The 71,686-nt window shown below is 38.7% G+C and overlaps 2 protein-coding genes and 1 long non-coding RNA gene across 8 annotated transcripts; 2 read left to right on the top strand and 1 right to left on the bottom strand.

Annotated features, from left to right (window-relative positions):
• Window positions 1-22,804: 22,804 nt before the first annotated feature.
• Window positions 22,805-53,791, top strand: FMR1 (fragile X messenger ribonucleoprotein 1). Of its 6 annotated transcripts, none has more exons than XM_079318618.1 (16): window positions 22,805-23,461; window positions 27,093-27,148; window positions 31,493-31,545; window positions 32,401-32,494; window positions 33,494-33,565; window positions 33,830-33,978; window positions 34,955-35,048; window positions 35,137-35,253; window positions 38,645-38,815; window positions 38,918-38,996; window positions 41,297-41,406; window positions 44,588-44,674; window positions 47,463-47,658; window positions 48,965-49,108; window positions 50,059-50,141; window positions 51,830-53,791. In XM_079318618.1, the coding sequence occupies exons 5-16, from the start codon at window positions 33,551-33,553 to the stop codon at window positions 51,989-51,991; spliced, it is 1,407 nt and encodes a 468-aa protein (XP_079174744.1). In that variant the 5' UTR covers window positions 22,805-23,461; window positions 27,093-27,148; window positions 31,493-31,545; window positions 32,401-32,494; window positions 33,494-33,550; the 3' UTR covers window positions 51,992-53,791. The 6 variants fall into 6 exon arrangements, with proteins under 6 accessions (XP_079174744.1, XP_079174745.1, XP_079174748.1 ...); XM_079318619.1 differs by having other exon boundaries at window positions 48,929-49,108; window positions 51,881-53,791; XM_079318622.1 differs by lacking the exon at window positions 27,093-27,148 and having other exon boundaries at window positions 23,206-23,461; window positions 48,929-49,108; window positions 51,881-53,791.
• Window positions 52,848-58,024, bottom strand: LOC306808252. Its single transcript, XR_013775940.1, has 2 exons — window positions 57,861-58,024; window positions 52,848-54,895 (listed from the first exon to the last, which is right to left on the bottom strand). It is a non-coding gene; the product is annotated as an uncharacterized lncRNA (long non-coding RNA).
• A 1,185-nt stretch (window positions 58,025-59,209) lies between these two features.
• Window positions 59,210-68,212, top strand: LOC306808258 (fmr1 neighbor protein-like). Its single transcript, XM_079318630.1, has 5 exons — window positions 59,210-59,290; window positions 61,221-61,334; window positions 62,790-62,927; window positions 65,501-65,597; window positions 68,065-68,212. The coding sequence occupies exons 1-5, from the start codon at window positions 59,221-59,223 to the stop codon at window positions 68,180-68,182; spliced, it is 537 nt and encodes a 178-aa protein (XP_079174756.1). The 5' UTR covers window positions 59,210-59,220; the 3' UTR covers window positions 68,183-68,212.
• Window positions 68,213-71,686: the final 3,474 nt, after the last annotated feature.

Here is a 71,686-nt window from a genome sequence, read left to right as displayed (position 1 = left end):
ACTGCCATAAAAGGCTACACCAGGTTGTTGGTTTTACATTGCTTAAAAGCAAAATTCACAGTTTAAGAACTCCTTCAGGCAACTTTTTGGCTTCAGTTGGTCAAGTAATGAGTAGCAGCAGTGATAAGCAACAGAGGCTGTCCCCAGCACTGCACTCTGAGGCTCTGCTGTCTGACTTTGCACTGTGTTAACTGATCTCTCTCCAAGGCCATGGAGCACTGCCTTGCCCTTACAGGAAGCTCAGCTAACCTTGTCCCTTTTTGTAGGAGTGTTACAATTTTTTAGAAATCTCTGAGAATCAAGCTAACAAAATTCAGTCTGAAGTCTCCTCTGGGTGCTCCAGAAACAAACTGGTCACATAGGGAGGCAGAACCCAGGAACATCCTCTGCCTCCCCCAGGACACCTAAGGGCTTATGGGGTAGAGGTCTGCATCTATCACTGCTGAAGGAATGGCAGGAGATTTAGTGAATGCAATATTTATCTCAGTATGATTAACACTCTATTCTAAAAAGCACATAGAGAAGAATAAAACACTGAACAACTCACCCTGTCTGCCTCAGACCTGCCAGATCACACTTCCACAGGCAAAAGAGAGGCTGCTTAGTAGCATATAGGACAGCTGGAAGAAGTGGGTTTTCCATTAACAAAACCTGCCTCTGAAGAGAAGCAATGGTTGGATCACTAAATACTAAAGTGCAAAATATTTTGTATTCTCTGCTGGTACTTCACAAAAAAAAATGATAGTATTTTTCAATGAAAGAGATAGTGGATTAAGAAAAAGCAGATAAGGAATGAAAGAAGTAAAGAAGTAAATAACGAGATTCACACATTGAGCTTTTGTAGACAAAGATAAGCATCTGAGGGCTTTCAATGATATGTATTTTCTATGGGCTGTTTAAAAAACACTAAATGCAGAGTCTTTTATGGTTATACCAATGTTTGGAAGAAGCACAATGCATTGTTTTATGAATAACTGGATCTGAGAGGCTTGTGAACATTGCTGTTTGAGACACAAAGAAACACTGATACATTTTCCTCAGACTTTATCAGCTCTATTGCAGAAGTGATGAACTTGCAATGGAGCAAAGGGAGATTTTTCATTTATAGGGAGAAAAAGCATCTTTAATTTGTAGCAGTGTTTCTCAAAAAGGTTGTAGATTTTTCTCAGGTTAAAATCCACATTCCCCTTCCATGGGAATTCTTCAGTGCTTCTGTGGTTTGGTGTGTGACTGTTAATACTTATATTCATTCATCTGCTTTTTTGAGATATGTAAACTTAATAATATTAATTTGCATTCATTCTGCTTTTAGGGTATCTTTTCCTACTTCCACAACCACCTATTGGAATCCTATGCAACAGTGGTTTTCACTTCAGTGGGAGGGTCACTGAGGCCCTAAATGAAAAACCAGATCTGCATTCCACTATCCTTCATTCCTGTTCTAATAATCTTGTATCCTTAGTTTTTAACTGTTTCTCTGTTGTTTTGCACCAGTCAAACTTCCTATAGAACTAATTTCAAAGTACATGAAGGCTGATCTCTGAACTGAGCTGCTGTTGCATCACTGAATCATGCATTGTTTTACTTTACACAAGCTGAACTAGGTCTGTTAGGGGTTGCATTTCATCTTTCAAAGGAGCCTGAATCTATATTCATTCATATTCTAATTATTATTAGAGCCTGCTCCATGAATGAGGGGCAATTCTATAATGTGATTTTCTTGAATGTGCCCATCACTGGCTTTTTCAGATAACACAAAAAGAGAGGAAGGATCACAGGTGATGCTCATTAGCTCTTCTCAAATTAAAATGCCTGTGGGGCAAGTACTTGTGGAGTTGTTGTCACCTGCAGCTTCCAGATAGTATCAAGGTCTGGCAGGGCAAAGAGTTGTAACAGACTGAGAAACTGTATTCCAGAGTAGAAATATTAATTTCTAAAAGCCTGAAGTTTGTCTTACAGGAACAATTACTTTTGTTCCTTTTTCCTAGTTTTTCACCATTCCAGTGGTGTTTCTCCTAATAATGTCTTTTTAACAAATTTGCTGTGAGATAGTTGAAGTAGCACATATCATCTGGGGAAAAAAATAAAAAAGACAGGTCTCACAAGACATTTAATTCCTAGAAAAACTGGAGAATCAAGAAAGCAAATAAATAATTTTCTCCCTTTAAAGTGCATCACAAAGACTAACAACAAGCGCTCAAAATCCAGTAAATTTAAAGTCTAAGAAGGAGAAATGAGTTTTAGAGAGTTCAGATAATAGCCCCCTAAACAAAATCTGCTTTTCAGCCTACATGTTAAAACTTTGTTTGACTGCTCAATTTGCCCCTGAGCTGCTGGGAGAAGAGCAAAGGGCAGACCTGCACACAGCAGGAGTACTGGGAGGGCTCTGAGCAGGGCTGTATCTGCTTTGTTACCTCTTACCAGCTGCCAGGTAAAGCACTACAGACCCTCCAACCTGCTCCTTCATGCCTGCTTGATTTCCATCCTGCAGTAGAGATTGTTTTTCACTGTACTCTTCCTCATGGGTACCCAGTCATTGGACTCACTCTTTGCTGAGACAGATGACTCCCTATTTTTAGTCTGAATGTCTGTTCCATTAAAAATGAAGGGAATGTGTACTCACATGTGTAAAATTTCTCAGTAAATTTGGCTGGTTATGAAAACAACAGCTCTTCAGGATGTGTTGAAAGCTGCACATGAAACACTAGGAACAGTGGAAGCACAGAGCTGACACAGTCTATGGCCAGCCTGGTGTGCAGGGTGTGCACAACCCAGCACAGACAAAAGGCACCTAAAGGTTGGGCACAGGCTGCATTAAATAAACAGGTTGGGTTAAATTCTGTGTGTTGTCTCAGAATTGCTCCTTGACACAACTCCCCAAATACAGATTCTCTTTAGCTGAGCTCTGCTGGAATTTAGAACCAAAGCTCAGTGGTATCAGGTAGATTCAGATTCATTTAGTCATACACAGGAAATGTATTGATATTGAGCAATCTGAGCTCAGGTTTGCCCAGTTTTTTATTTGCTCTGAGCAGCGTGGTCTGACCTAACAACTGACCCCATTTTCAGCAAGAGATTGGATTGGGTGAGTTCCTGAGATCTGTTCCTGACTGAGATACCTTGTGGTCCTATGTTACTGGGATTTGAGGGATCAAAATCATTTATGAATTCCAATTAATTTCAGTAAATAATTCTGCCTGGAAAACAGACAAAAGCATTTTTCAGTTTGTGTTAATACCAGATTTTCAAAATTATATATTTGAAAAACTTAAATTGCTTCACTCCTGTATTTTCTAAATGACAGCTCTTATTGCAAAACATATTCTTTCTATTTTTTTTCTCAGTGAAGTTGAGGAATTTCTTCAGGACATTGCTTTATTGCTTCAAGTAAGGTCTTTGCATTCCACAGCAGCAACCTGAAACCAGCAGTTTTTCTCTTTCAGGCTGCTGAGAACATAAAGGGAGCCCTTGTGACATGACAGAAGGAGCAAGATATTATTTTCTGTTTAAAATTTTAGGAAGTGCTTTGAATGAAACATAGATTTCTCTTCCTAACTTCAAAAAGCAATTCTTAACTACATATCAAACCTGGAATGTTTTTTTCTGCCAGTCTGAGGTTAGCAGCAAACAACAAAAAAATTAGTAACAGTTGAACAAAGCATATTACAACTTTATTGCCCTCTAAATAAAAACCCTGCTTTCTGTTTTGCTATTTCAAAGCATCTAAATTAATTTTTCGAGACTTCCAATTAATTCACCCTGGCATTGAAAGTTCAGCATCAAATGATAAGATTTTAAGAAAAGTAGAAGGATTTAAGTGAAAGAATAGATGAAGACTTTATTGCAGATTTCTTGAAGACAAAAAAAAAATTTAGTTCTCAAATCAATAGAGCACTCCAGCTCCAAGCATGAGCAGACTCTTGACTGGCACATATATTAAAAAAAGAGAAATATTGTCATTGAAGTATCTGCTTGTGTTTTTAAGGTCCATAGCAGACTTGCATCTTTTCCTTATAATGGAAGAAAATCTAAAATTTACACAGATGCTTTTTGTTGCCGTTAAGAAGTAAAAGTGTCCTATGAATTGTTAATGTGACTTACTCCTTATGAATTATCACTTAACAGAAGAAGATTGTAGATTACTTGGGAAAAGATAGGAAAATATTTCAAATAATGTCCTAAATAGGCACCATCAAAGCTGGCTTTGTGTTTCTATCTTGTACAGCTGGATGCTAATCACACAAGCAGATGTAAATATTTAGCAAATTCTCTGAAATCTGTTAAAATTATTTATCTTGGTATGATTTAGAAAAGTCAATTTATAGAAGTACATATCTCTCCTTTTTTCACCTGGGGAAGTTTCTCACCTGCATGTAGGAAGGTGCTACTTTATTCTGAAAAAAAAAAATCTATTTTTTATTTGAAGATTTCTTTGGCAGAAGAGAAACTTGGTTGTAGAGTTGCTCTTAGAACCCTGTGGGAAATAAAAGACCAGAATATGCTGAACCACGAGGGGAGGAAGGAAAAGAAATGTCTTCAGATATGTGTCACTATATTATTCTGATCTATAGAGGCCTTTCAGAGTGTAATGCAATGCAATTTATTTTAGGTGGCACAGCACCCCCACAAGGCACAATTTTGAACTGAAAGATGTCAAAACTGGGAGAGGAAGTATAAAGAGCCTAGCAGGGAACTGCTGCTTGCTTCTGGCGTGTGCTTATATAAAATCCATTGGCTGTGGATAATATTGGTTTTGGAAGCAAGGTAGAGAGAAGTGTGCAATAAAAGGTGAAACAGTGCAGTGATTTTTGGTGCTCTTTTCACACATCTCTGTGTGTAGCCATGTTAGGAGAAGACTGCAATTCACATAAACAACTGCTGTAACAAATATAAGGATTAATGCTACTAAAAAGAGTCTTTCTAAATTCTAGAAGTGCCTGAATACCAAAGCCTGCTCATATTAGGAAGGGAATTAGAAAGAGGTTCTTTTCAATAATCACCTAGCCCTACAGTGAATAATCAGAAGGAGCAATGCACACTATTTAAAATTAATAGCCTTAGCTCTCTTTCCTTGGAGGAAACTGAAACCCAGGATGAAATTCAGTATGATATGTGACTTGTATGCATAAAACCATGCACATAAAGGCTGGAAAAACATCTTTAGCTCGGATCACCCTGAAGTCCACAATGCCCCTCCTGCTCTGGAGAAAAGAACTGCACATTTGTTACACGTGGTATGGCAGTCAATCTCTAGGACCTATTTAACTTTATACTTCTGAACATGTTGCTATTTTCTGCCTTCTAGGACAAGCTAAACAATTCATGCAATAGAAGATATTTTGGATTTGCAGACAAGCAAGCCATTTAGTGCCTGAAACATCTCTGCATTATAGGTCAACAGGAACTCTTTAGTCAGCTTTTTCATTTTCTGTGTACAGAGGAAATTTCAAAACATGTCACTCAGCCCAAGAAACAGCTGATGCTCAAACTAGTTATTTTTAAATTTGGGTCTTCACAGACAGAATATCTAACAGACTTCTTAATTTGCTATGCCACTCATTTACTTTAAATCTACAGCACCATTTAGCAACAAGACCAGTTTTGCTGTCAGTCTTGCCACCTGCTATGTTGTACCACTACCTGCAACCTGCAGTATTTGATGTCAGCCTGTGTGTTTAGACCAGAAAAAGCTTCAATTATAGTTTAAGTAAACTCAGGGGGTTTCTATCCAGTGGATTAGAATGCTTACACTGCATCTGTGTTCCTACCTACCACACATAAGCTGAGGAGTTCTTAGTTGTTTTGGACCACTCAAATTAATAAGCCTGTACTATAATCATTGTGACACTGCTCCTGAAATTGGAGCCTAAGGTGTTGAGAGCATCTTGAAATTTTGACTCCACATGTCCCAAACTTATCCTTATTATTCATTACAAACTTCAAAACAGAAACACCTACCAGTGTCTCTGTCCACCTCTGCCCTTCTCTTCAGAAAACACCACACACTGCCTTAGTGAAGACTATTATATTAAGCTAAACATTAAGGTGGTTTGCAGGTTTTTTTCTTTTCCATTTGTCTTTTCTGATGAAATATCCTGCTTCTACTCAATCATTTCCACAAGTACCATACTCAACCTCCAAGTCTCTGAATGCCTTGCTGTCTGAAAGACTTTAGATTCTAGAACTGTGAAAAGTGATAGAAAGGTTTGCTATTATCTGCCTCCTTTAGCAGCTCGTTTCCCCCCCACTTTCTATTTAATGTAGCTTAACAGACTTACAACTTCTTTCCAAGTTATGTCATAAATGTAATAGATAGAAATCATGTTGCTTGCATGGCATATGCCCTATAACCCTTCTTTAAAATCATTTTGCCTACTCCTATTGTCAAGGGTTTGGAGTAAAGACACTCTACTATGCCAGCCAAGTGAGCTCCCACTCTAGGGTCTCTCTGATGTAATAAGGCTGCACATACAGGAAAAAAAAAACTGTAGGGAGTGCCTGAGAAGTTGGTTGCCAGAAAGCACAAAACAAAAAATAAAGGCAATCTATTGCAGATAAGTTTGAAAGAAGTCTGAAAAATAAAATAGAAAATGTAATAGAAAAGGAAGTATAGAATGATAGACCAAAAAAAGCAGCAGAAATCAAGAATCTGACAAAGAGATCTGGGAAGTCAGTATGTTAAACCTGAATTATTTGCTTAATACTTCATATTCGTACAGTATTCTAGATGCAGTCCAGTACTGATCATTTATATTTCTTTGATTATTACAATTATTTTATTTCTTTGGCTTTTATATTGTTTCTACCAAGCAGGGCTTGTTTTATCCTGAGTTCATCTTTCTCTTTTGTAAGTCACAACCTCAAGCACACACTCAGAAACCCAAGTTGGTATCTGGTGCAATAAATTATTTTTGTGTTACCAGCACAGCAAAGGACCACTACCCACACCCACCCAGTCTCCTGTGTACTCATAGGAGTGACAGCAGCCTGAAGCCTTTGGGTGAGATCAAACAGATCAACTAAAACAAAAGAATTGCACCTACAGATACAGTCTGCAAAGAGAAATCTCAAATTTTATGGCTCTCAAAACCAACTGCAATGAAAACTTAGGATAAAAAGGAAGAAATCTTGATTATTTCTTCCAATGGTAAAATCTAAGTAGTCTAAAAAACCCAGGCTTTTTTTAGTGTATGTCAAACTCCAACAATACAGGCTGCCTGCAACAATGCTATTAATATAACCATTCTTATTAGCACATTTTTTCCACAGGAAACAAGATGTTATTGTTTCTAATCTCTAACATATTGAATAATATTTTCAACAAGATAATTCCAAACACATTTCCTCTTGTAGCTATTTTATTACATTTCCTACAGATAATGCTTACAAAATTATCTCACTTATTGTTATTACTGGAGCCTCTGGCTTAGGAGACAAACTCTAATAAAAAGAAAAATTCTGTTTTACATTTTTTAGTCCTAGCAGGGATAAAACCTTCCTGTGTTTAGCTTGTATTATCAAAGCCCACAGTGCAAAATGACCAGAAATCCATAAATTAATCAAATTTCTGAAAAAATCCCCAAACTTCCAAGTGTCAATCACCTCTAGACTATCAAATGGGAAAAAACACCTTCAGCAATACTTCTAAAGGAGTTGTAATTATTCTTGTTTATGTGACTGAAAGATTAGAAGGCTCATGCTGTATTTTAGGGGGAAAAAAGAAGAAATAAATTGAATAATCACTTGTTAATGGCAGGCTTTCACACTGAGATAGGAAACCCATTGTTTTTACACTATGGTGCATTTGAAACTATGGTGTGATAAGGGAAAATGGGAACTAATATAAGCTGTTCTGTTTTATAGTACTGACCAAAAAGAAAATTCAATTCTAGCTGAAAAAGCTTTTCTTTTTCTCTTTGCACAAGAACAGCTGGTCAAGAAAGCAGTTCTAGGCAATAACAAACAACTGTAATGCAAATGCTTTCCTGGGAAAATTGTATTTTGTCTTCTGTGTAGTAGCTGGAGAGTTAAAAATGAGTACCTATTATTCTTTTATTAATACTGTCATTTTATAAGCACCCATTTTCCAAGAGACCAAGAATACAGGTTAGGAACCAAGGCTTCATGTTTTGACAGACACACTGTTGTAAATTTATTTAGTTTTGTTAAGTTCTTAATAGTGATTAATTTCACATAGACTAGGCAGAGTAAAGTTTTCAGGGAGCTCAGATTTTTATTAACATGTATTTTCCTAAGAATAGCTACTGAAGAACAGCCTGCTGATTTTCTTCCATCTATATAGATTCATATGCTGGAAACAAAAAAATTCCCCTCCAAACCCTAACAGTCTAAGTTCTGTCATTTTATGTGGTAAAGGTTAATTAATTTTCTGCTTCATTTTTCCTCAGTGTCTTTCTAGTTTTTATCAAAATCATCTTCATGTCTGTAGAGACCAAAGAAGATGTGTAGTTGTTGAGAGGGATGAATGGTTTGCACAGCATGTGCTTCAGGCTCTGAGAGAGATGGAAATGTCTCTCACTGGTAGAAGGACCAAGGATGTTGGGCTGATCACTGTTTACTTAATTCAGACTGAAAACAGACTTAAAAGAGAGATATCACTTGTGGTTCCTTCGCTGTCTTCCTAATGCCCTGTGTAATTTTTATCTAAACATAGGCCCTCACTTTTCTCCTCGATTGGTTCTGACACAACTTTGTCAACCACAATGGCACAAACAGCCTCTCAATCACCTTTTTCATTAAAGAGAATCTCTGAATCACTTATTAAAAACTCCTTTTCATGTTGGGAAGTTTTCAATGTTAAAATCAAAGCAAGTGAACCCATCAGCAATAGCTAATTGCTACATACCCAAGCAGTGCTGATGTTTGACAGACCTGTTTCACACACAGAACATTGCTGGGTCTACTCTGCTCCTACTCAGATAACAAGCAATACTGTTCTTGACTTTATTAGGAATCATTCTTAGTTGATACTTGTCTTACTGGAGTGTTTAAATAAGACAGACCTGAGTGATAGGTCAGAAAGATGTTGTGCCCCCAGCATCACCACACTTGGTGGCTTTTCCTGCTGTCCTCCCCAAAACTCTTACTATCATTTTAGTAATAGAGTCATATTCCCTAATGCTTTAGCCCAGAGGCTGAGATTTATTTATTCTTTGTCCAATCAATAACAAATAGTTCAGAAACTACCTGATGAGCAATATTGTTTCATTTCTTCTCAAGTAGCCAGAGTCCTGCTATTCTTCCTCAGGCTGTTGTAAAGACATAATGAGTTTCCAGTGGGCCAAAAGCTTTGACTACCTTCATTTTCTTCCCTTTTATGAGTGACATAACTAAAGGTTTTGATAGACTTTGCAGTTTACTATAGGAAGTTTTTTGTTCTTATGAATTTTGATATAACAATTTGTGTTTATAACACTTGGAAGCTGTTTTACATGAAACTGCCATTCCACTTCATTAAGACAAATTCCTTGAGGAAGCAGGATGCCTATCAGAATAATGTCATATAAGAATAATTGGTCTCTTGTGATTCTGACTGATAATGCTTGTCTCTTCCTGGGTAATGTTAGCCATTTCAGAGACATTTTTCTTTTGTTCAGAGATGCTTTTCTCAGCAGTTGGTTAACTGTGCCTTCAGTTATTTTATCCTTCCATGTTCATCAGCTACTTTTCAGCAACACCTGACATGCCTATAAATCCTGTGTGGCAGAACCTGTGTCCATGCCTCAATCTTCTTTTGTTATAGTTTCCAACTCAGACATTTGCTGCAATGTACTCAGCAGTTGAGTCTTAACACTGAAAGAGGCACTGAAAAGGTCAATAAAGAAGAAAAATAGTGCCTCTTAAGCTTTATTTTTAACCACAGATGTGGTATTTTAATATTTAATGAAAACCGGACATGGACATCACTTCTTGTTCCATCAAATAGCATGAATATCTGAGCACGCCTGAAGTGCAGAATTACTGCACCATTACAGAATCACAGAATAATTTATATTGGAAGGCATGTCTGAAGGTCATGCAGTGCAACTCTGTTCTTAGCTGGGCAGCTTAGACCCTGCAGACTGAAGCAGATGACAAGGAGGAACCTTGCCCTCACTGGAACAGCAGGAAAGGAAAGCTCTGGAGTACTTCTGCTCAGCAGAGCTGTGCACCAAAACAACCTTGTCACAGGACTTCAGTGTTGGTGGTAAGGTGTAGCTGGTAACTCTAGAGTGAGAAAATAACCTGTGCTTCCTAGGGGTGACTTTTTCCATGTCACCAACCCGAGGCTTTTTGATTGTCAGACCAGGAGATGCCAAGATGCCCAATTCTCAGGCAGCCAACACCAAAACAGCCCCTGCAACTGGAGCAGAGGCCCAACACCTCTGTGAGAGGAACCCTGCCTTTCAGTCACTGAAACCTGAAGTTTTCCTTCAGCAGTTCAAACATTCCTTTCACTAGCTCCCATCCTCAGCAGTTTTTCTTATTCCAAGAGATTTAGAGAGCACTCATAAAATAAGTATACTAGTCTGGTTTTCCATCTCTTCTGAAAAATGTTACATGTACAAAAGGAAAGCTGATGCATCGAGTGAATCACACCTCTTCAAAATGCAAATCAATAATCACAACTGACATCAAAACACTGGAGATCTGCTGAATCTTTTGTAAAGGTGTGAATTGTTAACCTAATATTTAGTACAAGACTAGATGCTTTGACAATAATATTAACAAAAGCAGAAGATGTATAAAGTGGAGGGACAAATGAGTTCTAACAAAACTCTACTTTGGCAACTTTCCCTTTAATATCATTATGGTTTTTTTGAAAATCTCATTTGATTTGGTTAACTGATACATTATTGAAGTGGAGCTTTTCAAAGAGTAAAGAGAACAGCACCAAAGTTGTTCCTGTTGAATGAGAAAATTGAGTTGACTTTTCATACAACCCAAAAGAGCAAAACTTCACTCTCCATTTCCAGTACATTACTTTCTTCCAAAGGCTGTGAAAAGGAAAAAGAACTTTAAGCTGAAAGGAACAGGACCATTAAAGTAAAATAGGTTTAGTCCAGTTAAAGGGCTCATAAGGGAACATGGGAATTTGACACATGTGCTGCAAAAGTGCTTGGCAGTCTTCTGAGTGCCTGAAAGTACTGGAAGAACACTCTAGGTCATGACATGTAGACAGTGCTCAAAATAATAATACATTCAGCATAGTAAAAACAATTCCTTAATAAGAGTCTAAATGTACTATTACCAAAACCAAAAAGTATTATGGGCTCTTAGTGTTTGATTTGTTTCAAGTATTTCCCCAGGGTTATATGAAACACTGTGAGTACCAAGGTGGTCCAGAGCCGGTGTTTAAGGAATGAGTGCAGTGTCTTGTGTCTGAAGTGCAGGGAAATGCAGGGAAGTGCAGGGAAATGCAGGGAAATCCAGCAAAATGCGGGGAAATGAAGGGAAATGCAGGGAAATGCAGTGAACTGCATCAAAAAGCAGGAAAATGCAGGGAAACGCAGGTAAATGCAGTGAATTGCAGGGAAATGAAGGTAAATGCAGCAAAATGCAGGGAAATGAAGGGAAATGCAGTGAAATTCAGGGAAATGCAGCAAAATGAAGGGAAATTAGGAGAAATGCAGGGAAATGTAGTGAAGTGCAGGGAAATGAAGGGAAATACAGGGAAATGCCATGAAGTGCAGCGACGTGCAGGGAAATGAAGGGAAATGCAGGGAAATGCATGGAAATACAGGGAAATGAAGGGAAATGCAGGGAAATGCAGAAAAATGCAGGGAAATGCAGGGAAATACAGGGAAATGAAGGGAAATGCAGCAAAGTGCAGCAAAGTGCAGGGAAATGCAGTGAAAAGCAGCGAAATGCAGTGAAATGCAGGGAAGTGCAGGGAAATGCATGGAAATGCAGGGAAATGCAGAAAAATGCAGGGAAATACAGGGAAATGCAGCGAAATGCGGGGAAATGAAGGGAAATGCAGCGAAGTGCAGCGACGTGCAGGGAAATGCAGTGAAATGCAGTGAAAAGCAGCGAAATGCAGTGAAATGCAGGGAAGTGCAGGGAAATGCATGGAAATGCAGGGAAATGCAGTGAAGTGCAGCGAAGTGCAGGGAAGTGCAGGGAAATGAAGGGAAGTGCAGGGAAATGCAGGGAAATGCAGGGAAATGAAGGGAAGTGCAGGGAAATGCAGGGAAATGCAGGGAAATGCAGGGAAATGAAGGGAAGTGCAGCGAAATGCAGGGAAACGCAGGGAAACGCAGCGGCAGCACCGCAGCCTAGGCGCGCCCCCAGCCCTGTCCTGGGGCGCCCTCCTGTGGCCGCAGCCCGGCACTGCAGCGGCCCCGCCGCGCCTCTGCCGCGGGTTTAGCAGGGACAGAAAACGCGGGGTCATACCGAGCGAGTGTTGAAAGACACAGGGAAAATAAAAGGTGAAAGTATAGCTATGTCCAGGATATGAAACTATAAATGGTACGTGAAACACTGTGTTTCGGTCTAGTAAAGAAAAAAAACATCAGCTACGTCAGCCAAAAAAAAAAAAGAAAAAACCAAAACCACACAAAAAAACCCCAACTACAACAAAAAGCATAACCAAAAGACTACTATTTCTGGATTTTGGTGTGTTTGTTTTGTTGTTTGGCGGTTTTTTCCTTATTTTTTTGGTTTTGGGGGTTTTTTTTCACACAATTTATCTGCTGCCACAGCATAATATTACGGCATTTTTGCTATAACAATTTAGTGGGAAAATAAAAATAATTTAAGTTATATATGCTACTAACAGGAAGTTAAATATCACAGTCTGTCAAGAGAATGACATTTTATATAGTAGTTCAATAGCAGTTGCCATCAGGGTCAATACAAATAATGTTAAGGCTATATAAATGTACTGGCATATATAGCCTTTGAAATGCAGGCTTACTGCTCCTCAAAATCAATGGGAATTCTGCTATGGATTGGAAAGAATCATGTGATGTTTTCAGATCAATTTCATCTGAAAGTGCAGCGTATTCAAGAGAGGCAGTCATCAGCCTTCATAAGTCTCTGTATCAGCTTTAGACTGCAGCCTCCTGTTCCTGTGCACAGCAAAACAGAGTCCTGATGGTCACCCAATGGATTTACAATGGATGCTAGAAAAACATGTCCATGTTATGTGTTATACAGTCAGATGGGTTTTCTAGAAATGTCAATCTATTGTACTGAAAACTTTCTAGTTTAGATTGACTAGAAATGTAGACTCTCTAAGCTCACAAGTTCCATCTTTGACATTGTTGTTTATTGTGTAGACTCAGCTTAGGGAAATTAGTTGAATGTAGATCAGGAAAATGTGAAGTGAAAAAACTCCTAAAAACACCTTCCCTCCCTCTCCTCTTTGCTTCCTGGGCTTTAACAGTATTCCCAATTCTCCACCTCCTGCCTCCAAAGATGCCAAGGAACAGGGAATGGATATTACAGTCAGTTCATCACTTAACGTGGTGCTGCTGGTCTCCCATCAGGAGAACTTCTTCCCCTGCTCCAGCATGGGTCACCTCTTCTGGGAGACAGCACTCCAAGAACTCCTCTGACGTGAATCCCTCCAACGGGGTGTAATCCTCCAGGCACAGGCTGCCCCAGAAAGGGTCCCCTGTGGGGACACAAGTCCTGCTGGCAAATGTGCTCCAGCATTGGCATCTCCCTCCATGGGCCCCGATCCCTGCCATGAGTCTGCTCCAGCACACTCTTCCCATGGACTCACAGCCTCCCCTGGGCATCCCCTGCTCTGGGCTCCTCTCCAGGCTGCAGCTGGATCTCTGCTCCCCATGGCCCCATGTGCTGCAGGGGCACAGCTGCCTCTCCCTGGCAGCACCAGGGGCTGAGCAGAACCTCTGCTCCAGCACCTGCAGCACCTCTGCCCCTCCTTCTGCCTGACCTGGCTGTCTGCAGGGCTCTTCCTCTCACATATTCTCACTTCTCTCCTCACAATCACTCCCACTGAAGCATGATTATCATTCCTCTTGGCCTTGGCACTATGGCAGGTCCATCCTGAAGCCGGCTGTCAGTGGCTCCATCAGGCATGGGGGAAGCTTCTGGCAGCTTCTCATCTACCATGCTTTCAATCCCCTTCCCACACACTCTACCAAAACCTGGCCACACAAACCCAGCACACTGATGAACACTGTCCTTGAATACATACACAGAGGCTGGCTGAAAACTCAGTGAAGACCCTTGTGGAATCCACCTAAGTGTGGCTGACCACAGCACAGCCATCTCTGTCAGCATTCCTGATTCTGCTTGCAGCCACTGCAGTGTAGGGCTGCACTTGCCTCCCTCTCCATGTAGTCAAGGGAATCAGGGCAATTTTGATGCTAGTAACTTTGGGATACAATTCTTAATTCTCTGAAGGAAAGCCACCCCAGGTAGATTGACTCCTAATGCACCAAAATATTTCCTTTTCTAATCACAGCATAAATGCCTATACTCATGATGACCACTGAATAGTAAATGTATAGTTCTCAGAGATAAAACTCTCATTCAAAAGCTGTATGTTCATACTTGAACTCCCTGACCTGGACTGAGGACTGCTGTGTGACCCAGCATTCACATTGCACACAGGGCCTCTGCACGGGGTGGTTATGGATGTGTCCAGCCACGGGAAAACAACAGAACATTTCTCTTGTGTTGCATTCTAACCAGTTGTACCCCAGGTTTTCTGAGGGTTTTTTTCTGTTTAAATTAATTCATTTTCAAGACACATATAATTAGACAATCTTTTCACTTTCATCTCATGTTATTTGGTTAGTGATTAAAAACAATTAGCTGAGCAAACTGACATGCAGTTTTTCCACGTGAATGTGAGTGTTGTCTGTTAAAAAAGAGTATTTACAATACCAATATACTTCTGCAAAGGAAATAACAGGCAGGTTTGATATAATGATAAATGCATTTGTGGAGTTACAAGACAAGTGGATAGAAACTCATAAGTGGGAAGTGAAACTGAATAATTAAGCAGCAAAATCCTACATGGTACATGTTCAAATTCAATGACATATGAAAAAAGAAAATCTGCTACTGAGAGTTGAGGACCAACAATGCAATATTCAGCCACTGTTCTGGAAGAATGCAGAAATTACTATGAATTTTAAACGAGAGACCTGTAATTGCAACAAATAACATAACACGAAACAAATAAGTAAGAGATTACATGCCAAGACAATTATTACACAGGTGAGCTTGAACTGAATGACAATGTTGTTTTTTGAATAAGCAAATTGAGCTAGAGCTTGATAGTTTAATAGGCAGTATTTAAAAACCACATATTTTTAGAAAATTGTGTCTGGGTAAGCTAAAAATTTTAATAACCTGAAATTCAGATTCCAGTGTTTACTTCTTGGACTCTTCTCTGTGAAATTGGGAGAGTTCTGTACTGCAGACACAAAGTGTTCTTAAATCCCTCAGTCTTCTTTCCATATTCAGGTCAGGAAGACATAGAATACCATAGAAACTGAAAACCCCTCATGGAAACACTAAAGAATCTGTGGCAAAAATGAACCCTGGATGGCTCCCTGCACCCTGGCTACTATACAGAAAACTACATATTCAGAGGCAAAGGTGAACTAAAGACTTATAAAATAAACAGAGAAACAGTCAAGTTTCATTGAAGATCAGCTTAAATAATTAAGACAGAAAATCAATAGACTAGTTGACTTTTCTCATCAATATATTTTTACAGGGTTAAAGATTACCGACCATCATAATACATGTAATGAATTATTTTTTTGTTTTAATCATTTTACAATATTCAGGTTTGTCTTTTTGCAACTGTTATGCTTTTCTTGCCTCTCAACATTAACACTACCTCACACAGTGTTTTCTTAGCACTCTCAGAGAAATTCACATTAACTATTCAAAGAACTGAATGAACAGGCATAGCACAATCTGATTTCTTGTCCACACACAGTAACACTTCAAATCATCCCTAAATTAGTTCAGTCTTTACAAGTTCTGGGAATACCCACTGCTCTGCACCCTGATTGGGGTAACAGTCATTTCTGTGTATCACTTCAGTCAAGGACAAGCTAATAAAACTGCAATATATTGGTTATATTTAACCTTCAGCTATTATTGATTATTCATAAAGCAAGGCCTAAGAAGTTTTTCATCTCTGTATCTCTATTAACTGTAACTGCTTCTTCCAAGTTCTGATCTGGTTATTATAACATCCCCATAATATATATTCAATATTCAATAACCCAAAGGTTATTGAAAAGCCTTTATTGAGAATATGATGCAAACTAATAAGAAAAGAACATCTGATCATTGTTAAAAGAGCATAATAGTCTTCTGCACCCTGAAATTGTTGGTTACAGCTTTAAACTGAGAGGACAACAGTCTGAATTGCTTAGTTCTAACTGAAACAACTCAGAATCCTATGTATCCTACATGAATGTGAAGTCCTGTTGTCTCAGTATCACAGTATCAGAAATAAGATACATATATTGTGATTACCAGTCTTAAATGGAAATATGGCAATCTAAGTATCACCTCTATGACATGCTGCTATCATAATGGAGAGGTCAAGGAGTCACCCAGAAGAGGCTCCCATGTGAAATAATGCACAAGGAAAACCAGCATATAGAAATTTGAAAAGTTGAGTTAAAATCTGTATGAATCTTGTCAAGATTGAAGGCCAAGAATAGGTGTGTGAGTAAGGAGGGCTGTACAAAATTCCATTATGAGACTTTGATAGTTAATTGGATGTGGCAGTTTCAGTTCCAAACTGGGCAGAAACACCAATTTCGTGTAGTGGTTTTAATTTACTAATTCGAGATTTCCTGGACAATGCACCAATTTATGTGGTGGGTCTAGTGCTGACTAAAGGCCAGTGCACCCACTAGAATACACTTACTCTCTGCTGCAAGATAGGATTAGGAGAAAAGCAAAGCAGGCTCAAACTTTAAAGGGTATAAGGAAAATCTTTATTAACAGAATCTAAAAGAAAAAAATAATAAGAATCAGAATCAAACCTTTAGAACACTTCTCCTGCCCCCCTACACCCTCTTTTTTTTTTTCCCCACAACAAACAGAAACACATCAGTCAGTTTACCACCTCTAAAATAGTCTTTCTTCAGTTCATTTAGGGAGAGGAGTCTCTCTTGACATGCTATGGAGGCTTCTCCATGAGAAAGCTATTTTCTTGTGGCTTCAATGTCACAGTGAATCACTTGCCAGGAGAATGGAATATCTGATCACTGTGTAAAAATCCCCCCCTTGACTTACAGGTTTCCCCATAAATGCTTTTGAGGTTTCACACTTTAGCTAATGGGGTACACTTTTAAGGATGAGCTGTTCAGAAGCAAAGGTTCTCTTTATCTATATATGAGATCATCTTAATCTCTGGGAACGGAGATCTTCTTCCTCCCTGGGGGTAAAGGACCTTCATCACTCTTCTTTCTCTCTGTTCACATTTCTCATGGGATCACAGCTACTTCAATGTCTGCTTGTTCAGCATGGGAGCCTTTGCTCATGTCTACACTGTGAACACTACACCCCCCATGCTTCTTTCATGATTTATAGGGATATTCTATATATCACAGTTCATCACCATAGCTCACAAGAGAATTTCAGCTTAAGGCATCTCCTCATTTCTCCTCCCTTCTGTGACCTGACTTCTTGTTATCTGACCTTGGTGTCTTCATGCTGTTTCTCTACGTGTCTTCACTCTGTCCTTTTTTCTTACTTGAGAGAGAATCAAAGGTCTGCAAGTCTTATCAGTGCAGTGAAAACGATAATATCTCATTCAAGGCTTCCAGAGGGTCAAGTGATCCGTGCCGGGTGGCCAGAGGTGTTTACGATGGAGAATTCTGCAGCAGCTCTGCCAGGGGAGAGGCTACGACCTCAGCAGCCAGGCTAGAACACAGCAGCAACATTCCACAGGTCAGCGGCTTCCCCTGCACCCACCCGGTGTTTCTGGTGAAACTCAGCAGAGGCAGCAATTCAGCCATTCTGCAGGCCTGCCTGGTCAGTGCTGAAGGGAACCCAGCCTGGTCAGTGCTGACAGGGAACCCAGCCTGGTCAGTGCTGAAGGGAAACCCAGCCTGGTCAGTGCTGACATGGAACCCAGCCTGGTCAGTGCTGAAGGGAACCCAGCCTGGTCAGTGCTGACATGGAACCCAGCCTGGTCAGTGCTGACATGGAACCCAGCCTGGTCAGTGCTGACATGGAACCCAGCCTGGTCAGTGCTGAAGGGAACCCAGCCTGGTCAGTGCTGACATGGAACCCAGCCTGGTCAGTGCTGAAGGGAACCCAGCCTGGTCAGTGCTGACAGGGAACCCAGCCTGGTCAGTGCTGAAGGGAACCCAGCCTGGTCAGTGCTGACATGGAACCCAGCCTGGTCAGTGCTGAAGGGAAACCCAGCCTGGTCAGTGCTGACAGGGAACCCAGCCTGGTCAGTGCTGAAGGGAACCCAGCCTGGTCAGTGCTGACAGGGAACCCAGCCTGGTCAGTGCTGACATGGAACCCAGCCTGGTCAGTGCTGAAGGGAACCCAGCCTGGTCAGTGCTGACAGGGAACCCAGCCTGGTCAGTGCTGAAGGGAACCCAGCCTGGTCAGTGCTGACAGGAACCCAGCCTGGTCAGTGCTGACATGGAACCCAGCCTGGTCAGTGCTGAAGGGAACCCAGCCTGGTCAGTGCTGAAGGGAACCCAGCCTGGTCAGTGCTGACATGGAACCCAGCCTGGTCAGTGCTGACAGGGAACCCAGCCTGGTCAGTGCTGACATGGAACCCAGCCTGGTCAGTGCTGACAGGGAACCCAGCCTGGTCAGTGCTGAAGGGAACCCAGCCTGGTCAGTGCTGACAGGGAACCCAGCCTGGTCAGTGCTGAAGGGAACCCAGCCTGGTCAGTGCTGAAGGGAAACCCAGCCTGGTCAGTGCTGACAGGGAACCCAGCCTGGTCAGTGCTGACATGGAACCCAGCCTGGTCAGTGCTGACAGGGAACCCAGCCTGGTCAGTGCTGACAGGGAACCCAGCCTGGTCAGTGCTGACATGGAACCCAGCCTGGTCAGTGCTGACAGGGAACCCAGCCTGGTCAGTGCTGACATGGAACCCAGCCTGGTCAGTGCTGACAGGGAACCCAGCCTGGTCAGTGCTGACAGGGAACCCAGCCTGGTCAGTGCTGACAGGAACCCAGCCTGGTCAGTGCTGACATGGAACCCAGCCTGGTCAGTGCTGACAGGGAACCCAGCCTGGTCAGTGCTGAAGGGAACCCAGCCTGGTCATTGCTGAAGGGAACCCAGCCTGGTCAGTGCTGACATGGAACCCAGCCTGGTCAGTGCTGACAGGAACCCAGCCTGGTCATGCTGCAGCACAGGGGCTGCTGCACGGGGCCTGGCCTGGCCAGTCCTGTTGAGAACCGGATGCAAAAGAGCAATTCCCAGGGTTATTTTTTCTTTACATGTGAGTTCACAAAGGCACATCTAACTTTTTCATTGGTGTAACAATGTGTCAATATCCACTGATACTGGTTTTTGTCAAGGTCTAAAGGAAGCTGCCAAGGTCCTTATAGGGAATTATTTGCATAACTGGTTTCTTTCCTTCCTTAGAAAAAAAAAAAAAAAACCCCAAAAAAAACCCCCAAAAAACAAAAACAAAAAACAAAATACAAACCAAAACCACAAACCAGCACATTGGATTATCACCATTTTAAAAGCATGTTTCATAACTAACTCTTATCTGTAGTCCCTGACCGTCCCTTTAGGTAAATCTCACCAGGTAAGGAAAATACTCAGTAGTTCCTGTCACTCTTACCCCAGTGTCCACAGGAAGAGTCACAGATTAGGATGTTGGGGAAGGCTCTGAAGTTGCTGTTTTTATGAAAGGTTGGCACCAATGGCTACAATTCTTCAATGTATGGAATCAAAGCTGCCATTTCCTGGTGAAGGTCCAAGAACAAGTGGAACCTCTAAGATACAAATCCTCAGAAAAAAGTATTAGTTAAATTGGTACCAATAATCAAGGATCATATCCTCTGACATGATCAAGGAGTGTCATTTGCCTGTACTTTCTGTCTTTCAACTTTCCTGAGAGGACAGGAACAGACCTTTTTCTTACATTCCCTATAAATATTTAAGAAGGCATTTGAGTTAATCACTTAATGAACAGAAGTCAAAGTTGTTTTATTTTACCTTTTCATTATTTGGATGATGATAAGTATTTCAAATCATGACTGCCACAAATGCAGTCACCAGATCAGCCTGCAAGCATCAAGCTTTGTAGACCTGAGTAGGAAATAGAAGTGCTAAATTTCTATTCTATCCTCAGGACCAGACCCAGGACTTGCAACAGGTCAATAGAGATTATCGGGAAACATGAAAAAATTAAATGAGGTGGCAAGGTGGGGAATTTTGCTTGAATTATAAAAGCCACTGCACACATCAGGGTTGGTTGATGATCTTTCTGGTCCCTTCCAACCCTAAACCTTTTGTGATTCTATGATTATATACTGGTGAAGTCTGATATTCCAATTACATAACATTTTACCTTTAATAGTGAAAGACTGTAATGGAATTACTGAGATGTATTTTTATAGTGTCAGCACCTTTGAAATAAAGACACATTGGAAAAGATCTAATTTACTGGAAGTCTATCTAAGAACTAGTTACTTAATTTGTGAACACATTGTAGAAGGCATGGACAGTTCAGTCTGAAGATGGTTCAGAGTAAAAATCAAAGTAAAAACGAGGAAAAACAACAAGTAATTTGAAAAGTAAGAGGAAAGGTTAGGTGTAAATGAACAGATAAACTAGTGAGTGTGCTCTGGAGATATGTATATGCTCTCATTAAGTGCACAATGATTAAAACGTCCACTAGTCAGGTAAAAATAAAGAATGTTAAGGAATGGCAAGGAAAATTTAAGTTAAGCATTAGGGAAGATTATACAGTACAGCAGTTTTTATCTTGGGAAGAGTAGTAAAATTATCACTCAAAGATAGAGCTAAATTAGGCGCCTTTATATTCTGTCTGCTCAGAGATAATCTGACTTAATGACAGCAACCTATTTGATTAAAACAGAGAATAATTATGACAAACAATGAATAAAAAAAAAAAGCAAAAAAAACTTATTCTAATTTTAAGAGATAGGTATCATCACTCCTGGCAGACTGTTAAAATGTTGAGTTGAACCATTTGTATGGTTTCCAGTCTTAGAAGTATTTCTAACGTGAAGAAGTCACAAGAAGTGATCCATTGTATCTAAATCTCTTCATGGAGACTGTAAGATCTAATCTCTGTCTGGTGGGGTTTTATTAATACAAAAAACTCCTCTGCTCCTCATCTTTAAATTTTTCTTTCTTCAGTTCCTCTTGGACCCTCTGCCATCCCCAAGCAGGTCAATCTTGTGACTGCTTGTCTAATGAGTGCAAGGAGTGTAGAATTTTACCACGACTCATGTAAGGAGAGCATCACACATATACTCAGAGAAATCACAGCCATAGTAACACACTGTGGGTTTTGAGCGTATAGGGGTAATAGTTGGGATTTTTCTCCTTCTCTAATTCTTTGTAGTTAAGTTAGAGAATATGAAGATGTTAACATTTGTGCAGGTCTAACGTAAGGATGAATAAGCAGCTCTTGTGCCAGATGTTCCATCCTATCAGAGCTCTTTATTGACCACCAGCTTCTACATGTACAGTATTGCTGTACATGCAATGCCATGTTGAAATGTCCGTGAGGGTTTAAATGCAAATGAAGGCTGCAGTCAATTATATTGGAGATCTTTTGCAAATGATGGAATCTACGGCCATAAAATAACAGTGTGTTTTACACAAAGATCTGGTGTGTTGAACGAAGGAACTGCTACAGGGTGAGACAGAGGAATCATCCCCTCAGCTCAGCTCATCTGGTGTCAGGCTCCTTGGGAGGTGTTCAGGTCTCCAGCACAACCACCACTGCAGGAGCAGGACATTCCTAATGCAGAGTCACAATTCACAGAATCACAGAATGTCCTGAGTAGGAACGGACTCACAAGGATAATCCAACTCCTGGCCCTGCACAGGGCAGTCCCAAGAACCCCATGCCTGAGGCATTGTACAAACACTTCTTGAGTTCTGGCAGCCTTGGGGCTGTGACCACTGCCCTGGAGAGCCTGTTCAGTGCTTGACCTCCCTCTGGGTGAAGAACCTTTTCCTGATATCCAACCTCAACCTCCCCTGACCCCGCCTCATGCCATTCCCTCGGATCCTGGCACTGGTCACCACGGGGAGCAGGGTCTGTCTCTCACAAGGAAGCTGCAGACTTGATCGGGTCTCCCCGCAGTCTCCTCCAGGCTGAACAGACAAAGTGCCCTCAGCTGCTCCTCCCACGGCTCCCCCTCAAGGGCCTTCACCATCCTCGTGGCCTCCTTTAGACAGGAGCTTTAGTTCTTTCTTATACCATGGTGCCCAAAAGTGCACAAAGGACTCAAGGTGGGTGCTCAATTCACACTTTTTCATAACTCCCGGCTATGGGCAGGCACGGAGAGCCCATTGTACGGCGGAGCCTTCTCGCCCCAGGGCAGCTCCTCGCGGAGCGACCCCGCACCCTACGGGCCCGACCGCCATGGCCCACTCAATCCCAGCAGCCCCCGCGCTCCTTGGCCCGTCATTCCCTTCGCCTCGCCGCGGGTCGCGCACGGCCATCGCTCCCTGGGGCCGTTACTCGGTGCCGTTTGGGGCCTCAGCACCTTCCGCATCGCCCCTGCCTGAGCTCGGCCCCGCGCCGAGCAGAGCACACGGACACGGGGACACAGACAGACACAGGCACACACCCCCCGCCATACGGGCCTGGCTGAGGGTGCCGCGAGCCCCGACGAGCGCCGGTCAGGCCGCGCGATCTGATTGGCCAGCAGTGCCGGTCACTCAGGCGCGTGACGCGGCATCGCGCGATCCGATTGGCCATCAGGGCGGTCACTCCGGCGCGCGACGGGCGGGGTGCGCGGAGGAGGCGGGATCTTGGCCCCGCAACTGCCGGGTTCGCGCGCGTCCCGCGCCACTGCGGCTGCGCGCGCGCGGGGCCGTTACAGAGGCGGCCGCGGCGGCTCCGGGTGGGCGAGCGAGCGGCGCGCGCCGGCCCCGGGCCCGCTCCTGCCCCGCCCCTCCCGCGGTCACGTGACGCGGGCCCCGAGCGCTCGCGTGCGAACCGGGCGCCCCGCGCGCGCCCCCCGCGCGCCGCCCGCCGCCGTTTCGGTTTCATTTCCGGCGGCCCCGGGCCCGGAGCGGCGGCGCCGAGCGGAGCCCCCGGCGCTGCCCCCCCCTCCCGCCCAGGGCGGCCACACCCCCGGGCTCAGCGTGAACCGAGCGCCCCCGCCCCGCACACACACACCGCTCCTCCCCCGCCTGCGCCGGCACAGAGAAAGGGAAGGGAGGCGGCGCCGGGCCCGGGTCTCCCGCACCGCGCACAACATGGAGGAGCTGGTGGTAGAGGTGCGGGGCTCCAACGGGGCCTTCTACAAGGTACCGGGTGCTCGCGGCCGGGCCGGGCCCCAGGGGAGGGAGCGGGGACGGCAGCGGGAGGAGGAGGAGGCGGCGGCGGCTCCTCCTCCTCCTCCCCGCGCTGAGGGAGAGCGGAGGCCCTGGGGCAGCGGGGAGGAGGGAGAGGCGGGCGAGGGTGGAGGCCGCGGCGGGTCCCTCGCGGTGGCCGCAGAGAGCGAGCCGGGGCCGCCGGCGCTGAGAGGACTCGCGGCCGATGGGGAGGGAGAGCGGGGAGGCCTCGGGCCTTCCCCCTTTGTGGGAAGGGGCGCCCGGGGCCGCCTTGTCCCGGCGCTGAGCGAGGATCAGCGCTGGGATGGGGCATTAATTGCTAAATCCTAAGCTTTTGTCGCTACTTAAGGAAAGTCTCTCTCGCCGTCCGGGTTTCCAGGAGAGCTGACTGCATGAGCACGGCCTGCAAGGCGGGGAGAAGGGGGGCCCTCGTTAATACACATTCCTGATGAAATGCTGTGGTGAATTCTTGCTCCTAATGCCATGGCAGGGGAAGCTGCCTAGTGATATTAAAAGACAGCATTGCTTGGCCAAGTATATCTGTGCTGAGTCGATAAATACATGTACATATCAAATGTACTTCTTAGTGAAATTACTTAGTGGCATTGCATGTTGGTTTCGAAGCTCTTGTGCTTAATAAAGCCATCACTGAGCCTTGAACGTACGAGCACTGAATATGTTTTATTAATACCGTATAGTATTGTGTGGCTTTGCATGAGTTGGGTTGTATTAATCAGCTTGTTAATGGGGTACAATTCGTAGTTCTACAGAAAATAAAATTCGACTGTAGTAGGTTTGGGCCTGTTCTCATTGACCTGTTATCACCATACCAGGAAGAGCCATGGATCGGTTCCGGCAAGTCTCCCATGGTTTAAATGATCCTAGGACTTTAAAAATTGGGCCTAGTTATTGTGCGACATCCAATATTTATGGTAGCAATGAAGAGCCGGGTAGAGTTTCACACTCACATGTTCCTGTGGTAGGCCAGGTAGATATCCAGATGATACTGTTCCAGTGCCTCCAAGTTTTTCTAAGAAAAAAAGACCTCTTAAAAGCTTATTTTTAAAATTAATGTGCTAGTATTCTATTTTGAATTTTTTTTTCCTTAAAAAAAGTATGTGATACAAATCAGTGGTAAATAAGCATCCTGTGAGGTCACAGTGCTGTAGCCAAAGTGCTTCCTGGGATTAAATAATCTAGCACTTTTAAAAATCAGTTTTGCATTTTTAAAGGTACGGTATTTGGTTGGAAAGTAACAGAAGGAGTAAATACATTGTATGGTAAAACTTTTAATAAGGCTTTTATCAAATTAAGAGTAGTCACACAATAATGTGAAAGAGATGATGGTAATAATGACATGGTACATTCTTCAGTGACAAATATTATCAAATAAACCTGGGAGAATTGAAAGCTTCTGAAACTTACATTGTTTATGTTCAAGTTTGACACCATGGGGCCCTGTACCCCTTGTGTGCAGGTGAAAGCTTTATTTGTGTATATGTTCATGGAAGCTTTTTCATGATTTAGTGTACCCAGATTCTAATACAGACATTGCCCCAAAAAGTATGGTTATGTTTGTCCTTTAACTTTTAGAAATTTTGACAGGAATTTTTTTGTTTCTTCTTTATCACTAGCCAACCAGCTTTGGTTAAATTGTCTAAAGAGAAACATGATATGTGGATTTATCTGTCTTCACCTGAATTATCTCTTTAGGCACCATATTTGTTTTAAAAAGAATAAGAAAGTGGGAGCTGTTTTACACTCTCATGCAATAATGTTCAGCATAAGCTAGCAATTTTCCTTTAGCTTTCCCCTAGTTTGAATTACTTGAATTCTAGTTACAGATTTTTCCTTCATCATAATGTCTGAGTATCACTCTCTTATAAAGTAATATATTTAATTTTTTTTTTGTGAGTTTTATGCCCATCTTATAGATTGGCAATTTGGTTATAAAAAATGAATGTTGACCCAGCATAACAAGAAGTGTGCAGTGATGTCTAGTGTGAATTTAATTACTGGATAGTTCTATTTTTTCATTTTAAAAGTTTCTTTAAGAAGCCTCCTGAAAAGTGAATTATGGCAGTAATGTTTCAAACAGACCAAAAGCAAAACAAATTTTATTCAATCCATGATTTACTGATAACTGGTGAATATTTCTTCAGCTTTGAATAATTCTGAATTAATGAGAATTGTGAAATCCTTGGAAAAATACATCTCTCTTGATACTAAGATATGGAAGAGGGAGAAGTATAAGGCTGCTATGGCCAGGATGGCATGAAGTGGCTTAAGTAGGCACCTAATTGTGGCTTCAGCTTTTCATACCTTCTTGTAGATCTCTCTGAGGACCTGACAGGTTTTGAGTCTATGCAGCAGCATCTGGATCTTGACAGTACAAAACTACCCACCTAAGCCCTGCTAAAAGTAGTAAACCAGTATTTTCTGAGATTCATCCAGAGGATTCATATCCCACACAAAACATAGGAGATGGTTTGAGGATGCCTTCATAGTCAGCTGTAATGTTTGAATTTAAATTTCATCCTGGTCAGGTGCACTGGAATACTGGAGTATGTTAATGTGACTGCTGTAGTGGAGGCTAGTTCTTTCTGAATGGAATTAAAATACTGCTTAGTGAATACTTTGTACTTTCATGATTTTTTTTTTTTCCCCTCCTTGCCTAAGATGAATTATTCCATGGAAAGCACAGTGCAGTAAATGGGCATGATTCAGGGATAATTGACAATCTGGTACCTAGAGATGCTTAGTCATGACTTGCTATGTGGTTGGGCCCAAAATCCTTGGAAAGAAAATGTTAGATTTCCTTACTTATTTTATGAAGACTGGTTCAACAAACCACCAGGATTGTGAATCCAAGGGAAGGAAACTGCTGTTTTTGCAGCCCACAGCCAAGTAACTAAATCTTGAAGATGTGCAGTATTAGGACATATCTCCACATATCTTTTCTTGTATAGGAATAGTAAATCAGGTTTTGAAGTTTTTATTCACAGAAGACTAATAGACAGCTTTTGCCTAATCTTTTTGGGATTAGCTTTAGGTATTTCCCTCCAAAATGGGACATGCCAGATGCCTTTCCAACATGGGATTGATTTTTCTTTTCCAGTTTGGGAGTGATTCTCTCTTATGTCCTCTGCTAAAGATGGAAAGCATCCTGTTGATGAAGCAGTTGGTTTTGGAATGGTGTTTGTTGTTAACATCTGTATGTTGTCTGTAACCCCATTTTTGTTACTTCTTGCTCTATAACCTTGCGAAAATATTCCGCTTTATATCCCAGTAGTTTCAGCACCTTGCTATTGTTTGCTTGGTTTTATAGATAACTTCATTCAAGCTACAATGGATAATATAGTTCATCTTTCTTACTACTTTATTACTCCTTTTATTAGCAACTGTTTATATGGCCCTCTGTGTCCATTTTTTTCTTTCACTGTTCCATACAGACACCTCAGCCAATATCTCCAATCTTTTTGTACATTCACAAGCCTGTCTGCTCCAGTCCTTCTGAGGATGACTGCTTGTACGCTTTTCCCTCGTCTGGTGACCATTTCTGTGACTATTTTTCTTTCCCTATTCTGTTCCTTTGTATGTCCAGCCTTTCTCAGACTTGATTATACACCGAGTTCCCTTTTGACATTCTCCTTCCAACAGGTATGAAATGTTACAGAACTGTTACACTAACAGTAGATGCACGTTTGTTATCAACATAGCTTTTGTATGTTAAAAAGCATATTTTCCCTACTTTTCCTTTTTACAGTTAATTATCCTCCTTTATTAAAATAGTTGACAGTGCTCACATCTGATGATGTGAACAGACTTTAAAAAAAGCAAAATTTCATGGCAGCTGAAGCCTTTCTTTTTTCCTTTGAAGTGTCTGTCTTTATTTAGCATAAAACCAAAAAATATGCAGGTGTTTCCAATAATTCTTATTTTTTTAGCAAATAATCTGTAACATTTAGACAGTATATTTGGCATATAACCATTCTTAGAATGTGAATACTTATATGTTTGAGAAGTGCCATGCTAGAAACTTTTTTCCTTAATTATATCTATAGAGCATGAAGAGAAATGAAATTATTTATGTGACTCAGAATCAAATCTGGTGTAGAAAACTTTGATATTTCCCTCCCCCCCCCCATTAGAGAAGAAGAATCAACCTTTGCCATTATAAAATGTGCTTCTGTTCACAGAAAATTTTTTGTGTATTCTTTCTTGGTACTTCTACTGTTAGCAATAGTGATATCTCAGCTGCTTCAGTCTTTCACTGTCCTGTTACCTCATTTTGCTTCCATCCAGTTTCACTTGGTTTTTGAGGTGTTTCATCTTTGTGTCACTGTTCTGTCCTTTCATGGGGGTGCATTTTAAATTCACATATCTGCACCTTTATGTTTGAATTTCCATGCCTACTTAGGCTCTTTATGTAGAAAAGGCTGATGAATGATTATTGTATTGTGGTATTTTGTGTGAGGTCAGAGCCTCTTCTCTACCTTCACTGACATCTGGGGCTAGCTTGTCCTGTGTCTGTGAATTTGGATTATGGTGTTAAAGGCTTAATTTCTTTTTAGCGTTGTATGTAATTTCACAAGTATTACAGAAACAAGACTACCAAATAGCTTGGATAAGCATTAATTTTGGTTTTCCAAAGGTATTGCTGCTTGAATATTAGGTTTTTGTAAGGAAAACTTGGAAATGTTTGAGACTTTTTCTGTTTGTGCTTGGAAGTGTACAAATTTAAATATACAGTGGAAGAGAGTCCAAATACATTTTTGTACTACAGATCTCTTTAAATATTTAATATTAGAGGAAGATTGACATAATGCTGTGATCCACGCAATGGTAAACTGATGTAATAAGTATCTGATATTTTTCTGTGTCACAAGTAACTGAAAAACAAGGAAAACCCCCTTTCTTTGGATAGATAGGATTAGACAACCAAGTAATAAGGACTGTATTAATAGTCATTAATATATTTTGCATGGTTGTATTTGAGCATAAATATCACAGAGAGGTGTGCAGAAGTGTGTCATATATTGCATACTTGAAATTAGATATTTGGCAAGACATTGTTCACTTTATAATTAATTAAAAATTTATTCCAATGAACTTCTGTGATTTTGTGAGACTATAAATTAAAAGAAAAACCACAGTTTTATGGCATCCATGTTTATGGCCAAACTGAAGTGAAAACCAGGTATTTATCTGTTTCTGTGGTTGACTCTTCTGAACTTGGTGGAAGCTAAAGAAATTCAAGTTTGTAGTTTTCCCTGGAAGTGTCTGTTGATGCTACCTACCTGTGTTAGGTCAACAGTTTAACTTGTGTTCCTGATGCAGGTTCCCTCCAATTTCTCAGTTGGGACCAAAGCAGTGACCAGAGCTGTTTAAGAAGAGCTGAAACCAGACCATGTAGTTGATTCCTCTTTGAGCCAGCGGTGTCTCTCGAGCTTATTTTAAAATACTGCTGTATTTTAGCAATACATAATTGGTAAACTATTTGAAGGTCCAGGCTTGTCTTCATTTTAACTTAGATTTATTTGTTGCACATCCTGATTTACTTATTAATATTAGGTTTTGGTATTATTGCTTTTAATGAGGTATATTGCTTTTGCCCCTAGGATTCTGCTCAAGGTGAGTTGGATGTTAGGAACTCTCTTCCATCTCTCTCTGGATATGAGATGTAGTCTTGCTATTTGCTGCTGTGCTTGTGAATTTTTCTGCCATTTTCTGTCATTTTTTCAGAGTGCTGTTTAGGACACCTTTTGGTGTTTACATCATCACAGAGGTGATGACTTCATCTAAAGTATCTTACACACAAGGAAAGGTGACTTTTTTGACATTTTATAAATATGAGAAAATTAAGTATCGAAAGATATCCAGGGCATGGGTTGTGTTACTCTTACCTGTTTTCCTGAAGGCAATTAAGTGTTGCTGATACATTTTTTGTTAAATATGCTTTGTAAAATAATCTCTGGTTTTACATATTCAAGTACTACTATTAATCCTCATCCAGTCTGTGGCATGAAGGAGCCATATCTAATATCTGATAGTGATCATAGTGTTTTTCTGGTTTTAAAGGCATCCATTTCAGCTGCCTCTGTAAGAGTAGCTGCTTCTAAGTTGCACCTTACAATCATTGGAAGAAATGTGGGTGAAGCCTTTGAAGGTGATATGTGTAGTGTTGTGAAATGAGTCAGGACAACCATTCTATTGTTCAAATGCATATCCAGTTCTGGAATCTTATTACAGAATACACTGCAATAAGAAACACAAGCTAAATGTTCATCATCCATAATGATCACCTGAGAGCTCTGTTGTCTCTGTGTAAATACTATTTATGTACTGCTATCAACATGATCTTGAGATGTGGTCTTAGGTCATCTTTTTACTATGGAATTGAAAAACATGAGCTGTGCTTGCAATCCCTTTTGAAGGAATTTGAAATTTTGAAATTCATAATTATGCAAATACATTTGGAGACTTTTTTAAGTCTCCTTGGCTTGCTGGCAGTAATAAAGTCCTGTTCTTAAGAGTATTGAGGCAAGCAAGATGTAAAATAATTTTTTACTGTTGTCACTGTGGTTGACTTCTGTTAGCAGTGATGTTGGTTATGTTTCAGTTATCTACTTGGATGGTTTCTTCCTTGTACTGAATGGCTCTGAGTTCATGTGCATGTACCACTTAATTTTAGCCAGTTCTTAGAACTCTATTAGTCGTCAGATGTTGCTTTTCTTTGATGCTGAAATACTGCTGCAACTCAGGAAATGTTTTTTAATATTTTGTAAAGGGGAAATAGCAAAAGAATTTGTAAAAAATCATTTAGGTTCTATGTAAGAGAGACTGTTACCTTTTTAAAGGGATAAGATCTCTTCTTGTCTTGGAAATTTGCAAGGGCAAGAATAATAAAATGGAGAATCACAAAATGTTCCATACTTCGTTAGCTGATTCTTCTAAGTGGTAGTTGCTGCTAAATTATTTTCTATTTACTGAGAATATTTTTATCTACTAAAGTGCATCTCCATTAGTAGGACAAACCCCATTCTTTGTTGTTCATGGGCTTTTATCTATCTACCTTGCAATGTTACTGTGCGTGGACTGATGTTGGTGGAATACTCAGCACTTCAGCAACTTATTTCAGAAGTTCATAGAGGTACTTTAAAAAATAAAGAAAAAACCCTCACAATCTTTTCATCCCTGGTTTACCTGTGACCTCCTTTTTTTCAGGCTAAGAAAAATATTTGCATTGGTAAATCCCAAAGTTCTTTGAGTACACTGGTCTTTCTGTTTTGTAGATGGGGAATGGGGGAGAGCATTTGGGGCTTTAAGCTAAACATTGATCAAATCAAAATCTGTCAGTTGAGTGCATAGGGCAGGAGAAGCCCTTGGTGCTGAATTCTATGTTCTCTGTTTTGTGGTGGCATGGAGAGCACAAAAGGAAAAAGGGGAGGGGAGGCCCCTTCTATCTGCAGTTTGTGCTCCACAGATGTAGTGTGATTAAGTAAATGTGGGAAGATTCTGCTGAAATTGATACAGTTGAGTTTTGATAATGTAATGTTCAAATGTACCTTGAGGTAAAGAGAGAAGAGATGGGGCTTGGAGGTTTTGTGGGCTTTATTTGTTTTTTTAGGAATACTGATGTTTAATTTCTGTGTCTGTCTATGCATTAAATGTGATTCTAAAATCAAACATTTAAAACTCTTGAACTGTCTTGTCATTTCCTACTAACCTTTCCTGTTGCTTCTAAAAAGTAGAAATAATGTCTTCATAGCTGAGGAGTCATTCTGTTTGTGTATCAGTGCCCTGGCAGTCACGAACCCAAGAAGGTTCTCAGCTTTCAGTATGTGTTCTACCTAAGTCTATTGCAAAATTTAAAAGGCCGACTTTAAAACATACTTTTATTGTGAGATTCATCAGTATTTGGGAAAAGGTGTTTTACAGGCATAAAATTATTTTTGAAAGTGTCCATAAGCATACCATAATTATACTTTGTTTCTTCCACAGGCATTTGTAAAGGATGTGCATGAAGATTCAATAACAGTTTCATTTGAAAACAAGTAAGTGTATTGCTGATGTACCTGTAAATGGCAGGATATCAACCTTGCATTTGATTGACCTAAATATGGCTTCCTGTAGAGTAGTGTATATTAGATACACTAAACTTGCTGCTGGCATGTTTTAAAGTTACATTTAGTATCTACTGTTTTGTGACATTTCTATATAAATGCTTTTAATAATTTAAATACTTTCAAGTGCAAAACCATAGTAGCATAGGTTTTGCTGGCAAGATAATCATGTTGATTACTGAATTTACGTGGTGACAACCCATGTTTGAATAAGTCAATAGTTGTACCATTACTGACTCTTTTTCATGTGAATGTCTTGCCTTACTTTTAGATTAAATTATTACAAAACTTGTTCTATAGATAAGTGATGAATACCAATTTTTCTGATCTAGAAACTAGATATATCCAGTCTTCATTAAAGAAACTGAAAATTAAAACTGTATTCAGACTGGATTCTGATCAAATTCTCATAACCCATAGTAGAATCAAAGAAAAAGAAGATACAGGTTCGTTTTGAAGGAAGTGTCCAAATGTGTTACAGAGTATTTTTTAATCTGTGTTTCTAATGTTGGGATTAAAAACCATACATGTAAATAGAGGAGGAACTTGTAGTAGAAGATTCAAAAGACTGCAGGTGACATCAGGGTTTCACTTAAGATGCTTAATGGTCATTTAGATGTGTTTTTTCTTATTACTTATACGTTGTATCATATTACCTTTAATATATATATAGGCATTAAAGCTGCACAGAATTTGAAACTGTAAAATTAATGGATGAAAAATGTTTGATTTCTGTTTACAAAGACGATTAAATATTTAGACCATTCAATGTGTTCTTGTTTGTAGCTGGCAACCAGAGAGGCAAATCCCATTCCATGATGTGAGGTTCCCACCACCTGCAGGTTATAATAAAGACATAAATGAAAGCGATGAAGTAGAGGTGTGTATGCTCCATTAACAGCTCTTTTCTTGAGAGTGGGAGAACTTGATGTGAAAAGTATCAGCCAAGCCACTGGAAAATTTGCTTCCATGTTTAGTGGTGCCACCTTTTTTGATTCCAGGTATTGCAGAAAACAGAGTGTCAGGCACATCGCCAAACCCAGGGTTTCAGTAGTAAACCATGCAAATTCCATGCACCACAAAAGGCCATGTGAAATACATGTACTGTCACCTCCATGCTGAGTAACAAATATACTGATTTACAGACATGATTAGTGTTGCATGGATTACACATCAGTCCTTTTTAGGACTGGATCAATTCAGAAGTAGGTAATAAACTGTAGCTCTTAAGCTGTGAGGTAATAATGTCTCTATTACCAAAGCTTCCAACTGAATCAGATAATTTGCATTATATGTGTGTATGCATAAAAATGTGTATATGTAAATACTTATGTGTATATGCAAAGAGATTGACTTCAAAGCAGCATATTCCTAAAATCACCTTATTTTATAAAATTGTAACATTTACTTTTATAATTAATTTAAATAAATTGAACTTTCAAGATTTGCATTTTGCTTGCATGCTCTGTAATTTTTTAATTTGAAAGATAAGGAAATAGCAAAACTTCTCTAATGTGGATGTGGCTGATAGCATAAAGAAGTGTAGATGTGTAACCTCCCCCTGAACCACTGGTACGACCTCCTCAGATCTACACACAATTAGAAATACTGTTGATTAAATATTAACAGATGTAAAAGTCTGAATTATCTCTCTTTTGACTGCCTACAAGACTGAAGTAGCTAATGTCAGTAGATTGGGCACTGTATTGTTTATTATTATTTATCTATACAATCTTGCTGTTACATGCTTTCTGTGTTATGCTCAGAGATTTTATGTACTAAGATGTTTTGCTGGATTTTGTTCTTATGGAATTCCTGATCATATTAGTGTCAGCTTTTGTGATGTCTTTTAAGAATATAATGTATGTATTTTGTTCAGGTTTATTCCAGGGCAAATGAAAAAGAACCCTGCTGTTGGTGGTTGGCTAAAGTGAGAATGATAAAGGGTGAGGTAGGAGTATGCATATATACATATATATATTTTATGTTTACTTATACTTTTCTGTTTAAGTATTGATGTGCACTGTGGTTTGAGCTATTTTCTCTTCATTTTTTGTGAGTTTCTTGATTAGGACAGTTGCAATTACTATTAACCTCAACCTAAGAAGTCAAATTTTACTTGTACAGTTAACAAAAGTACATTTTCCTTAATGGTGTAATGCTCACTCATGTCATAAAATATGTGGCTTGGATGATTTTATTATTTTTATATCAGTTCTACGTAATAGAATATGCAGCCTGTGATGCTACGTACAACGAAATTGTCACAATTGAGCGTTTGAGATCTGTGAACCCCAATAAACCTGCAACAAAAGATACTTTTCATAAAATCAAACTGGCAGTTCCTGAAGATTTAAGGCAAATGTAAGTACAAGAGTTTCTTTATAACTTGTTTCAGAATGTGGGTCACTTAAGCCTGAGACAAGATAAATAAGATTGCTTTCTACTGCTCTAAATTAACTTTCTGAAATATAAGAATGTAAAAAAATACAAATATTGATATGGTCATATTTCAAAAATAGAAAAGATGATTTTTGATTTGCAGTTTAGTTCTGAAGGAAGAAACACTTTGTTCAAAATTTTAAGGTTTTTGTGTGGTGCAGATTAAGATTTTTATTCTTAGAGCCATTCAATGATGTACACAGGTAAATTGAATCCATTCTTGGTCAACTTATATTATTTGATGATGGCTCTGGGAATAATTTAACAATAATGAAACCTACCAGAGTATGATACAAAGCCAGCTAGCTTTTTCCTAGACCATGGGCATGTTGTCATATAGATACAGCTCTAAAAGTCAGATTGATACTGACTCCCCTTGTTTACCTTCAGGTCACTTTCTGCTTTCATTGAGATGCATGTTATTGCCTCAGTGTGGAATAAGTTATAAATTCAGGTTAGACTAAAACTTCATTAAGTTAGTGTTACAGTATACACAAGTTTACTCAGTGGTGAGTGGACACAGGAAACTTAGAGAGGTCAAGCACACCATGAGATGAGCATATGGTCATTAGAATGCTGCAGGGGTTAAAATGAAATCATACGTTTTAATGGTTTGTTGTGTGCTTGAAGTCTTGAACTTGTTGCTTATGGTGATTATAGCTTCTTAATGTACTTTTGTTTAGCTTGTCATTTCACAGATATACATACATATATACAATATATTTCTAATTCTACTCATGTGAAGACAAATGAAAGAAAATCAGTAAAATAAATTATATGGAATAAAGAGCTTGGAAATCTTTATTTGCATTATTTGTATTAAGGAATTATTCTTTTTGGCTGTTATCCATAAATGCAGTGGTTACTTTTTTTAACTTTGTTACTTTTTTATTCCTAGGTGTGCCAAAGAATCTGCGCATAAGGACTTCAAAAAGGCAGTTGGAGCTTTTTCTGTAACATACGATTCTGAAAACCACCAGCTTATTATTTTGGTAAGTACAAATAGTTCACAGTACCATTGACAGTGGTTTGTTTCAAGAGTCCATGTGTAAAGCAGTGTTGTGTTTATTAATGATTCAGTCAATCAACGATGTAACCACGAAGCGGGCGAACATGCTGATTGATATGCACTTTCGGAGTCTTCGCACCAAGTTATCCCTGATACTGAGAAATGAAGAAGCCAGCAAACAGCTGGAGGTATGTTGTTTGTTTTCCCTGAAGTAATTCGAGTGAAACACATAATGAAAAAAACTCATGTGTTTCTTAGCTGGTAGGACTTGCATTGAGGTGAAAGTGATGATGTACTGATAATAGTCTAGGGGGTAAAAAAGGCAGATGGAAGTGTCCATCGAGCAATGATGTTTGCAGTTATAGCACCTATTCATTCAAAAACTCATTTTTATCAGCAGGATTTGTGGGGAATTAAATACAGATATGTAGATATGCATATAAATGTATTTGTTTTGTATTTTGAAGCAAAAAATAGTTAGGTGTCATTGCATAAATAAAGCCATGTATTAGGCAGCTTTAGAAATAGATGGGAGTAAATATGTCATGATACTGACAGGACTAGAACTGGATGTAGCAAAATAACACAGCAAAAATGAGATGGAAGGGGTGAAAACTGATGTTGGTAGAATGTATGAAGGGATAGGTTTGTCTATAGATAAAATGTTAGGAAATAGTCTTATAGCAGATACAGCTTCTGATACTCCTGTGACTGGGGAGTGGGTGTTGACTGGCAAGAAGCTTGAGTCATACTTGTCCATGGGTAAAAGAAAAAAAAGAAAATAAGAGTAGGCTAGGAAATAAAGGGCTCTTTATACATCAGAATTAACATTTTTTCATGGTTTTTCTCCTATCTGCAAATTAGAAAAAATAGCAATATTTCTGAAAACTTTTTGGATTCACTGTCAAGAGCCAGAGGTACCACTTACACTACTGTAACTCAGTTTGACACAGGTGTATACCAGCAGTGTTTTTGCTGAGTGAGGTTTCATTCCCCCTTCCCAGGAGTTGCATCTATTTGAAGTGGGATGAAGTCATGTTCAGGCCTCCTGTATCCAGTGGATATACTCACTGTTACAAGAAGTTCTCGCTTCTGTTACTCTGTTCAGTATCTTGATTTCTGTGTTTCAGAGTTGAAATCCAAGTTTGTTTGGGTTTTGATTTTTTTCAAGATGAAGGACGGACCAATTTTTCCTCATTGGTGTTCCTTACTGAGCACTGCACTACAGCTCTTCAGTAATCATTCTTCTTTATCCTCCAGAACTGACAGTTGTGTGGGCAGTTTACTCTTGAAGTGCAAAGTATTATTTTGGAGGTGGGAAGTACAACAGCCTCTTTAGAGTTAATTCTCTTTACATGCCCCCACAAATGCATGCACCAACAACTGTTGTCATTGATTCCTTTCCCAAACTAATCTTGGATTCTTTTTGTCTTTGTAACACTGAGTCTTCGTGCTGCTGTGAAAGTCTCAAACTCAATTTAGTTCTCACTGGAAAACTATTGTTGAACTTCAGTTTCTACCTAAGCAGTACTTGAACAAAAGTTGTGAGATAAGTATATACAGTTAAAATTTGTATGACTAAAGTTGGCTAGTTTTTTTCATTTTGGCATTTGTATTTCTGGTAGTTAGAATGAATATAAAATCAGTTTCATCCAAAGCTGAAAGGAAGAGCTTTAGATAATAAAAATCATTCTCATGATTACTGTCCAGACAATGACATACCAACAGATTGCATGTGTACATTTGCAGAAAAAATATTTAGTGAACACTTTGGGCTTCACTGCATTGTTAATAGCAGCTCACTGTTTTCATCAAATCCACCTTTGTAGGTGTCTCATAATCACTGAACTTTTAACATCTGCCACTTCTTCTAGCAGTTTTACCTATTTTGTTTTCTGAGTCATTATCACTCGACCAGCTTCTTTTGTTCAATGGAGTTTTTGTTCCTATTTGTTGTACCTTCTTTTTTTGCATATTATCTTAGTGACTTGCATGGCTCAAATTCTCAAACATGGTTTGTAGAGCATCAAGTAAAACAACTGACTATTTTTTGTTTACATTCTTTCCCAGTGGGTGTGACTTAGCTGTTTTGAGTGTCTGTCACACACTGAAAAGCCTGAATTTACAAGTATTCTGCATTCTCATTTATATTTTACTGTATCTAAGTAGAATTCAGTTAGGCTGCTGTGTAGGTATCAATACATTTACTTGCATAGGTGTTTCTTATTAATGTATTGGAGGGAAGTAGAATACAGAATTTGTGATGTTTAAATAGAACAAACTTTGTAGTAATTTGCAGAAAAGCTAATGATGTTTGAGTGTAGGCAGTAAAACTAGTTTGATTGTCAGAGTCAAGTTCCTCAGTGATGATGTCGCTTCATCTTTTCCACATGTTGAAGATAGTTAACTGATCATTGTCTTGGTCATCCTGTTCTCTTACTTGGCTGTCTATAAAATATGTCAGCTAGTAAATCAGCATTTGGATTAAAATGTAGAACTATGAGTAATTAAAAACAACTTCTGGTTTCCAAGTTGTCTGTAATGTAGGTAGTAAACTGCTTGACAGCACTCTCAGAGTATCTGAAGTATTTCTTAACACATGGATACTTACACTACTATCTACTGTAACCAGTTCTTTGAAACAGTGATTTAGCACAGGATATTTACCAACATTTTTAAGCAGGAGCAGGTCAGAAAGCAGTACCAGTTTAGCTGGAACAGTATGAAGTTTCTTGTGGGCAATTCCTTGATGTTTTTCTCAACATCTGTAGGGTCTCATTTTGCTGACATTAAACTGCTAATTTGAAGTGTTCATATGTTTGCCTTGACAGAAGTTACACAATGCAGAAACGTGGATGGGATTATATATCTTGGCTTTTATTTTGTTTCTTCCATGGACAGAGCTTTTGCCTTAATAGATTATCACAGTTGGAAATTCTCTTATCTTCCCACAATGCATTGAACTATTGCTCCTTTCCTATGTTCTGTTGTGCTTATGCTTGTGAGTGCTCAGTATGACCCTTCTGTTACGGTAGATTAATGATTCCTCGATGAAATTCTGAACGTATTTGCTTTCTGAATTCAAACAATTTTTGTGTTGCCATGCATAGGCACTGATTCTTCAGTTTTTTTGAGTGAAGTAGGTATCCACAGTTGCTCTGTTTTATATATAAAAATTTTGTATCAGTGGTTGAGTTATTACAGTTTCACCCACCTGTTGATATTGGTGTCTTTTTTTTCTCAGAGATCATAAGGTTTGCTTTAATAATCACCACAGTTACTATTTTACTGCCTTATGAGTGCTGTCTTACCTAGTAACACCTGATAGCTGTAGCTATTAAAGAGTAATTCAAAATAGAGGTGTCAGCACAGCTAGAAGGTAGCCTTATGTTAATATTTAAAAGATTTCTGAAGTAGACTCCTTGGTGGTTTTGAAGCTAAAATAATTGCAGTAAAGGGATTGATTGAATAAAAAGTAGGCTAAGCACCTGATTGAAAAATAGGCTTGAAATTTATGTTGCTTTCTCTCTCCAGTGTACTGGAGAGGCAATCAAAGTGAGACATTAGGTTTTTCTTCAGAGTTCTAGGCAACTTGCATCCCGGTTCCACGAACAATTTGTAGTACGTGAAGACCTAATGGGTTTGGCCATTGGCACTCATGGTGCTAATATTCAGCAAGCCAGAAAAGTCCCTGGAGTGACTGCCATTGATCTTGATGAAGATACTTGCACATTCCATATTTATGGAGAGGTGAGTTCCCTTCTTCATCATTTCAGAAAATACCTGAAAGAAATGAGCAAACAAAAACCTTGGAGAAATGAATCTTGTATCTTACACATCTTTCTGTTGTAGGATCAAGATGCGGTGAAAAAGGCAAGAAGTTACCTTGAATTTGCTGAAGATGTCATACAAGTCCCAAGGAATTTAGTAGGTATGTTTTTTCTGTAGGCTACCTCCATGACAGTCAGGGAAAATGCATTTTGAGAACTGTGCTGAGCTAGAATCAATGTGCTGATGTTGAAGTACAAGGCAGAATAATTTCTGGATTGCGCCTGAGAATTAATTGCTTCCCCCATACATGTCCAGAGATCAGAGATGAATCTGCAGTGTCATGTTTTCCTAGTATACTTAGAATAATTTCTTTGACATACATTTGTCTTTTTTCTCCTGTCCTTTTACTGTTTAGAAGTAGCACGGTGGGATGAAGAAAATCTAAAATACTTCCATTTCCAAATACTAAAAAAAGGCCTTAAGAGCACATGCAGCCCTTGTATATTTGGAGAAATCTTTTAATGAGCTTTTGATGCTACAAAGCAAAATAAAAATCTGTAATTTCATTTAGTAGATAAGAAAAGAGCAGAGAAAATACTTTATGGTATAACATAGTCCTAAAAGCAAATACTTTAATAGGTTTGTCTGGGAGTGTATGAAAGCTGGTGTTGAAGCAGTGTGAAATTCTGTAGTGAGACAAGTACTAAGAAATGTGGCAGCTCAGTCTGGAATTAGTTAAAAGCTGTTGTTTTCTCTTCCCTATTCTCTCCTGGTTTTACTAGTGATAAGTGAAAATGAGAGGCTGCCATCATGATTTTAATTTGAGGTCTTAAAGTCTATTTCTCTTTAGAACTTAGCAATGTATTTTCTTGTCAGATTTTCATTTCTATTCTTAATTCTTGACCTGGGCCCTTTAGAATACAACTTTGGCTGGACACTATGTTATGACTAAAATAAGTTATGTTTAATAGTTTGGTTTTTAAAATTCCTAGAAATTTGCTGTAAAAATGCAGAAAGATTTTTTAGATGTATGTATATACTGATTTTTATTTTTTTTTTTTAGATCTAAAGAAAATGCAAACAACTGCATTTTTCTATTTAATTATATTTTTAAAAATTCAAATTGAACAAAAAATCCAAACAAATTAAAAACCCACCCAGTACGTTGTGATTTTTTTAAAGAGTGTATGGACATTTTTATTTGAAAACATTTGTGTGTGTTGCCAAATCCTCACAAAAACTTTGATTGGAGTAACTGATATAAGTTGTGGTGGTTTTGGGGATTTTGTTTTATGTACTTTTTAAAATCACTACCAAGGCTTTTTTACATTTATTAGTAAGATGTTGTTACATTTGCCAGTAATATGTAATGATGTAAAATACTCAGATTAAGTGCTCAGAAGTAGTTTTTGACACTCATAACAACCTTTGTCATTGAGGAGGAACTTACTGGCCATATTTTACCATGTTTTCTGCAAATATTCCTGTCAAAAAAGTTGAAAATCAAAAATGAAAATTTATTTAGCTTTGAGTGATAGGAGCCATAGAAGTCTTTTATATCTAAATGTGGCATTTAATTTCTTCTTCATTAATTAATTGTATCAGACAAACAGTAGCTATTATGCACTTGGGTTTTTTTTACCTCTGTTTTAGTGATGTGCCAATAAAAAAAAGCTAATGTTTTAAGTTTTCCAGCAGTTTGTTAAATAGAAATGCTTTTTTCTCTTACATGCAGAAAACATATTTGACATCACTCTTTCAAGCTTTTCTTGAAAACTGTGATTGAAGGATGTGGCCCTCCCTCATCATGCCCCAAGCAACTTAGTTTTCCTGCCAGTTTGCAGACAGCACATTGTTTTGCTGAGATTGGAAAGAACTAAATTTTCATTTTCCTTGTCTCACACTAGAATGTCTGCTTCAGAAGATACATGTCTGCATTGCTGGCGTTGGAGTATAATTTATTTCCATTTTTGTCTTTGACTTTTTAGTGAATTATAAACTACTGGGAAATGTCTAAAAATCTCAGTTTTATGGAATTTTACATCTCCCTCAAACAGTATCTTTGATAGCATTTTTTCAACTAAAATTTTGTAGATGAACTAAGTTTTGCTTACATAGTTACAGCAAATGTTAGGACACTATAAAAGGATTTTTGTTTTAAATGCAAATAGAAATGTTCATAATTAAATGAAGTTATCTTTAACGTACCAAAGTAATGCCAAATAAACAGTCAAGGTATTGAGTGTTTCTGTGATCAGTGTGTTTTATAAGTTAACACAACAAGTTTGTTGATATTTTAGTTTGTGGTTTGTCAGCTAAGTCTTTATTGTAGAGGATTAAGGCATTTTGGACAAGTTCTTGTGCTGGTATATAAATGGTCTTGTCTAATTAGAGAACAGCAATACTCTCAGATTTGGGGAAGACCATAAAAGTGGAATGTTCTGTATGTTCTTTCTGTAGGAAAAGTAATAGGAAAAAATGGAAAACTGATTCAGGAGATAGTGGACAAATCTGGCGTTGTAAGAGTGAGAATTGAGGCTGAAAATGATAAAAATATTCCACAAGAAGAGGTATGTTTTCAGTTAATACCATTTTTCTTTTTATTAATTAGTTATATTCTACTCAATGTTAAAATAAATTCTTCCTTGTGTCTTTGTAGTGGTAAGATAAAGTGTTGATTAATGTGTTTTCTCATGGATTCTGTCTTTTCCTATTAATGCTGAGGAGCATTTTTATATAACTTTGACTTCTCTGTGTTAGAAAAATGCTTTGTGAAATTTACTGGTGGTGCACTTTCTTAGCGATTTCATGTTGTTCCTGTTGGAAGCAATGACATTTCCCAGCATGTGCTATATATTCATATAAATCCATATATATGAAACCTGCTGGTTTCATTCATTAATCTGCCTTGAGTTTGATTTTTTTTTTTTTTTTTATATTTTTTACCTGGTTTAATTTTTCATTAGCAATTTTTCTTCTGCTGCATTGAGGGGCAAGGTTGTGGTATGCAAAAAAAACTTAAAGCTTGAAGGTTTTAACATCTCAATGCAAAAAGACTCCCTGCAGTTTCAGATGTGAAATGTGCTTAAAGAAAACTGAACTGCCTTTCATTTACCTCAAAATCCAAATATTTACCAGCTAAGACACTTTGCTACGTTGGATAAGCTATGAAATATGGTTTCTGGAGCCCTTATGTTCTTGCTTGAGTAGTTATTTCCTCTACTCTTTTATCACTTTAAGACTTACTGAAAATCCACAATCCAATTTCCATCTTTCTGTACAGAGGGGCTAAGCAATTACCTAAGGGCTTTTTACTGTTTTACTAGATTTACATCTGTTCTGAAAAGGTAAATGGTCAGTATTTAGACGTAAAGGTTTCCCTGGTCTGTCATATTTCATTTTGAAGGATAAATTCCTGCAGCATAAAATTAGTTTAATAAGAAAGAGGGTGCTGCTATTGCTGCAAGCTAGAGAATCACAGAAGGGTAAAAGAGTACTCATGGCTGCAGGGAGTTTGTATGGGTTGTTTTTTGGTTTTTTAATTCTGACTTTTAAAAAGCTGATTTGCTTACATTTTTCTGTCCAAAATGCAGCTTTTAAGGATTATCTTGAAAGGTCTTTTTTACCTGTCAAGCTCTGCATTCATACTTCTGTTTTACTGGCATTGCTTGTACTATTTCACATGTTAGTTGTGTCATGCCAGGTGCAATACAGAAAACTGAGATCAGATTTTGACAGGTAAGAGTTAGTACTTGTAAATTGAATGCAGCTTTATTTCAACTCTGAAATCCAAATAATCTTCCAATGTGTGAATTTAGATATTATAGTCCTTCTTGCTGTGGAACAGTAGTTCCATTAAATTTTAATACAGCACTTGGTTCTTTTTACGTGACTGATATGTTAGAATACTACCCATTAGTTTCAAGTGCAGTTTTATACATCCCATAATTTTATAACAGGCTATCTTCAATCTTCTCATATTTTAAAATGAAATAACTGTTTGTTACAGTTATATATATATTACTTTTATCTCTAAATTTATTATGCACATAAAGTCTGCTCAGTATTCCCCACTTGTTGTGGAGAGCTTCCCCAAGTTGAACATAGGAACTTTTGCTTTGAAGACAAAAATAAGGTTCAATAAATAAGCACTTTGCTGCTTTTGTATGGCTGAAATTGCTTGATATGGTTACCAGCTCATATTCTTAATAGCTAGCATTGTTATATCTTGAATCCACTGCCATAAGCAACAGCAGGCCATTTCCTTAAATGCCCTTTTAAATCATTTGTCTAGTCATCGTTTAATAATTGATACTGTGAGCTAGTTAATGTCAGTTTAGTAGAAATTTCACTGCTCTTTATCAGGTTGTATAAAATATTTATGAAACCTAAAATACCCTAGATAATAAAACATTTCAGTCAACAATGCCCATGGCTAAAGAATTTCTAATGCTCATGAAAGTCAGTGCTAATGCTGAGGTTTCTTAGGACTAGAGGACCATGAATATATTATTTTTCCTGGTTTCTTAATGCAGATGTATGAGGTCTAATGTAAGGTTTTTGTCTGTAAAAGAAATGGAGAGGGGAAGAAAACTAAACACAATCTTAATAGACTGGCCACTCCTGTGCAACCTTGGCATACTCTGCTTTTAACTTTTAAGACACTTTTGTCTCAAATAATTTTATTTCTTCAGCGAACCTTTATTTTGCAATGCAGTTCTGCAAAGGGTATGTGTACGGTGGAAATTAAAGGCTTTTTTAGAGGTAGTGATGAGATAGCAAAACAATATTTGAGATAATCAGTAGGTGTGCTCTGGTCTGCAATGGCATTGGGCTTCAGCAGCTTGAGTGTTGGAGATGCTCAGGTTAATGTCTGCAGTCCACAGTGAAGCTTCTTCTGCCCAGGTGATGCTGCAGCTGCTGAACAGTCAAGTTCACTCCTTGGGCCTGTGTGGGCTGCACTCACACCTCACCATGAAATGCTGCAGGGACCTGTCTTAGTGTCAGAAGTTTTGGTGTAGAAATTGTCTTTTAATTGCTAATGTTTACTTTGTTTTCCATACTCAGTGAGGCCCTTTTAGATGGGTAGTTTATTTTTCACCTGCTTTGGCTGCCTAAATTAATCTTTAGGTGTTTTGTCTCCCAATGCCATAATTTTAAACTTCAGAATTTCCAGATTTGTATTTTCTGTATATTTATTGGCTTGCTTAATGTGCATGAAGGGTAGAAGAACTATAAATTAGAAATCATCATCTGAAGTACTAACTCTTTATTGAATATTTTTTTACTTTTTTTTTTTTTTTTTTTTTACAACTGTAGAGATATTCAAGAAGGATCAGGTTTTGTTTTGTGATACAATGTTAATTTGATATACTTTCTTAAATGCTCAAAAGTAGACCAAAAGCAGCTGGTGTTGGAGAATGGATGCAGTCAGCAAAGGTGGTATTTTGAAGGGAAGAAACTTAAAAGTGTTCTAAATTGACTCTTCTTCACTTGTTCAGAAAAATAAATATTGACATTGTGATGCAAATTATCTAAATCTGCCTATTTAAAAAAGCTCTCTTTGCATAAAGGGATTTAGACTACATGATGTAGTCAATATCAGAATTAAAAATATACCGTTGTGTCACTTTTTCAGTTTTGCTTATGCATGATGTAAGAATTGTGTTCACATTTTACAGTGATAAGTTTGGTTCCTTTCAGTATTCGATGCCTAATCAATAACCAAAGCCTGTTATTACTGTGTTTTAGGGAATGGTACCATTTGTGTTTGTAGGAACCAAGGATAGCATTACTAATGCAACTGTTCTTCTGGATTATCATCTTAATTATTTAAAGGTAAGGATAATGATGCTGTTTTACCACTGTTTTTTTTCTATCAGTGCTTGGGAGTCTAACAGTGTGATGATGATAATCTGTTCAGGTCCTGAGGCTTTTGAAAAATTAGTATTATAACAGGTTCTCTGTCTAAAAAATGAATGTTTTTAATAAAAGAGTGATTTGTCTGAAGAATGGGATGACAATTTTTTTCAGGATGCAAATTACAAAAGAGTAGGGGGAAAAAAAAAAATCTATGTCAAAATGTGCTTCCAGCTGTATATATGAGAGTAGTCTGTCCTTCATGCAACTGCAGAGCAAACAGCCTTCCATGCAGAATCTTGTATAAAGTGGGGATTTTTTTAACACAAAAATGCTAAACCACCTTTTCTGTAATGACTTGGCATTTTGTACCCGAGTATGTTTTGTGGGCAACTCGGCTTTAGATGTGTTGGCTTCTTGGCTCTGTAACTTCCCCAGTAGTCTGTGATGAATGGTCTGTTGTATAGGGAGCAAAAAATATCCCACATTGTTGTTTATAATTACTTTTGCCTGTGGTGAATGTGGCCACGTGCCCAATCTTCGATGGCAGGGCCAGATCTAACAGTAGGGACAGCTTTGAGTTCATTTAGTTAAATAAGGTCTTGCATCTCTTTTGAAGCCTTCAGACTGTTCATGATTTGCTATTTGTCCAATCAGTGCAGTAGCTATCAGTGAATCATTTAGAATGCTAAAATTTCTATACATTATTGAACTTCTCAGTGCAGGTAATCGAGGAAGTCAGGAGAAGAAGCAACTTTTGTTTTCTTACCAACTAAGTCACTTACCTTTTAGTCCTGCTTTTATTAATATTCTGGAGCAGAGGTACAGCAGTTCTGCAGCTGTCACAAGGCAGAGGCAGAGAAGGACCAGATGAAAACTAATACTAAAAATCATGTTCACATAAAAAGCATGCTCACTATGATTTGAAAAGAGATTTCTAGTTTCAACTTTTGCTGCCTAAAATGTACTTGCTTGTGAGTCTGTACTTAAATGGGTACTGACATGTAAGTGGAAAGTGTTTAATAGCCAGTAATTTTACTTTAGACTGATCAGTTCATTGTCAGCTTTAGTCACTTTGTCTTAGTGTTCTCCAACCTTCCTGAACACAAATAAATCAGTCTGTGTTATAACTATTGGATAGATTCTTATCTCGGGGTTTTATCTTGGCCTTCTCATCCCATTAAACATAAAAACACTAAACATTGTTATCTTAGTGGCATGTTGCCTTAATGATTCAGAATAATGTCCTCCAGTTCACTGACAAGAAGTGGGACAGACTTGTTCCTCAAAGATTTTCATGTTTTTATGCCTCCAGGCAAAGATTAAGGAAACTTTTTGTAAAAGATACATAATAGTGTATCAACATCAAATGTACTGTATCAGCTCATAGTCATTTCTACATAAAAAGAAGAAAAGCAGACTTGGTTGGAATGACTGTAGTGAATTCTCAGGATCTTGAGAGGAAAGACTAATACCAGGATTCACAGCCCCAGACTGCATGAAGGTGGACTTTGGCCTGTTCAGGGATGTGCTTGGAAGGATCCCATAGGATACATTCCTGGAAGGAAAGCAGGTTTGGAAGAGCTGCCTCTTTAAGCATCATATTCTCAAAGCTCAAGAATAGTCCATCTTGATATGTAGGTGTTCACACAAAAGTAACAGTAGGCCTGCAGGTATCAGCAAGGAACCTGTGGCTAAATTAATATAGAAAAAATGAGGATACAAGGAGTAAAGTAAGTATGATGCAAATGGAGTATAAAAACAGTTTGAGCAGGGATGAGTTGAGAATGGCAAGGGATGTTAAGGGAAACAGGAAGGGCTTGTGCAGGTATATGGGCAGCAAAAGAAATACAAAGAAAATACTGCTGCTGGGTGGAGGAGGGAGATTGCTCTCAAACAGAAAGGGTGAGGTACCGAATGTCATCCTCAGTTTTGAGTTTTTTATTTGTAAGATTTCTGCAGAGAAACACCAGCCCCTTGATACCAATGGGAGAGTGGAGCAAGAAGTCTTAGTCTTCCTAAATGAAGATTGAGTTAGGGAATCATCTTAAGGAAAAGAGATACACACCAAGTCACTGATGGGGTGCATTCCTGAGTACCAAAGCATCTTAGCAAAGTTCTAGCTAGACTAAGTGACCTGCAGAGGATGCAGTGTCAGAATGAAATTTCTATCAATGGATTTCTCCCTAATTAAAGAAAAAGAAAACGGGATTGCCACTTTGATGTGAGCTAGATAACATCTGAAACTGGCAAAGGTACTCCTTGAATATGCCTTGCTGTATCTCTTCTACTTAATTGTGTATGGTGAGGATGCTGCCTGCTGGTGCCTCTGTGCCTAAGTTACAGCACTTTTATCTCTGTTTCTATGCTTCCTCCCATTCCTCATACTGTTAATCATCATTATATAGGGTTTAGCAGCAGAATGCCTTCTTATGAATCAATACATCAGAATTGTTTAATAAGTTTGATATTTGTTATGTGCAGCAGTGTAAAGAGCTTGTGTTCTGATATCAGTGCTTTTCCTTGATTATGTGTTTTAAACAAACCTAAACTTGTCAAACTCTGCCACAGGAAGAATTGTGTTGGTGGCACACGGATTTGGACAGATGAAAGTCTTTTTGTTAAACAAATTATTCTTAAAGCTGAGTTGCTGCTTGAGTATTGAATAGAATATCAGTTGCCATATTTCTTTTTTTTCCTCTGAGACCTGCATGTGTGCACATGCAGATGGTTAAGTAGTAGTTGTAAATGGCTTGTGTTTGCACAGGAAGTGGACCAGCTGCGTTTGGAAAGATTGCAAATTGATGAGCAACTGCGACAGATCGGAGCCACTTCCAGGCCGCCCCCGAACCGTACGGACAAGGACAAAGGGTACATGGCCGAGGACGGGCCGGGCCTGGGCCGCGGCAGCCGCCCCTACCGGAACCGCGGGCACAGCCGGCGTGGGCCGGGCTATGCTTCAGGTAGGCGCCCACAGGGACACTGCGCCTCTCACCATGGCCCGCTGCTCTCGTGAGCTAGAGCTGTTACTAATACAAATCGAGTAGTAGTGTTTGAAGATTATATAGAGATTTATGCTGTAAGAAAATATTTGGAAATTTAGTGCTTTCCTGTAATCTGCACTGATTGCCATGCAGTTCTGCTTCTTACAGCATGCTTCTGTCTTCTACGTTATGGAGAATATCTAGTTATTCCATAGTTCCCTAGGGTGAGGATGTTTATTTTATTTATATTTTGAACAATTCCTGACAATGAAGGATGTTTTCGTTTAAACCTGTGTGAGTCTATCCTAATATAAATGTTTATGGGTGAAAATACAGTGTAGCTCAATTTACAGAAAAGCTATTTTCTTCATATTAAATTGAACTCTTATATTTTTACTAGAGGACCGTAGTCACCAAAATAGCGTGTTACTCTTCAAAACCTTGGATAATTGATTAATGAATAGTTTTCCAGATTGTGCTTCTTCAGAGCAATCTTTCTTCATTATCCGTAATGTAGATCAGCTGGTGTTTGTCCTGACTGAAAGGCCTGTAGTGTGAGCTTTATAAGAAAATCTTAGCTTGTGTTCTGCATAGTACAAAATTAATGTTTTTGTGATATTTACTATTTGTAGAGGATGTGAACTCACCTTGCTAATAATATGAGTTATGGGGGTGAAATGGGGATTTCTGTCAATAAAGGTGATCTATTAATTGGAAAAATTGCAACAGCCATTTATTTGATTTGATACATTTCTAGCATTTTGACTTTGTTCTCTGCTTTTGTAGTCTGTTACAGGCTGTTTCAGGATGGAGTATTTTTCTTTTTCATAGATGAGTTGCAGTGGTGAGAGGAGACAGGACAGGTTATATTTAGAACTTTCAGTTGTTGAAATATGAAGGATTCTAGTCAATTATACTTAAGTTTTACTGGACTTTTACTAGATCTTGTATGTTCTGTAATCTGTTGATATACTGATAACATCAATTTTAAATATGTGGCACACTTAATTATTTAGCCTTAAACCCACAACTAGCTTTTATTAGTCTGTCTTGAGTTTTAAACAAGTAATGTATATTACGCACCTTTCTGTGTTACGTATGTTACAGAGGTTGGGAAGCAAAAACATCCCAAAACTGTCTATTAACAAAAAGAAGAAAAAATTTAAGTATCTACATCTTGCATTCTGCTGTAGTAATTTCATGCTAAGCTACACTGGCATGTTTGGATTTTTTTCATCCTCTTTGATAGGAACTAATTCTGAAGCATCAAATGCTTCTGAAACAGAGTCTGATCACAGAGACGAGCTGAGCGATTGGTCGGCGGCCCCGGCAGAGGAGGAGCGGGACAATTACCTGCGCAGGGGGGACGGGCGGAGGCGCGGCGGCGGCGCCCGAGGCCAAGGCGGGAGGGGGCGCGGAGGATTCAAAGGTGATGGAGACTCCTTTTGGAAACGGGGGTTGGTGTGGGAATCCTAAAGCAAACTCGCTTCTGCTAGCTGCTCCTTTTCTCATCTGTTCCAGCTCCCCACCTGGTGGCCTCTCCTGACTTCTCTTTGTTGGTCTTTTGAATGGAGTATTTTGTTTCAGATGTGTTGAACATTGAGCAGAGGGAAATAATTCTTTTTGACCTGCTTTATTTTGAGGGAGTTTTCTCTATTATTTGTTTTCTTAAAGTGCCTCTTGGCTCAAGTTATTGTCCTGTGCCATCACACATGGACAAGAAATCAATTTCTAGCTTGTCAGTAGATGCAGAAAAAGTTTTTAATGTCTGTATTACTCATTCAGCTGTCCGTATTCACATCTTCTTGTATTTGATTTTCATGGCACAGGATAATAATGTAATTTATGTGTTCAGGGGAAAGGACCAGGCAAAAGTAAGGTGGGAAAACTTCAGAAAGTTAAAACTATATACATGAACATATGATGTTTCATTATATTTATTTGTTAAAATACTTTTCTTCTGCAACTCTGCTTGTTTCTTGGAATGTTTTTTTCAAAGTACAAGTGCTGCTTAACAAGATTTTTATAACAAAGTAATGTATAATTTAGTAAGCTTATAAGCCATTGAAAAATATGAAGGTATTAAACACTGCTGATTGTACTTCTGTTTCGTGGTTAATTATTTTGAGAAGTAAGGTTTTTTTTTCAGTTAGTAGTCAGTCTTTTTTAAAATGTGGTAGTTTTAAATGCAGGTTTTGTCTGCATTATAATGTGAGAACATTTTCTTTAGTGATTCCTGGCCCACAGTTTAAGAACTGTTACGTTATTAATTATATTAATGAGACAAAATTCTGAATTCCCTATTGTGCTTGTGTAAAATTGAAGTGGCAGAGCATCATGTCTTCGTTGAACAACTTAGTTGGTAATTTCTTCTTCCAGGCAATGATGAACAGTCGCGAACAGATAACCGTCAGCGCAACTCAAGAGAGGCAAAAGGGAGGACAGCAGACGGGTCTCTTGAGGTAACTCTTCTCACATGGCAAGTCTGTACTGTTAAAATTGCATTGTGTCATATAGTGGTAGAGTCTTGCAAGTGACATAGTAGCCTTGTGATTCTGTATTCTTTGTCTCCCTAATCGCATTACAAAAGTTGTGTTACAAAATGATAGATGCTCAGGATTCTAAAATACATCAAGCAATTTAAAGATGCAATTTTTTTAATGCCTGTCTTGTGAAAAACTGATAAGTCCCAAGGATTGACTAACCAGCTTGGTTTCAGTCTCTGTTCTTACTAGTGCTTTGGTTTTAGCTTTTATTTCTTGCTTGGTTGTGTATTGTTGTCTGTCTTATATGTACCTGAGGGAATAAAATCCTTAACACTATATAGAGTGTGTTGTAGCCAGAATGCTCAGAGTAAGAAAGATTAAACTTCAGAAACTACCTTCACTGCTTCAATTGGCAGTTGAAGGCTATTCAGTCCAGAAAGTAAGCTAAAAATGCAGGTCAAGAAACTTTTCAAGTAACCGATTTGAAATAGCTTATAACCTTAAATATTTTTAAGCTTTTTATAAAGGTATTTCAACAATTTTTTTCAAATGTTTTGTTTCATGAAGTTATCAAGCTGATACCTTATGTTAAGTTTCCCCACATGGAAACTGGTTTTGCTTCATATGGTAGCTTGCAAACCTTCTACCATCTCTTACCTCATAGGATGAGTTAAGTCAGAAGGAAGAAACAAAGAGCTGCTACCTTTGCATGGTTTTACCAGGAGTCACGTTTCCAATGGGACATAGAGATGACTCTTAGCTTGGTTTTTAGAAAGCCTGGTTAAGGAAAGGGCACAATGGATCAGGTGACCAGATGCTTAGTTTTTGAAATGGGAGTGCTGAATTTAAAGGTGTAGTAACTGAACATGCATCTGAAATGCAAATAATTAACTTGGCAAAACAAAAAATAAATAATGGCCATGTGAGTTCTATAATTAATTAGCAATTCACTTACAAAGTTTGAAGTAGGCAGTGAGGAAATGTGGTGCTGGAAAAATAACCATAAAACATTTAAATCATGAGGGGTTTTATCTGTTGCTCCAAGATTTGGATACAGTGACATGTTACAAGAAAACAAGTACTTGCATGTTTCTCAGATCTGGCTGATAAAGTTGTCAAAATCTTGTTACATATCAAGGAATAAGCGTTTGCCCACTTTACAAGCATAAAAATTTGCTTTCAACATGCTCTCTTGACCTTTTTTATGACCACTTAAACAGGCTGCAGAAGTTTTTTGGATGTATTAAATGGATTTTTTTTTAGATTCAAAAAAAGTCTGAGTAGATTTTGTTTTTCAGATTGAGAAAAGCTGCCATTAAATGACACTATGTCTTTTGGGGGCATTTTGCTTACAATGAGTAGGAGGTCAAATTACTAGATGCTGAAATAATGTTTCAGAGATCCATCTAATACTAATTCAACTCTTTCGTGCACAAACTGGAAATTTTTTCCTTAACTTCCAAGGGTAGGTAGATGGAAGAGGATTTTTTGGGTCACAGGTATTTTTGAACAGAGCAGAATTTGCGCCCTCCCTTGCAGCCGGATACATTTAACAATGCCATGAGGGGCTGGCACTATTTGCTCCTCCCAGACAGCCAAGGTAGACAACACCCAGGGGTGGAGGAAAGGAGGAGAATGCTTTATATAACTCTGAATTGTTCCAGATCAGAATTGACTGCAATAATGAAAGAAGTGTCCACACTAAAACATTACAGAATACCTCGAGCGAAGGCAGCCGGCTGCGGGCAGGCAAGGAGCGGAACCCGAAGAAGGAGAAGACGGACAGCGCAGACGCTCAACAGCCGCTGGTGAATGGAGTCCCCTAAACTGCATAACTCTGAAGTCATATTTCCTATACTGTTTCAGTAATTCCTATTCCATGTTAGAGAAACTTGTTAGGCCAAAGACAAATAGTAGGCAAGATGGCGCAGGGCATGAAATGAACATATGTTCTCTGTTAGCCTTTTCTAACATCAACAGTATGCAGTTGTTTTCAGAATAAGAAGTTATTCAAATATTTGCATAAAAATACCTGAACTTCTGAAAATCGCTTCCAAGTACATATTGCAGTTCAAACGATGGAAGATTCTTTTTTGTTTGTTTTAAAAATACTGAGCTGTGCATTGGTAAACTTTCTGTTCAGTTGTACCATTTTAACACATCGGGTCAAATTCACTGCTCAATTTCAATTTTCAGAATAAATAGTGTTTGCAGTAATCAAATTGGCTTCTGTTTTCAATCTAACTTACCAGTTCTTCATGAAATGCTATGTCGTTTTATGTCCTGTGTCAGTTCACATTGTGGTCCACCTTTTTCAATATTTTGGTGGACCCTGAAATCTGTGTGATGTAACAATTGTCATTTTCATTAGCAAAAAAGTTGTATGATCTGTGCCTTTTTTATATCTTGGCAGGTAGGAATATTATATTTGGATGCAGAAATCAGGGAAGATGAGTTGGTAACACTAAATGTAAAATATATGTAGCAATCCTTGTCAGACGTTAGTACTTTATAGACAAGTGCATGCTTTCCATAATTTTTTCCCTACATAAACATTCAGTTAGGCAGTTATAAGAATACGAAATTTATTTTGCACTGAAGATTTGGCAAATAGTGTTATTGAAAAAGGGGTGTAATTTTTTTCTTTGTAGGCAGTACAGAAGCTTTTTTTTTTAAAAAAAAAAACTAAAAAAAAAAAAAAAAAAATCTTTCCATTGTGGAAAACTAAAAAACTCATTGTTACTGAGGGAACAAGTGTAACATGTTCACAAGCTAGTAATGTGTGCCTGCTGTTTGGCCAGATGACCAGCCTAAAGCATTGATGGTTTTCATCCTCCCAGAATTTTTAAATTGCTTATTTTAATTTGGGGACAATTTCAGGAGGAGTAGGAAGAAAGTCACCACATGTCATGCCCTGACAAGTACAGATACAGTAGTCGAAAATATTGAAGGTAAAACAAAAATTCTTCATATTTTGAGCTGCAAGGTCCTAACTACCAGCCAATATGAAGGTGTCACAGAATTTGATCCAAAATACAGCTGTACACCAGGGAAGAGTGGGAAGTGGTGGGAGGAGCTGTGCTTTCATTTCTGATCACTTGTTAAACTTACTGGGCACAACTGCATAAGGACCTTCATTTTAGTCCATTTTTGTTCAGATTACTTCAAGAGAGCCACTGTTTATGTACAGAATTGTACAAACTTGACCTTGCCTCTGATGTATTTTGTGAGTTTTGTTTCTTTGCTTTCTTCATTCTTTTTTTTCCTTGCATACAGGTGAGCATACTAAAACTGGCAACGAACTGCACATGATTTAACAAATATAAAAATGTCTTAAAAAGTATTGCCAAACATTAATGTTGATTTCTAGTTATTTATTTTGGGAATGTATAGTATTTGAAAACAGAAATTGGTACCTTGCACACATCATCTGTAAGCTGTTTGGTTTAAAATACTGTAGATAATTAACCAAGGTAGACTGACCTTGTAATGTAACTGCTCTTGGGCAATATTCTCTGTACATATTAGCTACAACAGATTGGATTTTATGTTGACATTTGTTTGGTTATAGTGCAATATATTTTGTATGCAAGCAGTTTCAATAAAGTTTGATCTTCCTCTGCTAACTGATGTTGATGCAATCCTTATGAATGATTGCTTTAAAAAAACTCAGCTAATTAGAAAGTAGAAGGTATTTCTTTGTTTAGACTTTAAGTGTAGTAGCCATTGTTTATTTACACGTTTTAGAAAAGTCTCAGATATTGCCAGATTCCAAAAATACAGCACAAAATGCTCAAGACACGGTTTCTTCATGGAATGGTACAGTACCTGTTGAGTGGTCACACCATGCACTCGCATTTCTCACATACAGTGGTTGACTTCACTAAGGTGCTAACCCGGGTAAATGTGAAATTACTAGACCACAGTCTGATTGGCTGCATTCCAGTTTCAAGTGGCTTTTGGGGTCATGACCTTTTTCAGTATTTGTGTACTTAACATATATCCCTTTTGGTTCATATTCTGGTGATTTTAAATGTTTATTAGATTTCAACAAATCAACCTGTGAATCTAAATGTACACTTTTATTTTGGAAAGTCATGTTGTTACAAAACTGGAAAGTGCAACAAATGTCTGATGCTTGAGTTCAGGTCCGTCCTCTTGGTAACTATTATAAAGTATGGTCTAATGGATTAAAATTATTTTTAAAATAAAGTTCTTTGAAAGAGTGAGAGGTATTTGTGAATCATGCCAAAGTCTAAATTCAGTAAGATTAAGCTCTAAGTAAATGAGTTAACAAATGCTTAAAAAACTAAAAAGTTTGTGTTTCTGTTTTCTGAATGCATTTTTGTTAATGATGGTGGGGAGTTAAGATTTTCAGAGTTGCTATTAAAACTTTGTCAAGGAAAAACATCTCTTTATTCAGCTTTTTTAAAGGAGATAAAAATCTCTACTGATTAGCTTTTTTAGCCTTTCTTGATCCCTAATATGAAATATTGTGTACTATGTCCAGGAAGGACATTGAGTACTCGTGAGTATGGGACTGAGTGTAGAGTGTGCTTCTTCTTACAAGTACTTACTGTGAAAGGCAGCTTATTTTCCTGAGCTGCAGTATGTTTCCCTGCAAAATCCTTCAATATTGAATATTCAAAGGGAAAACTTAAGCTTCCAGTGAGCATTCCTCAGTCGTTTCAGGAGTCCTGCTGTACAGTTCTGTGAAGTTCTCTGCTAATCTGCAAGAGAAGATGGGTGTAAAATATTTTTATCCTGTGTTTTGTTAAAGGTTTTGTCTATTTCCAGAAGCAGCGAGACTTGCAGTGGAATACCTGTGTTAAGGCATGAGGGAGATGTGTTGCTGGTTCTGATGGCTACTTTAAAGAATTTTTTCAAAAGTAACAAGGCTGAGCTTGTTTCTACAGTAGTGGGTACTAAGCTTGTCATTCACTTGAACTTAGCAGATATTTGTCCTAAAAGATGCTACTCAGAGAGTATTTTCCAGACATTCACACCCATGAAAATTGGGGTGACTAGGATATTTGCACTGTTAAGGTATTAAGGTTGCTTAATATATGTTAGGGAAAGTGAGGTTGGATCTCCTGAGCTTAGTGTTCTGCATAGATTCCACTTTGATCACAAGGTTCTCCTTGGCAGAGGTTTGTTAGACTTAGGTGCAGTGTTGATTTCATATTTTATGCTGTGATGTACAGAAACAGCTCTTTACTCTTTGGCAGTGTGAGTCTTTGACAAAGGACTGTGAATTTTTTGCCATCAGGGGATGATTTTGGTTTTCCACAATAATTTTTTTTAATGTGTTGTACATCTGTCACTTGTGCTTTCACAGCTACAAAGGTCATTCATCTCAGTTTGATAGAAATAATTGCTTTTAAACCTGGATGAGTCAGTTTGCTATAATTTTTTTTGCATTGTTTAAAAATTACAGTAGACTTTAAAGCAGTATTTTTTGTGTGCTTTGAGTACTGTATGGAATTGGATTATAAGAAAGAGCAACAGTCATAGGTAATTTTATGTATCTACTGAAAATTCAGTAGAAGAATGTTTACTTACAGTTTTGCACTGAATTTAAGATAATAGTTTTCAATAAAAGCAGTTGATTTAAAGCAAAAATTGATCACATGGATGTAGTCTATAAATGCTAAAAGCTTGACTGTTGCAGAAATGGTACAGCAAGCTTTAGGTGTGGTTTGGGGTTTGGATGTGCTTTTATGCCTGGTACACAGGCTGAGCCTCAGGTGTAGACTACACCTACAGCAAGGGAAATCAACACTCCTAAATGTAGTAAAATCAATTAAGTGTTCTGTTTCAAATGGGGGCAATTTTCTGTGCTTCTTAGCAGTCTGAAAAGTCCCATGTCAGAAATGCATCACACTGTCTGATGTGTTCCATGAGATAAATCAGCATGGGAGAATCTCACTTTCATGTAAATCATATGCTTCAGAAAGGGAAGGTTTGGGGAGTAGATATTTCCAAGTATCTCCGTATTGGAACTTCTGAGAGTGGCTGAGGTATAGTGTGAAACAATGAAACTGAGATGCTGTGTATCCTTGCTTATTTTAGCAAGCTAGTGTTATATACAAATGAGGTTAAAAAGACCCACCCTTTAAACTTCCTTTGCCATTATCTGAAATGAGGAAAAAAAGCCCGTGTGAAATCTGTTTTTTCAGGCTCATCAGTTCAGATGGCTGTTGTAGTAAACTGCAACTGCTTTAGGTAGCTCATGTGTTAGGGGAACTGCTGATTTGATGGCATCTGCATTTACTTTAAGCTTCTATATATTTTAAAAACACTGCTCCCGGTCTAGTCAGAGCATTTCCTTAAAAAAATGAAGGGAAGTGGTAGAATCCTAGAAGGGTCTAGGTCAGAAGAGACCTTAAAGATCATCTACTTCCAGCCTCTGCATTGGGCAGGAGCATCTTCCCATAGACCAAATTGCCCAGAGCTCCATCCAGCCTGGCCTGGAATACCTCCAGGCACAGGACATCCTCAGCTTCTCTAGGCAACCTGTGCCAGGGCCTCAGCACCCTCATCATAAAAAACTCAAACTTTATATCTAGTCTAATTTGAACCTCTTTTTGTTTAAAACTGTTACCCTTTGTTCTATTGCACAGGCCCTGCTAAAAAGTCTTCCCCATCTTTCTCATGTAGCCCCTTTAGGTACCGGGAGGGATTCTGATGTGTGCCCAGAGCCTTCTCCAGGCTGAACCGCCCCAGCTCTCTCAGCTTGTATTCAGAGCAGAGCTGTTCCAGGCCTCTGGTCACCTTTGTGACCCTATGGACAAGCTTGAAAAGGTCCTTGTCTTTCATATGGGGGGGACTTGTGGTTTAACTCCAGCCAGCAACACCAGGTAGCTGTTCATTCACTCAGTCCCCTCTTCCCCCTCTACCTTCCCAGTGGTGATGGGAATCCAGGGAAACAAAAGAGTGAAAATCATGAGTTGATACAAGAATAGTTTAATAGTTGAAATATAATAAAGTGCAGTAATAATAATTGTAACAAAAACGAGTGAGAGAGATTAAATCCAAGAGGAGCAAGAGCTGCACAATACAATTGCTCAATGTACTGACCAATGCCCTGCCTATCCCCAGGCAGTGTTTGGCATGTCTCTGCCAGCTCCTCCAGGGAGATCCTCACTCTTCCTGGGTATGGTGTGGAATAATCCTTGGGTCAGTGCAGGTCAGTTGTCTGTCCATGCTTACTCCTGGTTTCTGGTGCACCTGCTCCCTGCCAGAGCAGGGGAACTCAAAATTGACTCAAAAAAACCTCTCCTTAATTGAGAGCAAGAACTGCTTAGCAACAAGTAAACATTGGTGTGTTATCAGCATTATTCTCATCCTAAATCCAAGGCACAGCACTGCCAGCTACAAAGAAGAAAATTTAACTCTATCCCAGTTGATATCAGGTCAGATCTCCAGAGCTGGGTGCAGTACACCAGTTGGGGTCTCAAGAGAGTGGAGGGGCAGAATCACCTCCCTTGACCTGCTGTCCATGTTCCCTTTGATGTAGCCCAGGATATGATTAGCTCTTGGGTCTAAGATAGGTGCATATCAGATTTGTGCTTCAAATGTGCAAATATTTGGTGAAGCAACACCTTACTAATTCACCTTTCATGAGTTAGTGAGAAGCTCTAATTTAAGCATTCTGACTGAACTTTTTGAGAGGAGTATATTTTGGTCTCTTACCTATTACCTGGTCTGCTCAATTAGGTGGTGTTTCTGTATTGTACATTGCAGTGTGACTGGTATAAACTATATGAACTTGTTTTTAACTTTGTGAATTGGAAGACTTGGGAGGCATTCCAACAATCTCAGCAGGAGCCAATTTCTTCCAAAACACACTGAGCTTTTCCCAGCCCCTCTGTTCCATCCTGTTCCATGCACCTGAACTGGGGGGGGAGAGAGGTGTGACTGTGACATCCTTTGGTTCCACGGTTGTCAGGGCCAGTCTGCAGTTGCTGCACCTTGGGGAGCTTCTCATGCTCGTTCTGGAGGACACAGCAAAAGAAGTAAGTAATGGCAAGAATGAGAATTTTCTCTTTATCTTGTTTTCCTCCTCCATTGTTTTCCCAATTTGTCATGAATGATGCTAAATTTTAGTAAGTGTCTTGGAAAACAGGATTCCTGTACTCTTAAATAATTTCACATTGCCAAAGTAGTTTCTTCATGGGACAGAACATGTTTGTATATTCCTCTATGGCACAGTCACTTTCAAGGGCAGGGAAGCTTTCCTCACTGAGCTAGAGTGCAGAAAGAGCTGACCCTTCAAAGGGCAATCACCATATGAAATGCAGTCAGTCTTTTCCCTGTACAGCACTTCAGAAAATGGGGTTTCCCCTTCCCAGTACTAACAGACTGTCTCTAGGTTTAAGCTAGTTTAAACTTTACAACTAAGTGGTAATAATTGAAAAAAAGCCCTTTTTAGTGTAAAACAGGAGGGGCAAGCAAAGCATCTGGCAAAGCAGTCATCTGGGGCTTCTTGAGGGTACAAAACCCAGCTTAAACCTGCTTCTAAATTACTATGAATCACATGGGGATTTCTAAAAGTATTTTGTCCATAATACCATTTTGAATCTTCTTTTTAAAAAGTTATCCAAAGCTCTTCATGTGCTCCAATTGTGAAAAGAGTGAAGAATTCAATGAGCTAAACTAGAATTCAGTTTTTAAACTTTTGAAAATTATTAATTCTTCATTCTTGATTCTGTTCATTGAACTCAGGTTAAAATTTTTAGCTGAAAATTATCTTTTTAAGTGCCAAGTGTCCAGCTCTGGGACAGCTCTTAACAGAAAGATAACTTTTTTGCTAGTCTCTGTTAACAAGATGCCTTCCTTTAAATGCCCTTTAAATGAGTAATTTCTTCAAAATCATTTATACAATATATACACATATATTTTCAATGGATTTTGGCCTCTTGCAAAAAATATATTCCTGCTCTGTGCAGCAATCAACTGTCAGGTTTGCTCTAATCCAAATATGAAGTTAAGACTAGTAATTCATATTCTGCAGGACCCTATACCTATTACTGCTGTTGGTTTTGTTGCAGTGATGCTGGGCTTTGGCACCTGTCGAGCCTGGATCTTCATGGTCCTGTTCCTGCTCTGTAGCATCCATTCATGTGAGTATTGCAAGGACAAAAATATTCTCAAAGAAATGGCAAGTATTTTACTAGCAAGCAGGTTTTCTTGTCTTGAAAATAATGAGAAAAATTGCAAGCAATTACTTCAGATTGGATTGATCCATTCTGAGACTTAGAGTAAAATCTTTTTTTTTTTTCTGCAACAAGTTCCCATTTCCCTCTGTGCGTCTGTACAAGAAATACATGCTGCCTGTTTCATCCCTGTCAGTACAACTTCCTTTTATTTCACAGTTAATCATAGATTTTTCTTTTTGTTCCCCAATTATAGATTCTTCTGGTTTTTCCCCTCACTTAGACTTTTTTTCCAGCATACTATTACAGTTGTTCTTACAGTCTGTTGAGAATTGATCTACTTGCTTGTTACAGCAGATGACAAAGTAATTAGAAAGGTTTTTGTCTGATTACTTGCACTAACAGAAGTTAACTTTGGTCATCTGACATGTGTAAAGGATCCATCCAAACATGTTTGCATTTGATCTTCAATGCATTGAGAAACCAGAGCCTTTTCAGCTCTTGGTGAAAGGCTGGCAGTTGCTGTGTTGTGAAGGGCTTCCAGGGTGCATGTGGGCTCTTACATAGATCTGAGTTTGTAAGTACAGCAATGGCCATTAAACCTCTGTAAATGGCTTGTGTCTATTTAAACCCTCACATGAGAGAGTAATGTGTAGGGCAGCCATGGTTTTCAAATAATTCTTACCAAACTGAATGTTGGAAACTTCATCTCATGAACTTCCCATTAAATCATTACAAAGTCTATAAAACTTTCTGTTCTGTCTTGTTTGCTAGCAGGGAGAGGGTCCCTATGACAAGTGTGAGCTTTGGTGATCACATTTTTGTTACATGCTAGTTTCAGGTTGTCTATTTTGACAGTACCTGCAAGCAGTTCTCTCTACTCTTGTTCTTTTTATTTTTTCCCCAAGGGAGTTTGTATGGCACAGAAGAGGCAAGTTGTGCCCCAGGACAATTTGCTAATTCCCTAATTTATGCTCCCAATGCTGTTAGCTGAAGAATTATCCAAAAGAGTGAAGAGGGTTCAATGCCTTCATTTTTGGTTAGGTTGTGGTCTCGCTTCTGTTCACAAAGACTTAAACACCATGAAATGGCTTTCTGCAAATTCCATCACTGAAAACTATTAAAGTGGTGATGGTGTAAGTTTCTCTCATGGAAGGAAAAAAAGGCAAGCAGGTGGGAATACTGGGTCTCTTTTTTCCCCCCTCCCTGGAGAGTGGTCGATTGCCTGTGGGATTGTAGTGTGATTTGCACTTTTGGTATAATGAAAAGGAGATGTAGGAAGGCAGCAAGGTTTAATGATCCCATATTTTTTTAGAATTGTGTAAATGAAAGGTGATTGGGAAGTCCCAGAGTAAGAAATCAGTAGCTTTTGTGTAAACACTGCAGTACCTCTATATTTAGGGATGTTTTGCTCTTTTCTATGCAGCTGCAGCATGTCTGAAATAAGAAGCTGGAATGTTTGGTTATGTCTGATAAAGGTGCTTTTCACCATGTTTCTGTGTTTTAACTCTGATCTTTATCTAAAAAGCTGAAAGTTCTGTTTGTGTGCATAGGAAGAATATAAATATAGATGCAGCAAAATGTTTTCATGTAACCTTCACCTCATAGGTGAGCAGCAGAGCTTTTTATCCTTGACAATTTCCACCTGAATGGATTCTTTAATTTAAATTTTACAGCTTTAGTTCTTTATTCATTGTGGTTCATGAAGCAATTTAAAGCACTATAAGTGACTACAACAGAAAGATATCTGTGCTTAACCTTGCTAACCATCAGTAGACACGGTTCCTGATGACTTTAAATGCCTTCCTAATGAGTGATAATCAGTATGAAAATGTCATTGCTTTAATTAATTATGGATAATTTTGATTGTAATGAACTAATAATTATGAACTTTCAGTTCTTGCAGCACCAATTCATCCTGGTTCAGAAGAGAGTGCAGAGGCACCCAGCAAACCTAACATGACAATGAAAGGTGTATTTGAATCTTTCTTAAACTTCTTCAGACCAATGAGTAAGTGTCACTTCACCACTGCAGCATTGTTTCTCTTTTCCCTTCCCACTTCTGCCTCATTTCCAGTCCACCCTCTTGCCCTACCTGTCAGCATTTCATGTGTTTAAATCCCTTGGTCTAATACTGTAAAACTCACTAGAGCTCTTGAAAATAGGATTGTGTCTCTTTGGGACTACCACAGATTTGTTTGCATTGCTACCCTCCTGCAAAACCCTCCATCACCAGTGATGTGATTGTGCAGGAAATGCTGAAATTATGATGAAAGTTTGGTATAGGATCCACCATGCCTAGCTTTGTTGTATCTCATCTGAATTAGTTTTCCAATCTTCCCATGTACACATAGAGAGAAAAGAGAATTTTGCACAGCTTAAATGAGAGAAGAATTTTGTGCCACACTGGTGTCTCTCCCACTTCTACTGACTAAGGAAGGCTTCTGGCCTGCTAAATTAGACTGATCCACTCATCTTTGGACTGCTGAAGATAAATTACAGAAACTAAATTATTTAATAAAATTATTGGGATGGAAATCACAATGCTAATTTGCTAATATCAAAAAGTAAAATAATATGAGTACAAAAAATATTTGTTATATATAAAAACTGCCAGTCTGGTTCCATGACCAGACCATAGACCAATAGGAAGGAGAAGTAGAAATATTGCTTTTCACTTAGTATGTTTCTGCATTAGTATCAGTGTGCCTCCACCACTACTGATCACATGTAGCCCTAAGTAAACACAAAGGAATGCTGAAGATCCTGATCCCCCCTTTAATAAACTGAATTTGGTTACTAGTAATGTCTCTGATAAATGTGAGACTGACAATACAGCAAGTCCTGGGGGAGTCATTGGAACAAAATGATGCTTTCCAGCTGCTGTGTCACCTAAAGGATGAGATATTATGTTTTATAGGAATTAAATATACAGAGATGTCTACTATTTATAACTGTCTTGCATATTTAAGCCATTCCCACAGAGTATCTCACGATTATGAATAAATCTGCTATGAAATAGGAAATTTCAAAAATTGCTTAAATGTGTTGTTCATTAACTGTATTGGATGTCATGGGGGGTTTTTCCTAGCAGCTTATTTTCAGCTGCTGGTAGAAACAAATAGTAAGTGCCAAACACATATGGTTAGTTGCAATATAGTCCTTCAGAACAAAAAAAGAAAAAAAAAAAAAAAAAAAAAAAAGCCTTTGATTTCTGCTGTTTTTTAATTAGAAACAGAACAAAACAAAATATTTTCTGTTGCATGATCTAGCTTTTCTGCTAATTCCAATGTAAAAGTCAGGTTTTGGGAAAGAACATACATGAATGTCAATGATATTGTTTTCTGACAGATTTAATTAATCAAAACATGCTAGAGACATCAAAGTGATGACTTCCTTCTGTTTCACATTGTTCCCAGGATAGACATCTTACCTAGTGGTTTTTGTGGTTTTTTTCTTTTTAAAGCTTGCCGCCTCAGCAGTGAGCAACTCTTTACAACTCCTTGTACTGTAGAAGGCCTGAACATGTCTGAATGCTCAAAAATTCACTGCTGTCCATTCAAAATTGGCCAAGAAGAGCAGTGCTACATGCCAGTGAGAGATGGTGAGTGTGCTGCTCTGGGCTCCTGCCTCAGAACAAACCCTGCTCCCAGTCACACAATACAGTTCTTGTTGCTGTTTGTACCTTTAGCTTTCCAGGACACCACTCTCTTTAAAGCAACTGTAAGCTTGCATGTATTTCTTCATCTATACTAATAAATTAAACAATTAATTAATAGAAAATTTTCTGGATGTTGTCAAGTCCAGCACAGGCAAAGACCAAGTGCCATACAAATAAATAGTCACGTGTCAGTACAAAAAATGAAGTAAAGACTTTGTTTGTTGGAAGTGGGGGTTAATCCAAAGTAGTGTTTCCATGAAAGTGCAGTGAAGGCAAAGTGAAGGAACTGGATGTATTTTACATGGTGAAGAGGAGGCTGATTGGTTGTTTAAAAGCTACTGAAGCCTGTTTAGAAGGGAAGTTACTAAGATGAGAGTCACAAATTCTTCCTGGAAGAATCAGATGATTTAACAAGTGGGAATTGCCCCTAACTGATGTTTAAGAAATTTAACTCAGACATTAAGGGGGAAAGTGTTCATCAGAAAGGGGATGGAGTCCCAGCTTTGGAGGTTTTCAAGACTTGGATATAAAAAGACACAACTCATTTGATCTCATATTGGCAGTAGCCTTGCTTCAAGAGGAAGATTCATCTATGTAATCTGCAGAAGTCTCCTACAACCAAAATGTCAGTGGCTCTGTGTTACCAAATTTCAGCCTTAGCATCACATTTTACCTCATTTTTTTCCTTTGAGCCTCAACATGGTGGACATGATTTTTTTTTCTCATATGAATGCAAAAAACACTTTTTGTAGATCCTGTCTTTGTTTATAACTCCATGGTTGTCTGTGCTCTACTGAAAGGGTAGTATCAAATCCTAGTTTTTATCATAATTTTTTTCCTGTTTGCATAGCTTTCTAGAAAGAGTTTTTGCTTTTCATGGTGAGGTTGTTTCAATAAACTGAAAAAGCAAATAATGTCGAGGTGTTTTATTACAGACAGAATTACTGGGTGTGGAAGGACCTCTCACAATTAATCCTCCCTGTTCTACCAGCATAGCTACAGTAGGTTGCCCAGGGGCTGTGTCCAGTCAAATTTTGAATTTGTTCAAGGACAAACAGCCAACAATGTAGGAAGAGTTTTCAGACACAAACCATCTTACCAAATGTGGAAATTAAATTAGTAGAAATAAACCATAATCTAGAACTTAATGATTTTGTTCTTCCTGGAATCATTCAGTATACCTCCATTGATTTCAGAGGTGGTATCCTGACTTATAGGATGAGCTGAATTAATACAGATATGAAACCCCAAGGTTTCTTGTCAGCTAACGTGAATCCACTTTCTCTTGTTTGTGCTGCTTCAGGAGCAAGCTGAGGTCAAAATAAGATTTTGAAATTTTCCTTGTCCTTGAGCAGCTCTGCATTCCAGTGCTGGGGCAGCTGTAGTTACTGCCAGCTAGATAATTTTTGATTGAAGACATTTTTATCACATGTGATGCCATCAGAATCTGTTTGTTAGTTAGGGGCATATGACAGAAATTAAAGGTTTTAATAATATAAAAGTCCCCGCTTGGGCCTTTATATTTTGTATAAAAGATACTTCACTACAGCAAGAAGAAAAGCTGTACAGTGAAAATTATAGCTGCTCTGCTCATTTTTAAGATACATACTGAAGCAAATTTTAAAATTAAATATGCTTATTCAGCTGTGACTGATTGATTCCTCATTCCAGTTAGGCTTTTATTGTTTGGACATCAATATCAAGGGCTAACTAATTTATGGAATTTTTTGTTCATAGATTAATGAGCTCCTTGAATACTCCTGGATGTACAGCATATGTCCAAAGAAAATGCAAACACTTACTGTTTGCCTTGTAGCAATCTGTTGACAAAATAGAAGCACTTAGCAGATATTAGACTCAATGGCAGTTGTGTTTGTCAGCTGGTCACATGCTGCATACTGAATGGTTCTTCTCGTTGGGAGGTTTGTCTTGAATTTCATTAGGAATAAAATGAGGCCTTAAGAAAATGCTACAAAAGTTATGAACTGAAGTAGATGAATAGAATTAATTTGAAAGATTTTCTCTCCTTTCCTAAAGCAGCTTCTAAGGGACTTTGATTGGTTTTTTAAACTATTATTTTTTCTCCCCACTCAACTGTGCCTCATGCCCTGGGCTCACTCAAAACCTGGTTGCCTCTGAAACTAAACAAACAGTTGTGCTTTTCAACTTGAGACCAATTCTTTCTCATCCGAGCTCATTTCTAACACTTTTTTGCCATTGTGCTACTGAATCATAGAATCATTTAGGTTGGAAAAGACCCTTGTGGTCAGTGAGTTCAACTTTAAATTCATCTGAGAGATGGCAATTTTCCTTGGCATTTTCTGAAATGTGTGTGTCTTAATATGTGAGTAGTGTCAGAACTTTGGTGACAGAGCATCTGTCTGAGCTAAGTGGCAACATGGCTGTGGATTCCTGGCAGCAGAGATGTCTGTCTTAGAGGCTGATTCTGTCACCTGACCCTCAGTCTCTGTATCAGAATTATTCAGAACTAAAGCAAATTTCTGTTGGCTCTACAGATGTGCAGCTGGCCATTCGAGTGATTTTGCTTACTGGAGGAGGATTTTTGACTTTGGGATTTCTACCAATCTGTTGCTGTGCTTTTTTGCAGAGAACGTAAGTGTTAGAGCATGACCAAACCAAAATTGTGAAGTACCATTTCTAATTGCTGAAAATGCAGAGAACTGACATCTTTTAACTAGGTGAGGGGAGAAAAGATTGGGGGGGGAAAAAAGCGCAAGAAACTAATGTTCAAAAATAAAAGAGTCCTCCTGTTTTGAAGCCACATAAAACAGTGTCAGTTTGGCTTAAAGAAAAAAAGGTTATTTATTGCCCCAGTACTCTTTCTAAAGACCTGGATATAAAAGACTTGGACTCAATTTTGCTTCTCTTTTTTGGAAAGTTGCACGTAAAACACGAAAGCAGAGTCCCTCCAGGACAGACCTGGACTTACACAGTAAGATAAGGGAGGGAAGAACAAGGTATGAGGCCTGAATAGAGTAAGAGAGATGGGCTGCAAGTTGGGAATTAATTATCTCTAATGTTTTTAATGTGCAGCATGGGGTTTTTAATGTATAGGGCACTTTACAGCCTGCAAGTTCTATGCAAGCAGTTTAGTGTCTGATACTAAGAGTTTCAGCATGGGTTGTGTTCTCAGGTTACAGGGAAAATGTAAACTCCACAACATCAAGGTCATTAAAATGGTTGAATGAATGAACATACTATGCTTTATTCTGCATAGGTAGTAGTTTATATTGAATGAGTGGTACTACAAGTTGGCTAATATGACAGAATTGTCTTTTTAGTGAGTATTTTTTCCTCCAAGTGTTAAACTTTTGCTCTTCTAAGATATAGTAGTCTGTGTGGGATTACATACGTGCATGTATAAACACACACATAGACTTTACTAATGAGGCTGCTTGGCAGATGGCAGTTTGCTGTGGAGTTCCACATTTTGACAAAACCTGCTGTGAAAATCACCACATTACATCTTACACTGTGCTCAACAACTCCTGCTCAGCATACAGATAGCTGCACTGAGTCATCTGTGACTGAAAGCAGAAAGCAAAGAATCAACATGAAATTATAATAAATTTTCTGGAAAATGAATTAATATGTGTTAATTTTGGGAGGATTCACATTAATGTTTAAATTATCATTTCTGTGTTTTTTCATAGCCAATGTAACTAAGGATTTTCCTCTTCTGCTATGACTTCATTTTTTGCTTTGTTTTTTAATGCAGTAGCTAACCAGATGATAAATTATTTAAATTTCCAACATCACATATTTAAGTTAGAGGAAGGATGCAATTCTATCACAGTTTTACCAGTTTTAGAGACGGCTGATAGAGCTTTGAGAAACATTCCTTTAATAAGCCAAAAACCTCTCTGGATAGATATTCTTTTGTTTTCAACATTATACAGTCATTGTTGAGAGAGTCCTATGTACAATGCCAAATCTGCACTGCAACTGGTGTGCACAAAAGTAAAAATAGTTCTCTAGAGTTATAAAAAAAAAAAAAAAGAAAAAGAGGACTTCTGCTGATGAAATTTGGGATAATTGTTTAACTCCACTGTGCCTCTTCTATTGCAAATTGTGAGGTTTCTATACCACAGCCAGACAAAGAAAATGTAGGAACTTTAAATTCCTGTAAAATTGATAGAGGGAGCCGAGTACTCCTCTCCTTGCCACACTTGATCAATTCTAGTTGATCAAATTTCCCAAGCCAGTGAGGCTTTGTTACTTTCTACATCCCCATGGACAAACTGTGTTTTCTCCTTCCAATGGTGTTTTTCATGCAGGAAGCAGAATCTACACATCTGTTCCCTGCCAACTGGCAATTTCCCTTGTGTGCTATCAGCACAGTATCTCCTGTCTAGAGCTGTGCTCTGATGGTTTTGCTATGTCCATAACTGTGCCAGCCTGTCTTGCTCCTCTCAGTTTTGCTAGTCTTCTATAAGAACCACATGCAAGGACAGGTAGGTTAAAGCACTAAAGGTTAGAAAAATGTAGGTACATTTAAATAACACTACTTTTGTATAATATTGTGTAGATTTTAAAAATGGAATAGAAAAGTCTTTATTCCTGCCCAATCCCTAGTACAGCTGTGGTAAGAAGCCTGCAGAATTTTTTTGACTGGTTACTGGGGAAATTTCTGGTCATGGTTGCATTGTCTCGTCATCCTTGCCTGCTAGGGATCAGACAAGCAGCCCTGTGCAGGAGTTCCTCTCTCAGGCAGAGCTGGGCAGTGAGGCCTGTGTGTGCCTTGTGTGGACTGAGAAGTGCTGGGTTGATGGTTGGGATTGATGATCTCAAAGGTATTTTCTATCCTGAATGATTCTGTGATTCTGTATAAATCGAAAGGTGAAATTCATTAAGAAAATGTAAGAAATGAGAAAAACACAGAAATCCTTCTTCTCACCTTAATCTTTCTTCTGGTGATGAATCTTATGATGGCCCCTGAAATCAACTATAGCTTTTTGAGTTTTTTCACTGGAGCTAGAATTTCATGTCTGAAGTCTAGATGACCTTCTCTAAATTCCTACTTTGAAGTCAATCAATTTCAGTTTTTAATATGTTACAGTCCGTGTATCAATCCTTTACGAAAGATAAGTAAAAAAGTACAGAAAATTGCAAAGGAGAGAAGAGCATTTGATGAAAAAACTCCTGATGAAGAGATTCATCGCCACTTGCTGGACTGACTTAAGAAAGAACCAAAAGCACAAAAACAAAGGTAAACCAACTTTGGGGTATTCTTTTGTTCTAAGTTTAGGGTTGTTCCATTGAGTCTGTGTGGAATGCTAAAGATACCCACCACCAAATACCTGCTGCCTGTCATTGCAGTAGACATTGTGCAAAGGCATTGCTTGTCATGGATCACCTTCAGTTTCTGTTCTGGGAGAGGTATGAGCTTGCAAGAATTCAGTTGCTGTCCTGGGCTGCCAGCTGATAGCAGAGCCATGGAGAGTCTGAGGTTAAAGCCCTCTGCCACTTCAGCTTTCCTTGTCTCATGTGCAAACTGTAGCATGAGAAAGTGGAAATGCAATGGGTTTGCTGCTTTCAGGAGAGGCAAATCCATTTAAAGGCACTGAAAAAATCATGTCTTTCTCTATGGATTGGGGTGGTTTATAGCTGAGGTATTCCTATAGCTCCACACCTTGGCATTCTTCCTAAATGCTGAAGAGCAATTGCTACTGAAATAAATGTAATCTAAGAGTGAAATGCTATTTACTTCATGTGACCATGCCAAGCTATACCCTACTAAAGGTGATAATGAAATAAAAAAATGTCAGGGAGGTCATCAGACAACAAAGAAATATTTCATGGAGAGTATTGATTTCACAGAAATGTAAAGGTGTCCCTAAATCAAGTTATACTCATGTTTGGGATTTTTTTTCTCCCTTTGGTGTATAGGAACATCCACCTGATCCTGAAGATCAATCAGAAGACATCAGGATTATTTGACTATCTCCTAGAAAATGACACATTTTATTTTAGCATTGAAGTAATACAAAGTTGTTAACCCGTGATTATAGTACTGATTTTGCAGTAAAAGTATTTTTCATCGTAGTTTCTTGCACTCATTCCATATTTCCTGTACAAAAATAAACCTGGTAACACTGAAAGGCAAACTGCTTGTGTCAACCCCTGAAAAGTAAAGGCAGTGTTCTTACAGTAGCATCCCAGTGGAGGGATATAAAGATAGCAGTTACATGTCCATTTCAGCTCAGGGGTCAGTCTTAGAAAAAGATTAAGGGAATGTTGTGACTCATTAGACTGGTATTGAGAGGAAGCTTGCTCTGCTTCCATATTGGATGGCCCCATAGCACAGTAGTGCTGCTCTTGCTGAGGAGAACAGGTAATTCTTTACCAGGCTACAGAGGATCTGGGAAATCTGTTGTTGGGCAATTGCTTTAAAGATATGCTTGGCAAAAATACAAAGTACTTAAGGAAACTGTGGGAGTGTTGTCTGTGGAGTTGTTCTCTCTGCTGGGTATTGCTGCACCACACAACTTTTTTGGTCTTAGGATGACCTGTCTCCCCAAGTAGGTGATTCCAAAATGGAATTTCTTTCCATTTCTCTGCAGTATAACAAAAATAAAAGAAACAAATGTGTAACACTTTTCAACATCTGAGTGCAATGTGAGCACCTAAAAGAATGTGAGTAGAAGTCAGTATCACCCATAACAATGCAATCACTTGTGATATTTCTTTGGGGCTGTGAAGTCCATGTAGCAGAATTTCTAAAGCTGGCAGGAATGGATCTTTGGTCCTAAGCTGGAGTATAAATATTATGAGTAATTCTTAGAAACTCTGTACTTTCAGAATTCCCCATTTAAAACACTTTTCTTAGTTTCCTAAGTCTTAAAAAGGGGATCACTTAAAATTCAAGTGTGATGGGGTAGAATATGCATATGGGTGATCTCATGAAGTTGTTGGTGATGATCAGTTGTAACTATGTGCAGGAGTTTAAGCCTGACATTGCAACCATTGCCAGAAGCATTGTGTAACAGATAACTTGGTTGAAATTTTGCAAGCAAAAGTATTACACTGTTTTTAGTGTAATAAAACTGTGGAGTGACAGAACAATGGGAACTGAATAGGGCACTGTTTGCTTTCTAAATCTGATGTGTATTTGCTCTTTTTTTATATTATTTTTATGGAAGGTAAAGTATGTATATAGACATTTTGACAAAGAAAAAACAGTTTCCTGCTGCATGAATTTTGAGGCACTGTCACAGCTGAACTGTGCAAGTGACAAACCAGAGAAATCCTCATGGCTGGTGATTATGGAGAGCAAGTTGTGCTCCAGAAGAAGTTAGGCTTTCATATGGTGCTTCATGATTTTGATTTGAAGGGCAATAAATTCCTCCAGTTTCCATGTCATTGGCAGCACAACTGGTTTCAATGTCACACAGCATCCTGACAAAGGGACACACTCTGATGAAATCTGTATTTAAGGGTGATCAGTGCATCTGCAGTAACTGTATCTGGCAGCACCAGAACAAGAGGAGCATAAGCAAAATGTTCTGTTAGAGGAGGAGGTGAGATGAACAAGTCACAGCCAGGTTGTGTTCCCCTTAGTGGGACAGCAGTCCAGGGCACAGTGCACAAAGGTGAGGCCTGTCCTTTTCCATGCAGCAGCTTTGCTGTAAGGTGTTCTAAAAATCTTGAGTTTTGCTTTTCAATTGGAGAAGACAAAAATTCTGATTTTGCATTTTAATTTCTCTATTAACTTGACAATGCATTGAATTAATAGCTTTCAACCCATGGGTATTAGTGTGCCTAAGATGTCATAATAGCTATTTCATTACTATTGAAGGTCGAGATTGCTCCCTGAGGGTCAAAGCACAGATATTTATTCACAGGCCTGTGTGTGATGCAAACTGTACTGGCAATGTCACAAAAAGGTGGATGCTTTGATCAGCTGATTGGCTGCCTGCTTACACTGAATATTCAGATACCTTGCATAAATTGCTTTTGTTTTCTTGTTTTTGGGCTCCTGGACTTAACCATATTACAGAACAATTTCAACATGGGGTTACCTCTCATCTGACTGAAATATGTCTTTTCCCCAGTGCCGAGGCTGCTGATTTTATCATGTATATCAAGCTGCATGTTACTGAGCCAAATTCCATTTTCCTTTGTCCCTTCTATCCCTTCCCAAGAATTCGATGAGGATCCAGGTCAGCTACAACAGGGCACAATCATTTTTGCCAGGCTCCTCACAGTACCTCTGTGGCTAGAAAAGCAGCTGCTGAAAGCTGGGTGTGGTTCCCAAGTCTGCAGAAAAACCTTCCCAGCCCAGGGAGAGAGGGGGATATCTTAAGTACTAAAATCAGGAACCACAAGATGGTGCTGCAGGAAAACATTTTTCCCACCGAGGTCTTGGATTCTGGAGAGCTTTATTGATTTCTGCCTTTTTCAGTGTGGTTCATCAAGTCACAAAAAGGCAGATAGTATACAATAGAGCAGTGGTCACTCAGTAAAAAAGACAACATAATACAGCATATGATGACAAGGCTTTAGAAGACTTACATGATACACAAACCATTGCTTGTGGTTTTAGCTCTGTTCTCTCCCCTGTTGAACTGAGAGAGCATGAAACAAAAGAGCTCTCAGTGGAACATCCTTCTTTATCTTCACAAAGATTAAATAAATACAAGGCTAAACAAGTTGGTGCTCAATAGCTGTGTCCAGGGGTG

The sequence above is a fragment of the Erithacus rubecula genome, assembly GCF_903797595.1.
Source record: "Erithacus rubecula genome assembly, chromosome: 15".
In the NCBI taxonomy this organism is placed as follows: domain Eukaryota; kingdom Metazoa; phylum Chordata; class Aves; order Passeriformes; family Muscicapidae; genus Erithacus; species Erithacus rubecula.
Note: the sequence above shows the minus strand (reverse complement) of the source record. Positions and strands in the feature narration are given on the sequence as shown.

Bases quoted from the DNA above. Each gene is read 5' to 3' on its own strand.
- FMR1 (XM_079318620.1), top strand. From the start codon at position 23,411: ATGGAGGAGCTGGTGGTAGAGGTGCGGGGCTCCAACGGGGCCTTCTAC. The intron at 23,462-31,492 runs GTACCGGGTGCT...TTTCTTCCACAG, and splicing joins CCAACGGGGCCTTCTACAAG to GCATTTGTAAAGGATGTGCA. The intron at 31,546-32,400 runs GTAAGTGTATTG...TCTTGTTTGTAG, and splicing joins ACAGTTTCATTTGAAAACAA to CTGGCAACCAGAGAGGCAAA.
- LOC306808258 (XM_079318630.1), top strand. From the start codon at position 59,221: ATGCTGGGCTTTGGCACCTGTCGAGCCTGGATCTTCATGGTCCTGTTC. The intron at 59,291-61,220 runs GTGAGTATTGCA...ATGAACTTTCAG, and splicing joins GCTCTGTAGCATCCATTCAT to TTCTTGCAGCACCAATTCAT. The intron at 61,335-62,789 runs GTAAGTGTCACT...TTCTTTTTAAAG, and splicing joins AAACTTCTTCAGACCAATGA to CTTGCCGCCTCAGCAGTGAG.